Source organism: Larus michahellis, chromosome 2, assembly GCF_964199755.1.
Source record: "Larus michahellis chromosome 2, bLarMic1.1, whole genome shotgun sequence".
Taxonomy (NCBI): Eukaryota; Metazoa; Chordata; class Aves; order Charadriiformes; family Laridae; genus Larus; species Larus michahellis.
The window spans coordinates 74,836,772-74,907,841 of record NC_133897.1 but is presented as its reverse complement, the minus strand read 5'-3'; the positions used below and the strand labels follow the sequence as shown (position 1 = coordinate 74,907,841).

The window sequence follows — 71,070 nt, the reverse complement described above, 5'->3', positions numbered from 1 at the left end:
AAACCTCAGAGAGTGTGAAAGCACTGCATTAAACTCATTTTTCTCCATACTGATACGAATATAGGACACTAACATCCAGATTAAATGACACGCATAAACCTAAGGCCCCACTATTGCTGGATATCATGCATCATGCACTTATCTTTCTGTCATACGCAACGCTGAGGGAGAATGTTCTTAACACAATACATCTGTATTTCCCAGAACAACATCTCTTGCTAGGAAGACGGAAGCAGCACCAGTACTTAAAAGCTTTCCACACTAAAACACCCTACGACTGCCTGTAGCTTACAACCTTTGGCTCCAATTGTGCCGTATATCACACGCTAAGTAGAAGTGGGACTGATCAGAGCTTGGATAGAGGAGCTCCAAGGAAAGCTTCAATATGGCAGAACATTGTATTAGTGGCTCACTACACGGTGCATATCCCTAGCGCTTAATATTGAACCAGTACTCCAGATGTGACCCGCCGGTGCTGATGGAGGTGCTAGTTTTTAAAAAAAATAAAATAAAATCACAGCTGCAACCCTTTTTGAGGAGGAATAGTAATACATTGCCTCCATTTTTGCACAGAGTTTTGCCTCAATTGCATTGCTATGCTGAAGTCACAGAATCAGTGCTCGCAAAGTCCATTAGTAGCTGCAAAGCAGTGACAAATAAGGAGTAAACTTGGGGACGCTGTTGTTTCCACCCACAAATGACCAACAGATGAAACAATTAAAATTAAGAAATGGGAGGATTTTGGTGCACTGGAGCTGGGAAGGGGAAAATTCTTTCCAATACGGTTACAGACACGGTCCTATTACCATAATAAGGCAGGCTGATAGCCTTATTCCAACCCCAAACGGTTTATTTCAGCAGTGGGCATAAAGCGAGCCCTCATCATACCATCTGCCAAGTACCTTTGGGATCAGACGGCATGGAATGATCATTAAAAATGTAAGAAGTTGCTGTTTACGTTAATAAAAACACAGGTTCAAAAATTAGGTTGAAAAAGCAACAACATTGTAAACATGCCTTTAAAACGAAAGCCATTTCCTCTTGCAGTGAAAGGCATGGTTTATTTTCATCTGTTAGGATGTGACTACGCCGAATCTGGCTTCTGCTTCCTCGCTGTGCCACTCTCGAATGGAGTTTGCACTCCCAGAAATGAAGTGTGCGTTGCACGTGGGACTGTCTCTGCTCTTTCACCTGGACAGAAATAAAAATCAAGCTCTCCTGCTAACTGTATTTCAACCCCTACACCATTACTTCCAGCATTTTTAATATGAGGGTTGGGTAAAATTGAAGCCTATACTATTCCTTTTTTAAAGGCTGACCTGCAGTTCTGGTTTACAAACCAAATGACTGTAGTCAGGCATATTAGTGCTTTAACCTTTTTATTACATTACATACATGAAAACAATTAAGGCTGGGATTCTTTCCAATGTATTATCATTTTCTGTTCCCTCTGGCCTTTTTCCATCCGTTTCAAAGAATGTACATAGCATCAACTGAACATTCTCTCATGTTTTATTTTTTTGTTTCTTTTCTTCTTAACAACTGTCATGCTTTCAAGATCAGCCAACTATAGAGTATCATGCAACAGCAGCAGCCGACAGCAGCGGCGGCGAAAACAACAACAAAAAGTTTGGGGGTTTAAAACTCCTCATAAAATTAAATCTGAGATTTAAATTCTCCCTCATATTTTATTGTCTTTTCTTTTCTTTTTCCTGTGGTAAATGGTAATTAGAGTCAATAATCTTTTGCTGAGAGAGCACCTTGTCCTCACAGTGTTTATATCATCATCATCAAAGATCTGCCTTAAGGCCCTGGCGTGTTAATAATTTAAGGTGTGCACAGCCTAGTTATAGCAGGAAGCCTAGTTATTGAGTTTGTAAACCAGCTGATGATTTATGGGAACACCTTGCATGAGTCATGCTCATTAAATAAAATACTTCAGTTTAATAAGGAACATGGGGTAAACAGTTCTTCCCGTTACAGGGTGACTGTGCAATTGGAAATTGCTGAGTTTTGTCACCAGCTTCGCCACTGCTATTTTGTCTTAATTCTAATGTCAGGGTCAGCTTGTCTGTATGTGCGTGCACACACGTGCATGTGCACGCACATTTCCCCTTGAAGCACAGATAGAAAGTCTTTCACCGATGCTCTTTTTTTTCTCCCACCTTCTCTGTCTCTCCCTCTCTCTCCATACAGCTGTTTCATAAGTTACCCTCTGATAATGAAAATGTTAAATCTCTCTTTAAAAGGCTACTAATTAAGAAAACAGAAATGTTCACGGAAATAAAATTACAAGGGAAAAAAAAATCAATATATGGTTGTTAAATGTAGCTTGCATTTGAGAGCCATAACCATACTTTACTTTTAAACACTAGAGTTAACTCTGACTCATTAGAAATTCCTTGGGAAATTGAGGCAGTAAAAGCCCCACACATTGGCCTCTTCTGTTTTACCAGAAGCAGGCACGTTTTGCCCACCGCTTTAGAAATCCACTGTATCTCCAAGAGATTTCAGTGGGATAAGGTAACGTGTCAGCATCTACCCTCGGACAGCAAACATACAGACAGTAACATCATCTGCATCATCTACTTCTTGTTGTATTTTTCAGCTTTCTTTTTGGAAGCCAGGGCGCGGTTCCTTAGGGGCACTGGAACCCCCCCAATTCCCACCAAAGCCAGTGGCACTTGAGCGCTGGGAGTGGAAGGGGCCGGTGCAGCCATGGCTGGAGGCTTTGCTAGGCTGGAGGCTGCTCCGGGGCAAAATTACAGTTGTCTTCACCGGGGGGGAGGTGGGACACGCAGAGTTACGATATTTCTATGGAATAATGGGAGAAAAAAATTGAGTAATAATGTAAAAACAGTACATATCCTTTTCTTGATGGATTTCGGTCTTACCATCCCAAACCAAAGGCAACTCAACTGGGTTTAGTTAAACTGATAAACAAATATCAAGAAATTAGTTTTCAAAAAAACAGCCAAGTTTTCCGAGCAACTGAGCATTAGCAAACATGCCATTATCCCTGCAGTATTGATTTTTGTGTTCTTTATGTTTCCTTTTATATGTACCTTTCTGTATTCTTTTCACACGGGTGACACAGCTGTAAGTTTAATTTTCTGACTAGTAACTGAACATCCTCGAATACAGACAGCCTGTCAGGCATCATTAATAAATTTGTTAGAGAATATTGGGTCAGATCCACTTGTGGTGTAACTTTTGGACTTAACAGCACCACAGAAGCGAATGATCCGACCGACAATTTGTAAACAATGGTTTGAGTCCTCCCTTTTTTCCAGGGAAAATAAAGCATGACATAACAGGGTATACATACCACTCAGGCCATCTCTTCAAGATAGAAATGCTTCCCATTGCTCTAATATTTGCATTTTGCAATCTTTTGTTTGTTTGACACTTGTGCCAATGTAAGGGAGTACTGTGATCTCATTTTGCACACGGAGAAGGTGGCACGGAGAACTCCTGGTGAGACCCGCAAACAAATTTAGGTACCCCGAAGAACGGGGTTTCAGGACTCTCCATTCACCAATACACGGCAGACGCAGAGGCAGAGACCCTCAGAGACAGCACTGGCACTGCCGGCCAAATCACACAAACGATCAGACCAGCTGGCAGAAAGACGCCACAGTCACCACACTGCAAGGGATGCAGCCCGGTGACCATGCTCCAAGGTGTCCACCCAATGCCTTCAAGGACCGGAACAGCAATGGTTAGGGCAGAGCAAAGCAGGCGAAGGCTCACTCCGGATTCACCTCTTTTCCCATACTCTGCCGCAAAACAGCCACTACCGGTCATCCCTAGTAACAGCACACCCAGCTGGGCAGACCTTCAGGGATTCAAGTTGTTCCTCCAGGCGTATGTGCTGAAGGGGCACCCAGACGCCGACTTCTTGGTGCATAAGGGCCTTAACCACAAAAACCAAAGTTTTTTCTGCACAGCAGGCTCACAGCAGGCTCTGCCCTCCTCCCTGCAAAGGCTGCTGGTTGCACAGCTGCGGTGGCCCAAAGTGGGCTGCGCAGCCCCTTGGCCGAGCCCCGGGGCTGCTTTGAAGCCCTGAGCTCCTGCAGCGTGCTACCTTGCATGCACTGAGGTGTCTGACCTGCAGCAGCTGTACTAAACGCATGATCGGGTGCTTTCAGATTTCAGTTGTCTCCAACTCAGGTGGCAGCTCAGTGAGGCGTTTGAGAATGTAAATTTTGCAAGTAGTAGGAGTTAGGCATGTCCTCTTCACCAAAAATGTCTAAGTCACTGACTCTGAGGCACACGAGGAGCCTGGGGCAGAGCAGAGAGAAAAAATCAGCTTCTTCAAGGCCCAGAATAAGTGCCCTAATTCATAAACTTGTCTTCTAAAGGGGAGAAATCTTCATAATCTCTCAACCATGACACTCCTTACTCCTGGAGGCTATGGCAAAGGTGATGTGGGAAGAAAAGACAGTGGACCAGGGGAAGAGTATCCTTTTTACAATTCAGTCATTGTACATGACTGCTTTAGACTCTCTTTTTTTGCTCTTCAACTTTATACATTACGGGTTGTGATTGCCTCTTCATAACCACACAGAAGGCAGAAAACAAAATGAGGCTCAACACCAAATCTTAGCCATTAATATTCTCAGCACCAGCAGATATTAAGATTTTCCTTTGCAAACATCAGGGATCCACTTCCTTCATTTTGGCTGGAGTCAAGAGCAAGAAGTTTGGATGACCTAATTACCAATATCAGCCAGAAAGAGCGGTAATATGAACTGTCTCCCTACCATAACAATAGCCCTGGCTGCTGTGGGTTCCTGACCCCTGTCGTGTAAAATAAGTTAATCTCCAACCCTACCCATACCAGGAGACTGGAGGCATGATTACAGGCTGCCCAGGGAGGTGGTGGAGTCTCCATCTCTGGAGACATTCAAAACCCACCTGGACATGTTCCTGTGCAACATGCTCTAGGTGACCCTGCTCTGGCAGGGTGGTTGGACTAGATGATCTCCAGAGGTCCCTTCCAACCCTATGATTCTATGATTCTATGATTAGTTCCTGGTCTCTCTCCAGAGTAACACTCTCTTACTACCTTGTGCCCAGAATAAACTAAGTGTTGGCAAAAGAGGACCAAATTAAGCCATTTGCATCCTTCTATCTAGAACGGGTAAAGAACAGCAGAGGGACCCATGTCCAAGCTGTACTAAAGAGGAGTACTTCTGCTACTGGAGGCCAGCAATTGCCTTTGTGCAATCTGATTTGCTACAGGAAAAACATACCATTGCTTCTTCCCTTAATGGTAGGTATGGTATGTGGGCAAGTGGCTTCCTTTGGAGATGGGCAAGCTGGTAATTATGATTATTTGCATTGGAGTAACACCTAGAGACTGGATCCCTACTGTTCTAATCTATATAGTGAACAGTATATACAGCCGACGTAAAGGATTTTCAGCCCAAGTATAGGAACACCATGTTTCAGGTCTTGGAGGTTTCAGATGAGCTAACACAATTTTGGATGATCCTTTGAATTGAGGTCAAAAATAGTCACAAGGTGTAGAAAAAGGAACGAGCATGAGTATGGAACCGAAAACATACGAGGAGGAAAAACTAAATTAGGACATTAACTAATAAAGCAGGTATTGAGTGGAAAAGGACTTGGCAAGATCTGAACAAACTGTAGATTATACAATGGAAAGACACCAAAACAAGAGTCTCCTCTACATTCACAGGCAAGTTAACATATCTAAGCAAATTCATCCTCTAATTGGCTTCAGTTAAGTGCTCTATTCAGAGCACCTTTGGGATAATTCAGATGCCTGGCAAGTGAAAAGCTTCTGGGAATTAAGCAAAAGAGTCACAGAAACATCCCTAATGAAACATTTGGAGAGTAACAAAGAACCTGATACCTCACCTGCTTTTGAAGACTGTTTGTCAGCAAGGCAATATAGGACTGCAGTCCAATTGAAAATTGAGAAGAAAAAAAAAAACGCGGGGGGGGGATAAAAAGAACCTGCTTTGAAACTCCTGGATTCATGAATATGAGCAGAACTAAACCATGGTAACAATGAGTAAGTCTGTAAAACGCTACAAATCATATTAAGGATACCATTTATCATATTCTGCCCAAACTGCACAAATCTGTCCAGAAAATTGCAAAATGAGCTCACGCTCAATATAAAGGGAGGGAGGCATTTCAAAAGACTAATATGAAGCAAATGTTAGCCCTGCATTTCCTCATGTCCTGTCTGAACCAAAGTCAGCTCGCGTCTGTGCTGGGGCGAACTCAGAACTTGACCCAACCTGACTGGATTTTGAAAGCGTGGCTCCAGATGAGCAGCCAGCAGACGGGGTCTGGGTACCTCCAGATAAAAATCTTTCCTTGGCAAACCAAGATAAAGGCACCGAACAGCATGTCATCCTAAAACAGTCAGAAATCTTAGTCATAGCCTTCAGTGTTCAGCCGGGGCATAAAAACAGAGCTGGAGATGTTCCTTTGTAGATAGCAGTGCGCCCACCGGAGATAAGATAACTGAGTGAGTGGTTCTGTAATAAATAGCGGGAGCAACATACAACAGAATCAGTGAAACAACAAGATATTCCTGAAAATTTTTGGTACACGACTGATGGTTACCTATGGTAGTTAAACCGGAAAGGTCACCGAGTTAGCTGCCTCTTTTTTGCTGTCGTCTTCTGGCTCAGTTTTGGGTGTTTTGATACAGTGTTGCATGCACAGCACAGAGCAACGGATTTACAAATTATAAATCCTAGTTTGCTCCACATGCATTTCCAGTTAAGTTAGAAATAACTGTTGCAGATTGTAAGTGGTTCATCTGACCAATTCTCCTTAATGTATCAGTCAGCAGCACCATGCCAAGCCTACGCTATGCAACGTCAAACAGCCTGGCAGATGGCAAATGATAAAGAACTTGATAACAAAAAGTCTTGGTTGATTAAAAAGGCTGATATTTGTCATCGTTAGAATATCATAACACACCTCACAACACTTTATTAGGCTCACCAGTTCGGGGCAAGTAGGCAGAAGGCAAACCAGAATCCTGCCAACTTCTTGAGCAAACACAATCAATCCTGAGGTATAGTTACAGAAGAAGGTTATGCCAGGACAAGAGCAACATCCAAAGTTGCCAAATAGCTACTATCTAAATAGGCGAGATTTCAGCGAGTAAGTATTTGGGAGCCTGACATACTTACGACTATTGTGGCTGTGCCAAAGTCAAATATGAGAAGCCTGCATTACAGGAAGGCCTGCAGGAGGACCTGGAGCTGCCGGCTGTACCTTGAGGACATCCAAAAGCAGTTGGCATGGCTCCTGCGCTGGCAGAGGCGACACATGCCCACCCCGATACTGACGACAAACAACAAAATGCGAAAGCGACGCAGATGCCAGGTGCTGCTGAACAGATGCTGGAGATGAGGAACAGAGCACATGACGGGCAAGTCCCGGAGGTGCTCAGGACGTGGTCGCTAACCCAAGCCCTGTGAAGCTGAACAGCCTCTTGGCACCAAGGGGTTTCTGGTCTTCTCCCCCACTACCTCCCCACATGCACAATATGGGCATTCATTTGAGCATGTGTTTTTGGGGCAGTGGGAAGAGGTTGCTGCTATTTTGGCATGTTTACTTTCAATTTATTTTTTTTTTACTCTTTTCAGAGGTATGGTTTAACAGCAGTGAAAAGACACTGACCCCTGCCTTGTGGCAAGGACATAGTCCTCGTCTCCCTGGCCCAGGGCAGGAGCTCAGGGCACAAGCTTGGCAGAGCTCCTCTCTGCCAAAGATATAAAGAACAGGATCCTCCAAAGGCTGGCCAAAGACATCAGCTCAGGTGGCAGAAGTGGCAGTGCGATGGTTCAAGGCCTGAAAAAGAACTTACATCATTCCTGGACAAAAGAGACAGCAACAGTGACCAGTAATTGCTACCAGGATGAAAAACTGCCAGAGAATTTAGCTCTCTATTATTAGTAGTAGTAGTAGTAGTAGCTGTAGTATTTTAAAGGATTCCCTTATAATATGATATAGGATATAAAGAAAGCAAAATATAAGCTTTATAGAAAAAGGACTCTGAGAAGGAAACATTATGGCAGCCTACTGGATCTGGTCCACTGTTGGGTAAGCATGTCCCAACAGCCAGAGAATTTAGCTCTATTATTATTATTATTATTATTATTATTATTATTATTATTATTATTATTATTATTATTATTAAAAAGGATTCTCTTATAATATGATATATGATATAAAGAAAGAAAAACATAGTTTTTTTAGAAAAAGGACCCTGAGAAGGAAACAGTATGGCAGCCTATTGGATCTGGCCCACTGTTGGGCAAGCACGTCCCAGGCACAGACTGGGGACAGTGTTCTTACTATTGGCCATGAGACGCACAGGCTGAAGCGAGCTCAGCACGGCTACACCCACAAAAATCCCAAGCGCATTGTAAATCCCTTTGAATGGTCCGCCTAGAGATTTCTGAAGGATTGAGTCACTCAGGCAAGGAAAAGCAGACAGGGGCACGGGTAGCTCAGAGTCCCGCAGGAAGAGTGGGCACCCCAGAGCATCGCCGGGGGTGGGGGAGAGCTTTTTGAGGTATCCAGCTGGGGGAGCACACCAGAAACCTGTCACATCATGCAGAGCTACCTGCACGGGTGTTGCCCATGCTGCAATCAGAATAGAGTGTGCAAAGAGAAATGAAAATACAGTGTCATGTGCTTTATAGAGACCTTTCAAACCCAATAGGTGCAGGGCGCGTGGTTGGGAGGTTGATGCCCTCACTGACGTGCCTTAGCAGTTAGGGACGCTCCAGCTCGCTAGATTAAAAACTAACACGCGGTGCTTGCGCTGAGGTCAGAGTTCTGGTTGCAATGCAGATATACCCTGCCTCAGACTGGGGAAATAATTGACATGGGAACAATAATGAGAAAATCAATCTCTAAGTCAGATATCATCGACTGCAATGAAAATTCTGTGCATGGAGGATTTGCAGGATAAAGACCCAGGTTTTCGTTTAGGCTAGATGAGTTGGTAGAGATGCAAGAAAAGATAATGTGGTTAATATTGCTGTCCCTGTTCCCCTACACTTCCGGCTGGAATTCGAAAGGAGTATGGCCCAATGGCTTCCCAGGGTGATTCTTCAGACAAAGTTTTAGGCTGCAATTCTGTAAATGTTCAAAAATGTGCACGATTAAGACCTTGTGAGACTGGAACATTACACTAATGGTCTGGGCTACTGCACCAGTATGCAGTTTCATTAAATTTAACATTAGAGCTAATGTATCGGCAAAAAATACAGCTCAGTGTCACCCTGCGTATCTCTGCATGTATGTGGGACACTTCACCGCATAAGGCCCACAGTTCTCGTGCTATTATTTGCAGCAGTTTGCAGCTTTACTCAAAGCCTTTAATCAGTGCTCCATTAATTCAGGCAGGGTCCAAAGTGTAAAAGAAGCCACCCTTTCCCCAAAATGAATACTATCTGAGAACACTTAATACCATCATGAGCCATTCGCTCTGTTTTGCATGATGTTATCTTCATCTTCTGTCAACAGTATCTACTGAAAGATCGATAGTAATCTTAAAGAAATGTTTATTATTGTCTTGCCTCTCACACCTGCCCCATCGTACTTTGCTCTTTGTCTTGGAGGCAGTAAAAGTGCAGCAAACTACAGCAGGGACATGCCTTCATCTAACAGCGTTGTATTTTTTTGTTGCAGGATTACAGTGCTAATTAAAGACCGCATGTCCATCACCACTGCTACTTCTTGACTTGGAAGAGGGGAGTATTTCTCCTCCAGGAGCTCTCTCTAGAAATACATCCATAGGCACTTCTGCATGCTTGAGAGAGATGTAACACACACAAAAAAACAAAAAAAAGAAAAAAACGCCAGGCATGGTTTTAGCCTGGATATATTCATCAGTGTGAAGTAGTAGGATTAAAATTTTCTCCGTGAAATGGAAAAGGGAAAAAAATGTCAGGTGTGAAGGTGGCAAATGGAAGAAGGGGCCTAAGGGGGGCACGGGGTGTTGAGAGGGATGCGTGTGTGGGTACCAGGACCGTTTTAGCAATAAACCCGGCGGGAGGCTCCCTTCCTCCTCCTCATCTCTCTCGAACGGGCCGCGTTTTGCGCGTTGCTCCCTGCGCGCATTCTGCGCGTCCCTGCGCGGAGCGGCGCTGGTGGGGGGGTCCCGTGCCGGCGAGCGGGCCGCGCCGAGCGGCAGCACCACCCCACACACACCTCGGGGGGCTCCCGGCCCCGGCGGCGGGCTGTCGGCAGCATATCGCGACCGGGAGCGTCCCCCCGAGGGCGGGCGGCGTCGCTGGCGGCCCCCGCCGGCGGCCGCGGAGAACAAAGCGGGGCCGGGCGGGAGGGCGATGGGGGAGCGGGGTCATCCCCCGGCGAGGAGCAAACCCCTGGCGTGTATGTTGGCGGTGGGGGGGGGGAAGATGCGATTTAATCGGCTGTCGTGATTGTCACACGGCGCGTGCCTTCAGGGCAACCTACTCATCCACCTATTCCAAGAGAATTTCGTTGGTTTTAGCGCTGCCCCAAGCGAGCCCGGCCGAAGGGGCCAAGCGGGCAGATCGCCCCGAATTAAACATAGCCGATTTCCCTGCTCTTACTAAAAAAGCCCGTGTTGGGGCCAGGCGTGCCGCTCCCCCGAAATCGGAGGCAAATTCTGGGACTGACGTCACCTTATCGCCGATATATTTTTTTAATTAGGTGGCAGCTAAATGAAGAGTGATGTAGAACATTGCGAATATAATTATCCATTGTGCTGCAGAGAGCCGCCTATAGATCTTTTTTTCTCCCCCCTCCCTGTCTGAAAACTACCGAGAACCTGGGGAATTCAAATAACCTTCCCATCCCTGTGCGCGGATGGAGCCTGTCAGACCCTGTGCAAGGGCTACTGACAAACACAAAGGAGCAACAATAACTGCACACCACTTACAGCACTGCTAGACTTATTCATTCATCGTAACATAATAATTTTAGATGGCCGGCGAAGAGAAGCATATGTTTCGGGCAGACATCAAAAGAACAACCAGGCATTTAGATAAGACAACTAAAACTCAGTTTTAAAGTTTCAGATCTAATCCTGGGTAAAGACCAAACAAAGAGTCAGAGAGCAGAAATTACGTTATTTAAACTGACACCACCTAAATCGGATCCTTTCTTCTGCGATCTCGCATAAACACAGTGTGTTCATCACATCCAGCCAGCTTCATTACTATTTATATTACCGTACACTGGCTGCGCGCAGTCAATTCATAATTGTCCAGTTTTTCTAATTAATCACAAAAGATTTTTGTTTTGCCTACAGCTAGTTCTGGGGTGACTCACAATGGCAAGCCAAAGCTCATACATCAAACACAGACCCTCTTTACTCCAGCCTTCTGCTGGAGGAGGCTGCTGGGCTCCCCTCGCCACGCTGCCGCTCAGGGGGCATGCGCGGCCCCGGGCGAGAGAGAGAGAGCGAGCGAGAGAGAAGAGCCCCGGCACTCTGTCCTCTACCGTGTGACTCGTTATTTTTATCTGGTGCTTGCAATTCTCAGCCCAAACCCGACCCACAGATTTTTTTATTTTTTTTTGGGGGGCGAGATTTCTTAAATCAGAGGGTTTGATTTCCCCCCCTCTCTCTCATATGCATGCGCATGCTCCCCTCTCCCGCTCCAGCGAGCTGTTGGGAGAGCTGTGCAGCTTCAAAGGAAGCGAGCTGGATCAAATATTGCGTAAACTTCTGCGCTATCAATATTTTCTTAATGAGCTCAACGTAACCAGAGGATGCTAGCAGAGGGGCAGAGCCAGCTGCTGGAGATCTCTCCACCTCCGATAGCGACAAGGCTGGTTGGTGACATTTGCGGTAGGCCAGGTCGCTCGCGCCCCCTCCGTCCACACCACAAAGAGCGGCTACTCAGATGAGTAAATGCTTTTGGCTGCAAGGTGGGTACTTGTGGAAGTAGCAGCTTGCCAACCTGAGCCAGGCGACGGTGATTTGACCTCTATTTCTTGCGCTGCCAGAGGTTTAGGCACGCCGAAGCTACTCCGTGAACAAAGACATGGGGCCCTTTGGCTGATAACAGTATAACACAATGTTATTTCTGCACACACATTAAAAAAATAAATGCAATTCTTATTAAAAAAAAAAAATCTCAATTTTTTCTCTTTTTTATCGTTGATGAAGTTTTGTAATACCGAAAGTCAGCCCAGTTAAGATCAGTTGGATTCACGTGAAGAGCGGAAAGCAATAGACCCATGCTGCCTCTAAAGTGCACGCCAACTTAAGGCTACAAATGTTGTTAATTACGTGGAAGCTGTCTGGTAAGATGCATCTATCGATGCAATCTTCCTTGATCACATTCTGCCCACTGCTGGGTTTGCAAGGAGTCAGCACAGTGGCAGGAGAGGAGCATTTTATTAATAAACCCTACGCAGAACCCCGTGCTCAGCCTGGGCATTTTGGAGTGAAAACGGCTCTGAAGCCAAAGCTGGTTTCTGTAAAAGGAAGCATGGGCAAGCAAATAACTACCAAGAGCAAAATAGGTAGTTTTTTAACAGTACGGAAGAGAAAAACGTGTTTTCATATCTGATGGCATAGAGGAAAGGGTATCTCTCATTTATGACAGGAGATTTCAAGTGGAGTTGTTTGGGGGAAAAAAGTCATGTCTAGAGAAGCTGAAAAAACATGAATGAGCAAAAGGCGATGTTTTCATAAACTTCTGTCATATAGATTATTCAGCTTGCAGCAGACCCCTTTCTCTGCAGATGAAGGAATTAAAAAAATTGGCGGGGGGCGGCGGGGGGGGGAGAAGGTTCCTAAGGCTCCTTTTCTCAGGTCTCAGGGGGATAAATTGTAATGTAAGATTTCAGAATGTACACCATACCTCCCAGTGTGGCCCAGTTGCAGACATCCTGGTCTCCTTGCTTGGGAACTTAGAGCACCCCCAGTAATCGGCTGTTATTTTTAAAGTCAGCCAGGAGAAGAGTACTCCACAGAAACCCCTGCAGGACCAGAGTAAGGCTTATACCTCTGCAGATAAGATAATCTGTCAAAGAGCAGATTCAAAGGACAGCCCATGAGAAGTATTTTTGAGGGATCAAGCCAAACTGCTTCATTCCCAGTGCCAAACCCTAGTTTTCCACTGCAGCGTCTGCTGCTTCGCCTGTGACAGGAAGAGGTCCACCATCCCACCACAGCAACTTCTCAGATACGCTGCTCTGGCGCCTTTCAGGAGCCTTCCAGGAGCCACTGCAAGACCCTTCCCCTTTCCCACCGCCCATCCCATAGCAAAGTCTCCCCACCTTGTTAGCCCCTCGCTAGGACCCACCTTTGTGGTGGCATGTTGGCCACCATCGCAGGTGACACCAGCAGCCCCACCTGGGGACAGGATCTACAGCCTTGCTCTCACCAGGGTAGGCGGGGGGGGGGGCGGGCTGCTGAAACCCTGGTGAGAGCAAGGCTGTAGATCCTGTCCCCTTTCCTGGCTTTTTTCAGTCGCAGGGAGCCAGATCCAAAGCTCACTGAGCCCAGGGGAATATTTTTCAATTGGCTTCGGCAAGCAGGCGAGGCGCCCATGGTCTGTTGCCACCTCGCTCTAAAGGCGGTAATTTTGCTGGGACAAACTGCTTATTACCCAGTGGCAAGCGTAATAATAACCACGGGCTGTGATTCCTCCTAAGGAACTGAGGACCTGAATTAAGTATTATTAATACCAACAATATTGCGCTAACAGAGGAAAAATAGCGGTATTAATATTAATGTTATCTTAATGGCAGTGTAAATATAAGGTAAGTAGTGTACCTGGCTCCTGAGGAGTGGGAAGCCAAATGATGATTTCCTCTCAGGGCAGTGATAAACAACTCAGTCATACTGAGTTTACAGTTTTAGTAATAATTGGCTTGAAGGAAAAAAAAATATATATATAAAGCACAGTCACAGGTTAACTACATTATAATTACAGGGTGTAATTTCAGCCCCTGCTCCTGGAGTGGAAGGCAGAGTTTTTATCTGATCAGCTTCCGTGTGTAATTCCCTGCTAGGTCTGGGGCTAAGCATTGCTGTGCTGGTTTTAAAAATTACTAAGCAGATATACAGAGACTGCCACCCACCCCGGCTCACGGCGAGCTGGCAACAGGCTTGGGAGCAGGACCTCTGGCCGTGCTGGAGCAAAAAGCGGTGGCAGTGGCTGCATGGCCACCAGCGTCCGTGGGTCCCCACGCCACCTGGGCAGGCTTCTGGAGCTAAGCCTGGTGGTGTTGCCCAAGGTCACTCCGGGAGTGCCCGGGATCTACAGGTATGGTGGCCCCGACTGACAGCAATGATGACTCCTGTCACCCTGGTGGAGCCGGGACAGGGTGTCTCCGGACAGCTTAGGAAATCCTGATGCTTGATCACCTTCCCAAAACACTCTGCCTAATTCCTCCCAAAACCAACGAATAATTGGTCATGCCACATGACCGAAAAAGGGACCTCCAAAAAGGCTCACTTGTGAATAATCATGATTGATAGGCAAAATTGGAAGCTGAGAGCAGCATCAGGGACCGGTCATGACTTGAGTGACGTCTTCTGGGGAAAGGGTAGAAACCCACCTTCTGTTGTTGTTGCTGTTTGAATTTTCACACAGACACTTTTCTATTTTCTCTGGAAAGCTGACTGTGACACCAGCCTCCAGAAAGGGGAGGAGGGAGGGATGCTATTTGTGTTTTTCAGCTCACCATCCCCTCCCTGACAGAAATCTGTTCAGCTTCCACAAGGGTCATCCTAAAGCGGGGGGGAAGGTTAGCTCTTTGGCCTTTTTTTGATTCTCAACCGTGTCAGCCCACACATTTTAGCTAGGACAAGTCAGGCCCCTTTCCATGTGTTGTCAGGTGCAGGGACACCCAGAAGCATCAGATAGATAGCTTTTCCCACTATGCTCTCTGCAAAGTCTCAGGTGACTTACCCAGTCTCTCATGGTCTGCTGCATGCAGACTGAGACCAGGCAACTGAAATATCTGATCAGGCTCCAAATTCATGAGCTTGTCCCACGAGCTAGGCATTGAGCAAGAAGGCCGAATGTTTTCTCGTTACACAACTAATGATGAAGGATAAACTGTGATGAAGGAAAATGTTTCTCGAAGAGGCACAAAAGCAAATCTCAGCATCTAGGCTAGGTCTGGTGATGGACAACCAGATGGACAATGGGTGGTGGGAATGGAGGCCCCACAGGTGCACAAGCGGCACAGGTGCACAGGAGCAGGGCCTCCACGGGTGCACAAGCAGCATCAGGAGAGACCCCATGGCAGAGCAGAGCCTTGAGGAAGGGGGAGAAAGGATGGAGTTTGCAGAAGGACCTTTTTGTAACAATTTGGGACTTTCTACCACAGAGCCATGTGAAGCCCACTTCTGTATTTTCTTGACCAAAGCATCCTTCACTTGCACTGTTTAATAGGGAGCAACTCGACATGTTGTACAAGCTGATAATAGGTGTGCTACGAAATATAGGGATTTGAATCATAGAATCACAGAATCATAGAATCATAGAATGTGTTGGGTCGGAAGGGACCTTTCAAGGTCATCTAGTCCAACCCCCCTGCAGTCAGCAGGGACATCTTCAACTAGATCAGGTTGCTCAGAGCCTCATCAAGCCTGGCCTTCAATGTCTCCAGGGATGGGGCCTCCACCACCTCTCTGGGCAACTTGTTCCAGTGTCTCACCACCCTCATCGTAAAGAACTTCTTCCTAATGCCTCATTTAAACCTACCCTGCTCTAGTTTAAAATCATTGCCCCTCATCCTATCACTACATGCCCTTGCAAACAGCCTCACCTCCTCTCGTCTTTTAAATCACTTTTCTCTCTATCTTTATTTTTGCTACTGAGAATCTCCACAAAAGGGGCATCCTTGCCCTGTCTATCAAGACATTACCATTCCTAGCTTCGTTATTTTGTAAAAGGACTTCTAAGGTTGACATAAAGACAATTTATTTCAAACAAGCCGTACCTGGGTTAGAACTAGGAAGCCTACCCAAAATGTTGGTATTTACCCCCCTTGCAAAAGGCACTGAGGCAGCGGTGGAGCCCGCTCTGCCGGAACGCTAACAGAACTGTGGGTTTCCTCTTATTTCAGTGAAAACCTTCCACGGGAACCCAGGCAGCAGGAGCAGCAGGGGAGGTGGCTGGCAGTGACTTTCTGTCACTCGTGTATTAAAGGAGCGGTAAGACCAATGTAATATCTTGATGTGCCGGATGTTTTTGCCTGCTGGTGCTGAGCTGGCCGCTCTTCGACAGGGCTCGACTTGCACAGGGATGTCTCCTGTGCTCTGTTCCTGCCCCTGTGCCCTTGCCCCCTCCCTAGTTAGTCATCCAGTTCCCCTAACAGGTTCTTTAAAATCCATCATTTTAGTGAGACCCTTGATCACACCTGGAGCACATTTTTATCGCTGAAACCAAATAATTTCAAATAGGTGGGGTGACTCAAGAAAAAGCTGGGAAGAACTTCAAACAGACTCCAAAATACCCATCTTGAGCCATGGGGCAGGGAAGCCGCTTTCCCTGGGATGCTGGAGAACAGACTGAGACTGATGCGCTGCCCAGAGAGAGATGATTTCTGCCCTAAATGTGCCCCATGAATAACGGGGCATAATTCTAGTCAACCCTTACATGGCTCGCAGCGCACGCAGGAGACTCCTCACTACACTCGCTGTCCTTCCTTGGAGAGTAGGCCCTACGCTGTGATTTTTTTATTTTTTTATTATCAGGCTAAAGAGGATATATTTTATCATAATGGTTTCAAATCCAATGTGTACAGGCCAACACAAATAGGGTATTACAAGTTGAAGAACTGTACCTCAGGCACCATTTTATTAGAACTAGTGTTTACATCAAACAATACATCCTAAGTACTTCATATTAAGCTTGGACAAATCATTTGCCTGAGGATTAGGGTGTTGTGCCATTGAAATGTAATCCTTCTGTTGATTTTTTTTTTTTTAAACTGCCAAACCAAACATGGTAAAATCAGCAACTGTTAAAAAACCAGAAGGGTAAAAACCTTAGCCTCAATTTGACGTGTTAAATAAAACAAAGGGAAAATTACGAAGGTGGGTTTGCAGACAAGATCTGAAGAGCAGGTCAGATTTTCCCCTGCATAGATCAGAAGAACTCTGCAGGGAAACGAAAAAAAAGACCTAGCTGTGGGTTTAATTGTTCCACCACGGAGGGTGAGGAGGGAAAAGAGGGCTGGGCTGGCTGCTCCCTGTAACACGTCGGTGACCCTAGCACACGGGCATTTGTGCTGAGAGGGGAATTTTGGGAGTGGAGGCAAGGGCAGGAGCAGCAGTGGCCAGGGCGGGCTGTGTCCCACGAGGCGATGCCCCGTGCCCCGGCGCAGCCCGGGCAGCCTGCCCTGCCCCAGGAGAAGGGCGGGATGGCACAAGGGTGACCCTCGCTCTTCAGGGGAAAGGGGTATCCTCTGCTCCCAGAAATGGAGGAGCGGGTGCTGAGACAGGACTCGCAGCTGTGTAACACCAGCTGTGAGGAATGGCGGGCGGCAGGGGCCTGGCCCAGCCAAAATTTGTCGTGTTACGTGAATGGGAATCAGGCTCGACGCCACTGGCTTTGCAAAAGCAAGATGTGCCCCCTGCACACCCCTCATCCCTTTCCACTATCCAGGAAAGCACATTTCTCCCCGTGTCTTACACACCCGTGGTATTTGCTTTTACATGCCTGCGCTGCTTGGGCCCCTTTTAACAAAAGGCACCCCCAAAGGATGAGTGCCCGGGCACACAGGACACCCCTGGTGGGAGCTGCCGTCGGGTACTGGAAGCCAAAGCTTGACATCAAGGTGATCACAAAACACTTTCCTTCTCCTGACAGGGATTTAAGCTCACATCAGAGGCAACGGGACTATTACAGAGACACAGTCCCTGAACTGAACCCCACAGTAATGCCATGGAGGCTGTTCTCAATAGGAGCCCCATAGTGATGGCCAGAGAGGATACATTTCCATCCCAGGGAAGAAAATATAAAGCACGGTTCGGGTATAAATGTCTGATTGTATTGAGGGCAAGGACTGGGACCCTGGCCTCAATGAAGGGAAAGAGAAAACTTCCCTGGACTTCTGCAGGACCAGCATTTCACCTGGCTGGTTTCTCTCACCTCCAGCAACGTGGTGGTTCTCACACACTCACGTGCACCTTGTGCACCTCTTCCCTGCTGTCTCTCCCTTCCCTCCTTCCAGAGCCAAGTCTTGCTTCCCCTGTGGGCGCCCTCCATCCACCCCCACGCTCTTTCCCTGGCCAGGCACCCCCAGACGTTGCTACGGAGCTGACAGCTGATTCCTGAAACCTCAGGAATCAAGAGGGAGCATCAAGGGGCAGCAATTCTCTGTCGCCGCCTCTGCTACTCCTTTGCCAAGCAGGTTCAGGCTATTCAATCCCCCCGTTTCTCTAGAGAGTCACGAAGATGGAACAGGTGCAATGTCAAAAACCGACACCTTGTTTTGGGTACAAGTGTGCCAATAATGACTTTTGTTAATAATTCCAGGGGAATCTGTATTTGGGAAATCTACCACCCAATACCTTTCAGCAGTATGAGGTAATGAGAGGTAAACTGGGTTGTCCAGCCACCAGTGAATGCCAATACCAGCACACAGTTAACTGGTCACTGGCCTTCATGACTACAGCTACAGCAAAGACCTGCTCAGAGGGATCTGAGCTCAGTGAAGCTCTGCTTCACTGCTAAAGGCACCTGCGCTGCACAGCAGTCAGAAACAATGACGTGGCCTGCTCACAGAGTATGCCTTGGGAGATACTGATACTTGGTATTTAAGCATATCCATGCTTCTGTAAGACTTTTTACAGCCAGAATTCTCCAACAAATTACATTTCTATGCTTTGGTTTTACCTATGCGTGTCCGTGCCTATTCATTTATATATATGTGTATAATACTGCATCTTTGGGAATGACACGCTGAATAGATCTAGATCTTGATAGAGAGATACATATGGATATAGATATGAGAGACATCTGTGAAGAGGTTACCCAACACTGTGACAAGTGATGGCATGTGTGCACATCCAGAATCCATGGGGCTGACCCCGCAGTCAAAGAGATAACTCCCAAGTTTAAAGCTAAGGACAAGTTTAAGTGTTTCTGCATAAAGAATTCAGCCATCACTGAGGCAATCACCTCCGTCCCTTTGGAAATAAGAGTCATTGAAGGCGACAAGAAAAAAAAAAACAACACAAAGAATCGCACTTGTGCATCACTGGGAAGAAAACCAAGGGTTATACCTAGGAAACTAACTAGTAATTTGCTAACATGCTCCCACACATGCGTGCACATGCACCAAACTTATTACTTGCCTTACTGTAGTTGAAAAAAAAAAAATAAAAAATTTAATTGATGTTTTTCTACCAGCCATGAGTTACAGGCATTGGCAACTAAACTCAGCAGCAGCTCTTTGCCTGCTGAACTTTGTGGCTGCCGAGGCATGTCGCAGACCTGTGAGGGCTCAGCAGCTGGAGCCCGGCATGAGAGCCACAGAGGTGCATCACACCCCGCTGCCTGCCCACCCTCTCACCAGCCTCGTGGGCAGCTCACGCCTTGCCACAGGTGGGCTGAACACTCAAAGTCGTGTTTGCTGCAGAGAGCCCGCTATCACCTACCGCATTCCCATGCTTCTCTCTAGGACTTCTGGATTCACCAGATGTTGTGTAGGGGCACAAAGCTGCCAGTTTGGTTGAAAATCCCAAAAGTTCTGCTCAGGCAACACTCCCATGGGGCATCTAGATGCCCAAGCATTTGAAGGTCTTGTGGCTGGGATTGTGCTTGCAGGGTCTCCATCCACACACCTGGTTTGAGGGGGATCCACAAGACGCAGTGTGGATGCTGCCTTGTCCCTGCTCATAAACAAAAATTCATCGACGAGTGTCAGGGTATAAAAGAACTGCAGCAGTGGCAACTACCACTGTTTTCTGGAAAACAGCACAGCTAATACGTTCAAAAACAAATCTCAGGCTCAAAATTGTGCTCTCAAACTCTGAGCCTTTTTCTGTTGAGTCGGAGCTGCTGCGCGCAGCTCAGCGTTTTGTTAAACCAAGCCACGTACTGAGAGGTGTCTTGATATTTCCTCTCCTTATGGGCCCATTCTAGAAAGCTGTGACTCCCGAAACAGCAGAGGAGAAGGGGAGCGTTGACTCGCTGAAGCAGGGCTCGTACTAATTGGATCTCCCAGTAGGTCCGATCCCGTCTGCAGACTCGGCGTAGTACCTCTGAACAAGGCATCGCTTTAAGAGCCCCACTTTGCCAGAGCTCCAAGTATCACTGGTGGCTGCTGCTAACTTTGCTTTAAGCAGAAATTTCGCAGAGATCACACATGGGTGAGCAGGTTCAAAAAAAAAAAAAAAAAAAAGAAAAAAAAAGACAGGAGGTAGAACCTGAAAAATTAGGAAATTACAAGCAAATAGGGAACACAGGCAGGAGTATTGCACACAAAGGGCAATAAACATATGGAATAAATTAGGGGAGTAGGCAGTGGAAGCAAAGCATGTAAATGAGTTCCACAGACACCTAGGTTTGTTGCTGGAGAAGGAGGGGATGGGGGAGGAGGATGAAAAAGCAGGAAGGTGGAATTAAAAGGGCCTTTTCCTGTTCCCATGGCCTTTTCTCGTGGTCCTTGTACTATCCGTATGCTTAGGTATTGCTCAGACCCCAGATGAATAAGCACGTGATATTTGTAGGTACCATATGTACAAGCACACCTAGGCACACAGTTTCTCTTGGTTTACATCAAACGCCCAGCCCACCTTCAAAGAATAGTCTCTATCACAAATTAAAATATGAGTGTCTTAATTTCCCTGAAAACTTGAACTCTCAATTTTACTGTCCTCCTGAGAGGACATGGGAGAGTACGGAGAGATATATATATATTTAAAAAAAAAAAAAAAGAGGAAGAAAAAAACGGAGAAGAGAGAGAAATTCACAAAAGCATGTTCTGACTTGAAAGAGCAAAACACAGTATGCCTATTCATGGGAGAGGAGCAACAGATTTTATAATATTAAAAATAGCTTGGTCACAAACTGGAGCTGCCAGAGGTAATCTTATAGCACTGGTTTTACTGGCACTTTGATGTCTTACCCAGAACTTAACACTACATTATTCACTAAGAGGTTTGTTCCCACCGCGTGACGTACAAACATCGCTGCTATTAGCACGAACAGGAGAGCCGCATAAACGCAGCGGAGAGAATAGCCCCTTGTGCATGTACACTTTTTACGATAACGCTGCAGAGTTAACTTTTGGGGTCCTTTTTTATTTTCCCCCCGTGAGCCCCACCGGGTTCCCTTGCGGTGACTTGGGGTCGTAGCTGCGGCCGGGTTTGGCTCCCGGCCCTGGGACGGAGGGGACGTCGCCCCAATCGTCGGGGCAGAACGGAGGCGAGACAGAGCTGACCGCTGCAGCGGGGGAGACGCTAAATAAAAGTGGGCTTTCTCCTGGGTTGTGCAGGCGTTTTAATTTATCCTGGCGCTAATAAAGCACCTACTGTAGCCTGGGCAGCCGACGGGGCTGGGGAATGGCAGTGGCAGCTGCTGCAGACAGAAAGAGCCGGCCCAGGGTGTGTAAATTGAAGGTTTCACGTGCTCTGCAAAGAGTTTCGTCTGAGCAATATAGAGACTACAGAGACCATCACAGACAACCTAATCCGCCGCTCTGCAACGCAGGTGACCAGCCCTTCACACCCTGCAGCCAACGCGAGCCTCGCAGGGGGGACCTGTTTCCATGCATACTCTTGCTTTCTTTTCCCACTACGTGAAATTGGGATAAAACACAGGAGATTCTGCAATCCCATTTGAATTGCGTCTTTTAAAAGCAAACGGTGCAAAAGAAACACCCACCGCCACCATTTAGGCACTGCAAATTCACACATCAAGCAGGAATTAAAGTTGAACGGGAAACCTGTATTCTCATCTTTTGCGTTTGCAGTATCCTTGTATTTAACTTCTGCATGTCTTGAGCAGTGAGTTTATAAGTATAGTCTACCTCCTGATATCAGCCATACAAGCACACAAGACTGGCACGTTAGTGGGATTTAGTTAAAACAAATTTTATTCATTATTCTAACCATGGATTCAGGCCAAATCCTTCTTTGCCCCCAATAATCTAAAAAAAAACACCGAACAACAAAAGGTGCTTGTAGTTGTCTTCCTGAAAATTCACACCCTAGTGCAAACTCTTTCATATCTTCCTTTTATTCTATACATCTATACCATGCTTGTTTCCCGCCGTGCACTGGAAATCCTGTACCACTCTACGTGGGGGAGCAGAGAAAAGTGGTTTACACCAGAGTTTGAAAGGCAAGGGGCTTGCATTTCTTTCCAGCTCTGTGTGGGGCGGGATATTTGGACTTGAACAACTCTTTTGGTGCTTTGATCCCCGTTTAACTAAAGGACTAGCGTCGGCACTGTCCTACAAACCGGAGACGGAGGTGTCATGCGCCGTAAATGCACAGCGCTCGTATGGCGTTCCTCCCCGCTGGAACTGCTCTGCTGACGAGCGAAACAGCAAAAGCTCCCCCTTCCTCCGTTCAAGGCTGCTCCTGGCCCCAGATCCCAGACAGCCTGATCCCCAGGCCTTTCCCGGCTAACAAGAGCTGCCCAAATAGAGGATAATTTAGGGGCAAGCCATCTGAGCGGGGTCTGCGGGCAGTACGTTTCCCAGGGAAATTGCTTCTGTCTTTGTAAGCCCCAGCACTGGTGAAGTTTATCGTCTCTCCCATCTAGGATGTATTATTACGACAGGAGGAGGAGGAGGAGGCGTAGCATGCTCAGCTGTGGTTGGGGTTAATCGAGTATCTCAGTGGACACTTACCACCTAAAACCTTTGCCCAGTCACTATGCAAAATGCCTTGCTAGAGGATCCTTTTTTTAGGAGAGGGTAGGATATGTGTGCTTTCTGCTACCTTAAAAGTAAATAATCATGGAAAATCCCTTCCTTTTTCTGCTGTCTTCATTTGGTACAGTTTCCTGCCCTGTACTTAAGAGGGGATAAAATAAAGCCTGATCTTAACAGGATTCCTGATGAAAAATGAATGGATTGCCTGAAACACCAAGTAACAATGGAAAGATAAACTATTTTTTTTTTTAGAATAAAAACTCCTTCCTACCTTGGTGGCCACTTCGTGAGAATTGACAGAGGGGTCGCTTCTGGATTTCGTCGCACTGCTACCAACACATCACCGTTTGTCCAGGTAGCTGCACTGCTGTAGAATGTACAGCTAGACACAACGACCGCTCTACTTTTACAGACAGGGGACCCATGAAAATTACTAAATTCATCACCTCCCAATCTCCTAGCCCCAAGATGTCCAAAGGTGGGGACACCAGAATATAACCCTACACCAACATGGAGAGATGCAGACAGACCTGTTTGAAAGAGGACAGATATTTGTATCACCCTCCTCTACAACCAGTTTTAGGCAAAACCATAAAAGTAGCCAAGTCTCTTGGTAGCGAGTCTGTTCCCCCCCCGCCTCCGACATCAGCGGGGCCGTCTGGCTAATTTCCTGGGAGACACACTGGAAAGGAAACAGGAAGAATTACGGGGTTTGGCTGCCTTAGATTCCACAAGTTAGAGCCTTAGGTGCCAGGGCGTTGGCAATAACCCCCCCTGCACCCCAGCAGCACGGAGGCTCCTCGGTGCATGGCTCCAGAAGCAATTTTCTCTCTCCAAGCAGGGCCGCGAGGGGCACGTAAACACTCCAAGCCACCGCTCTCCCCTGACTTGTGGAGCCTCTCCTTGCCTAGCTGACTTATCTGACTCACTCGGAACGAAATTTGGAGAGGAAGGACTGATCGTGCCCTCACTTGCCTGGGAGGCATTGCTGAACCATCATCGGGAATGGCCTGATTGCTATGAACAAGGGGAAGCACATTTTGAAGAGGCCTAGGCAGGGATGCCAAGACACATCACGCTGCTCAGCTGTGTTCAGAGTCCTTTTGTGGAAGTTCACAGGAGGCGCTTAGGGACAGGATGAAGGGCAACGGTTGAGGAGCCACAGGTCCGTCCATCACGCGGAGCATCCTACGGAAAAAGGGCTGCCAGGACGCATTCTGCCAGCAAGATTCATGCGGAGTACCAGAGACTGGGTCTGGGGGAGGCCACTGAGTTTAGGGACAAACAACCCCTTTGAGGAGCAGCCGGAGAAATGTGACACAGCCGCGGAAGAAACGCAGCAGTAGATGCAGGCAACCATTCCCACCCTGGACACTGCCCAGGCAACAGCGAGGAGGGAATCTGAAGTGACAGTACTGCTTTCTTGCTCAACGAGGTGAATCCAGGACACAGGCACAGCTTAAAATGTGACTTCCCCGTCACTTTGGGTTCAAACCTTGGCATTATTTATAGGCAGGGTTGTGGGGTTTGCTTCCTTGCCTTTAGAATTTTTCCTTCTTGTGAATTTTATCAGTAAAGCCAGAGAGTTTTATCAGTAAAACCAGCAGAGAAGGATCTGTTAGGTAGGGTTGCGAGGGATGACACAATGCCTCGGCAGCTTGACCTCTTTGTCCAGGTCTCCAAATGCCAAGGCCTGGGAGTGGATTTTCTAAATTGAGGAGTCCCCGCCAAACACAACGGGTGCAGACTGTCCCATGTATCATCATCTGCAGGATCCAGCTCTCCATCTGGCATTATTAGGTGATCTCCCAACAAATGTAAGCTTGAATAACATAGACTCTAAGTACCCTTTTTGTCTTTGTTTTCTAACTTACACTTAGAAACCAGCCAGCGAGTATTTTTGGTAAAATTTTCACCTGCTTCCAAGTCAGTTAGACTGATCTTAAGATAAGGACATAGACACACAGGGATCAGATTTTTAAAGCACTGAAGTACCTGAAAGTGCAGAGAGACACCTAGCTGTTTCCCATTGCTCTCAGTGCAGAAGAACTGGGCACAGACTAGTGAATTTATTGCCAGTACCTCTATACTGGGAAAATGTGAAGAACAAACTGCAGATTACAGAAGGGACACGGTGCCTTTCGCTTCTCTGAATGCCAACAGCTTGCGAGTCATGTTTTGCAACTTAATCCACACCAGCCAGCCACGTGTGTTGGGGGCAATCTTAGTACAGGAGCCTGTGCTAATCAGTTATAATTAATTATATTCCTCAAACAGACAACAAAAGTACGGTACTTGTGTGCCGTGCTATGATCCCATCTCCTCCTACCTATTCCCTATGGCAGAAGTTAACAGAAGAGAGTGCAGACCTCACAGGTCCCAGCCTGGTTCCCAGTCACCCCACCGCCATCACCTCCATGCCAGCACACCCACCGAGCCATCGTGCTGGCCAGGAGGTGAATGAGCCGCCCCACTAAAAATGTGCCCATGCAGAACACGCTGTGAGCGTTCACACTAAGAAAAAAGTGAAATGTTGACAAGTTTGGGCCTTAAATATGTCAGCATTTATTCTTATGGCTTAACTAATCATTTTGTATAATGTCGGTTAAGAAAATTTACACTTCCCAGTGAATAGTGTATAAACCAAGACTCACATGAGGGCAACTTTTTTACAAAAAAAACAGTAAAACACTTCAAAATTATACTGGCAATGGAACCGCAACCAGCATGGCAATTAGGCACAATGTTAATCAGATACAAGCAAAACGAACCAGAAGATAATTTTATTAGCCTGGGAAAGATGGTCAAGCTCCTCCCAGCTCTCTTTTACCATTTCCTTTAAGGTGATGATGACGATAAATTTATTATTAGATTCAAATTCCTCCTGTTGTTTGTATCTCGAGAGTACAACTGGCTTTACAATAGGGAAGTTAAAGTCTCAAGGAATTAATTGTGTACAAAGCTGCTGCTGCACAGAATCACTTTTATTTTTAAATCTGTCTGTCCGTTGCTATTTTTACTGTATTTATCCTGATGAGAGCTGCACCCACACCATGCCTCACACAAAGGGGACCAAGGAAACACACCTCAGCTTCTCCAAAATCCATACTCTGGGCTGTGAGCTTCACTTAAAGCCTGTCTTCAGGAGACGGGCAGGGCACTGCGGGCACCTTCCCAGCTTCCCACTCAGCTCCTAAATCTCCTGGGCGCCCTGCTTCAAAGAAAGCCATCGCAGGGCCGGGGCTGCCTTGCAGCACACAGGATGCTGGAAGCCCTGTTTGGAGGGCTTCTCCCCTGATAGTACATCTTCAATCAGCCCGGTGCAGGAGCCCACACACCCCAGGGGTGGCACAAAGCGGCATCCACCCCAGGGGGGAGCACCCCTGCCATGGCAAATATCGGGGGTTCAGCTCCCCCGGGTGCACTAGCCAAAGAGCACAGCGGGATTAAATAGCACAAGCCTACACCGGCAAGTGGGAAAGCGAGCGGCGGCGAGCATCCCTCCCTCTCCTGTCCCGCCTGCACTCCCTGCAAAGGGCGGCGGGATCTCTCTGCAGGTGTTTGCTGGAAACAGCACATAAATGTTTCAAACGCCGCTGCCTAGGTGTCACTCCAAAGCTGTAAAGAAAACGGAAGGTGGAAAGCCCCAGCTCAAGCCCTCAAATATCAGATACCCTTCTCCCCCCTGTACGATTTTACAGGCTGAGGAGTGATGTTTGCTGAAACCTCCGTTTGACAGCTTTTCCTGAAAAACTCAACATAAAAACCAGCCTCAGAAGTGTTAGCGACGTTGCCTGGAGAAGACCTCTTGGATTTACGGGCAGTAGTAGTTAATACTTAACCTTTAGCTGCAGTGAGGCAGCTGTGCTGCGGGGTTAGTAGGAGTCAGCGTGTTGGTAAACGATAATTGCACTGCACATACAGCCCTGAGCTGCGCACCCTACAATTATGGGGGAAGGTTTCCTGGGCCTCTTGCAAAGGCCCTCAGGTTAGGAAAGCCTCGCCAGGCAAGCAGGAAAGACACTTCTCCTCCCTGAGAGACAGACCCTAAGGCCAAACCCTAAAGCCTCTTAGGACACGGCACAGACAGCACCTAAGAAAGAAGGATACATCAGGCCACCCATGTCCTGCTGGGAGCAAGAGTTGGGGGTGACATCTCTCCTATGTCTTTACGCACTGAAACATATATCCAATACCTTGAGGCACTCTTAAGTTGGTCCCATCAGACCAGTTGGGGGTGGGGAGGGAGGTAAATGGGACACTGAGCTCAGGTATACAGTGCTCCCTGTGATTGCCATGGGATGACAGAACCAGTGCTCCCCTCCCCCTCCATTTTGACTTCCACCCCACCACGTTTCCAGTTATGACCCTTCTCTGGGGTGGGAGCACCAACCATAGGTCTCCTCAACTGCTTTGGCTGAAAGAGCCCCTTCCCATCGCTTGCCACACTGGTGGATGGGAATACCTTGGGTGCAGCCCGACATGCCTGCAGACACTGAGAAAGTCTCCTGCAAAGATGGAAAAGGGTCTACGGAGAGCAGCGACGCTGGTGACTCTTCACAGAAGACCCATCTTCTTGACACCTGGCCAAGTCTGGCTCCTCTGGAAATAAAATAAAATAAACAAGCATTAAAAGAGACTGTCTTCCATAGGAGCCAAGGAAAAGGCAGTGTTTCTACTGTTAAACATCAGTAATACCAGCAAAACACCACTATGGATATTTATATGGGGCCAAATCACAGTCTTGAAGTCATTCGCTACAAGGGCTTCACCTGACCTCTCTCACACTGCAGGCTGTCGTGTTTTGCCACGTTGCCAGTCACTTGGATTGGACTCAGTCACATCTGCGCGGACATCCACTCCTCTGCCAAAATACAGCAAGGGATGGCGACCTGCTGCTGCCCTCGGTAGCTTATTCAAGTGGTTAATCGCCTGCATGTGCCTTATCTCGCATTTGAATGAGTCTGGCTCCAGCTTCTGGCCTCCAGTTTTGGAGAAGGTCCTTTCTGTGCCTGGCATTTTCTCCCCGGGGGTGGGTATTGTCATGCAGGGCACTTGTTGCTCAGCCCAGGCTTCCCCTACCAGGCCAGTGGCACCAGCCCCAAAGGCAGAAGCGGAGTCACAACCTGACACTAAGTAAACACCCCGGCTCCATTTGAATGGAAGGGCTGTCCAAGTGGCCTCCAGGAAAAAAATAAAAAAAAAATTAAAAAAAGGCTTGCAGGGCTCTGCCGTATTTGTTTAGGCCCCCTTTGCTGCCCAGGGGAAGGGGAAAGGAGAGGACAAGGGCTCCTCAGCCCCTTTCTCCCAGCAGTTCCATCCCTGGCCGAGTGCGCATCTGTCCCACCCTCGCCCCTGCTCCGGCTTGCGGCTCCCCTGGAGCTGAAGAGCGAATAAGACCTCTCGGATCTGGCCTCTAAGCTGATAATTGCAGCCCCTTCACTGGCACAAGGCGGCTCTCATGCCATTTTGACCCAAACTATGTCTTCTTTCTGTATATTTTTAATTAGACTCAAGAATGCAGAAAAACCAGCGTGAGATCCTTTCATTCCCCTTTGTTTAATATCTGTTATTATGACATTAAGTGTAGGGTTTTGTTGTGGTGGAGAGTTCAAAATCCCCCTCGGTTCTGCTGCTGTAGCCATGGGTTTGCAACGGTTTTGTGTACATTAAAGTGGTCATTTTCGGATTAGCTCTTGCTTTCCCTTTGATGCATATGAAACGCTGAGCCAGTTAGTTGGAGAAGGCATTTTACCTCTTTTGTTGCCCTTCCTCACAACCAACGTCAGGGAGAGGACGAAAGCCCCCTGGCTCTCTCTTTAAATCAGAAAGGAATTTCCAAAGGGTTTAAAGCTTTAGTTGCCACTTCTGTCTGGGGTTGCCTGACCAAAAATAGATGGGGTTTGTTTTCAAAAGAGCAGGCGACGAGGAGCCTCGTAGTTGATGCTGCTGCTGTTGTCGTCGCCTGTGCGCCTGTTCCCTGGGAATTCAGGAGTCCCGAGAGCAGCAGCACAGCTCAAAACTTTTCTCTGGGATACACGGGTTTTAGTGATGGGAATCAGCATTTTGGAGCAATTAAAGTATTTTTTTTCCCTCTCTTGTCTCTTCCTCTTTTTTTTTGTCTTTTTTTTCCCCTTTTATTAATGATTTGGCAGTTAATGGGAAGCAGAACGAAGGTTTGATTGAACAAACGCTAGATTTCACGTATGCCTCACATTATACCGACAGCCCTATGATTTCTTTCCATCTGCATAAGACCTACACTCTGCATGCTTATTTCTGGGGGATGTCTGAGATTTTCTTCCAAGGAGAGAGCGTTTTCCAGCCTTGAGCCCTTCCCACCTTAACCGTTCATAATCTTACAACAAATCCTAAGGGCTTTCGATTGAAACAAAATTGAGTCAATTGGGGAAAAAAAAATGGGGGGAAAAATAGTTAATTAGGAGAAAAACAAACAAACAGAAAAAAAAACAAATACACATGCACAACTTTTCTTTCATCCTAGAGATCATCCCAAATATTCGTGTGAAAGTCGGGCAAACCGGGGGAGGGGGGAGTAGGAGGTCAGGGGGGAGGAGGTTGTTTATGTCAACACCGCTCGGTGATGGAATAATGCGCCCCAACGTGAAGTCACAGCCGCGGGGCATGTGAAGTCACAACTTCTCCAGGTGACAGGTGCCGCAGCAATTCAGATGCGAGGGAGCCTCTCCCGCCCCCGCCAAAGGCATCAATAACCGGGGAGCGGGGGGCTGCCCCTGCAAACGCGGCTCCTCTGCTTTACATACAAATAGGGAAACAAGGCTCATGAAATATTCCTGATCCAACGGAATTATTTTTACCTAGGGAAACCTGCTACCTTTTTTTTGTTGGTTTTTTTTTTTTCTTTTGTGTGGGTTTGTTTTTTTTTTTTTAGGCGCTAATACGTGCCTAATCAGCGAGATACGTTTTAATTTAAAAGCCAATAGACTGCAGCTGAACTACGCTACAGAAATCCGATGTAAGGATAATTTGGAGTATTCAAAACCGCTGAGTCAGCGGCGGAGCCCATCTCCATGGCTAGAATATTGTTTCTAACTCCCGCTGCTGTGTTTCGCTTACTGTTATACCGATTGTATCGTGTAATTATTGTTTGTTTTCCAAAAATGTAATTACTTTCTTTTTTTTTTTCCTTTGTTTCCTTTGCAACGTTAAATCTGCCAAATGCCTGACTAAGGCAGCTCCAGAAAATAAAAAGAAAAAAAAAAAATTTAAAAAGCTTAATGAAAGGGGAGGAGGTCTCTTTCTCTCTCTTTAGCCGAAGATTTTTTTTCTCTCGGGCACCTTCTTGCATCGACGATTTAATAAAAATACCGGCACGTGTAGACCAAAACCTTTGGAAGCGCCCAGCCCGGTTTGGGGAAGGCACGGGCTCCCGGGCAGCCCCACGCGTTTCTCGGGTGGCTTTCCCTCCTCGCCGCCGGCACGATGGGGGGGGGGGGAGGGGACGGGCAGCGATTCCTCCCAGAGCAATCTGCGAGGGGGTTAATAGTAATAATAACAATAATAACAATAAAGCTGTTGAGCTGTTTCCAGCCTGGCGCTGGGGCCAGGCTGCACGGCGGGACCGGGTGGCCGGCAGCCAGCGGAGGGAGGTCTGGAGGGGGGGGAACCTACGCGACCGCTTTCCCTCGCCGCAAGGCACATCGTGGGGGGGGGTGAGGGGGGGAACGCGGAGCGGCTGCCGCCGTCCCCAGGCGAGAAGCGACGGGGATGGGGAGGGATGCCGCCCCGCAGTCGGGAAAGCGGATCCCGGGCCATGGAGGATGGATGCCGCCCTCCCGCCGAAACGGGCCGTTTCTCTTTCTTGGGGCAACTTTTAAAGGGTCGGCCAGGGGTGGGGGGCAGCCCGGGGACAAAGAGGGAAGGGCTAGCGTGCCGAAATGTCGGACATCCTTCGGCTCTTGCAACGCCGGAGATGTCCTGGCGGGAATCGGAGGAGTAAAATGCCCGGAGCGGCGTTCAGCATCGCGCCGGGAGAGGCTACTCGTCTTTCCCCTCTTGGATCCGGGAAGAGTGAAACCGTGTTAAGATCGGCTTTCCCCATAAATTATACCTGCTTTAGTCAAAACGGTGCAGAAGGGACAAATCCACGCACACGCACAAACGCCAGGAAACCTCCCCTTCACTTCCCCGGCGGTTTCCCCTGGGCTTGCGGGCAGCGCCGGGGGACCGGGCAGCTGAAGGCGCTTCTCACCGCACCAGCGCCGGATCTTGCTGCCGGGCTGATTTTTTTGAAAAAAAAGGGGCTGGAAAGGGTGGAAAAATCTCGCCCTCGCCTTGCCTGGGGTAGGAGGATCAACCGCGGTTAACTCCTGTCCTCAGGAGCGTGGGTCTGGGGGTTCCTCAGCACGGAGAAACAGACAGTCCCTGAAACCGCCGGTTTTATTTCTGGCAAACAATGCTCCCCCAGCCAGCGTTTGTGTGCGAGACAAGTAATTGTGCTCCCTTGCTTAAATAAATCATTGATGGGTGAAATTACACATGCTCACTTAAAATGTAATGTGATTAAGAGATTATGGGACCGCAGTTAATATGTTGCCTCACAGCTTCTGGACCCAATTCCTGACACCAGAAATCTATCAGCCACAACTGTCCCTCCGTGCAGGGGAGGCGGCTCCTCCTGCTACCGGCAGCCGTGAGGGCTGGCCAGGGCGGGGGGGGGGGGGATCTCCTGCCTCTGCCGCCCGCGAGGGCCAGAGAAGGTGAGAAGCAGCGTCACCTTTATTTATTTGCGCTCAAATAAATAAATAACTTGTTGTTGTTCGGGGGGAGAAAAAAGTTAAATGGAAAGGCAGGAGACGGGGCGGGGGGGAAGCGAGGGTCTGTGCCTGCAAGCTGATTACCTCTCATCTGAAAGCTGCTCCATTTCCTCACACGTCGGGTAAGTCCTTTATCATGAGGTGGCACAAGCCCTGCCGGGGGCTATTGGTCGCCCCGAGGAAGGAGCCGGGATGGCAAGCGGGATCCTATCATCAGGCTGCATAATAACCCCGGGCTCGCCACAGCTGCGCTGTGACCCTTTGTGATGGAGCCGATAGCGCTCCCGTGAAATAATGTCCTCCTTTTGGGTGTGAAATTACCATGTTTATTAATTGAGCTAGACATGAGGGTTACCTTTTTCTTTCCAAGCCATGAAAATTTGTGATTCAGGGCAAATGGTTCCCCCTTCCCCCCTCAAGTTGCGTTGCCAAGGGGTTGGGAGAGCAGGACCAGCTGGGGAGAGGAGCTATTTTGGAGGGTCGAAGCAGGACCGGGCTCCACGGCAAGTTCAGCGCAGATTCACGCACGGACACTCCACACCCCCCTCAGACGCGAAAGCAGTGTCCCCCTGTCCCGCCCCCCCACCCCCCAACTCCGGACAAGCACCGCGGGGAAGTGCAAAACGCATCCCAAAAGGATGGAGGCCGGGGTGGGAAGGAATGCGCACCTGCGTGGGGATGCGCGGCACCCCGCGCAACCCCACGCACGCAGCGGAGGAGGTGGGTCGTGCCGAAAGAGTGCGGCTCTTCTTCTCCCTCCCCACGCACTTTTTTTTTTTTTTTTTTGCGTTGCAATTAGGCTTGTAACGAGCTTATTGCCGTATGTGTTTCTGGGCCAATAATACTTGTATTTAACCTAATTAAAGCCGACCTTTTAAAAGATCTGAAATATAAACACGCCTTTTTTTTTTCTTTTTTTTTTTTTCTTTCTTTTCTCCCCCCCCCCCCCGGTTTCCTACTCTGCTTTAGCAATTTAACGTTTGAATCTCTGGGCTGGAACATGCAACCTTTCACCAGGGGAAGGAGGGAGGGAGATGCGGGGAGGGGGGGGTGGAAAGTAGCAAAAACCTGGAGATGAGGCGGAGGGTCTGGCTTTGCCTGAGCATCCGCGACAGGCATCCAGGTAGGCAGCTACCTACACCTTCCCCCGCCTCCTTCTCCCCCCTTCATCTTCCTCCTCCTCCTCTGGCGGGCAGCGGGCGACAGGCAGGGTGCCCAGGAGCCGGGGTGGGTACTGCTGCCCCGCCGGGGACCGGGACCCACGCGAGGACACCCTGCTCCGGGGGAGGAGGGAAGGGAAGCACATCTCCTGCGCGCCGAGCATCCGCGCAATTTTCATCCGAGCGCTGCCTGCCGGGGGGCGGGCGCAGCTGCGTGGGGCCCGACACGAACCTCCTCCCACTCCCGTTCCTGCTCCTGCCTGCCACTTCCCAGCCGGGGTGAGGCTGAGAGGAAGACTGGGGCAAAGCCCCTGAAATAAGTCGGTAACGAGTGTGTGCGTTTAATGCCTTTTACGCCCATCACACGCACAGGAACTGAACGAGCCTATTTCCCGTGAAAGTCCATCCTCGCAAAATTTTAGCGACTTTTCTTGCGATCAATGGGAAATTTAAACTTTTTTTTTTTTTTTAACCGGGCAAAACCGAATATGCTAATTTTATTTTTTTTTACTTTTTTTTTTTACTAGGTAATCAAAATTATCCTGAGATTTTATTTTTTTTCCCCCTGAATGACATTACAAAGAATTTTGTTAAAGAAAGCCAGACTAATTGCTGCCAGAAGAGTCTTTTCATAGAAAAGTCTGGTTTTCATAAGGCAGTTTCTGTGGGTGTTGCGGTTAAATCTAAACCTAGTGGAGAGGGGATTTTTTTATATATATATTTTTTTTTTAAGGCGATTTTTCTCAGCAGCAGGAAAGACCCACGCTTTAGTGAAAAAAAAAAAAAAAAAAAACAAAACCAAACAAAAAAACACCACCACCAAAAAACTATTTGGGGACTCAGGAGGCAAACATTGCGAGGAGAAAACGCCGGTGCGTGTTTGCCGGGCGGCTCTCCCCCCGCAGCAGCTTTTCCCGGTGCTCCCGGCAAAGCCCCTCGCAGTTCCCGCGGCAGCTTCGCCGGGGAGGGGGGCGGATGGAGGGGTGCGAAGTGCGGGCATCCCGGCGGTGCCCCGACACCCCGCCTCGCTCCTCACCTGCGGCGACCCCAAAGAGCTGACGGGGGAGGCGGGACCCCCTCGGAGCCCCCCCCAACCCGGCCCGCCTGGCAGCCAGCCCTGTTTCCCAGCAGCAAGGCGGGCAGGTTAGCAGGCATCGCGCCCCCCGCCCTCTCCAAACCGCCTTAGGGAGCGCGGCGGCCTTCCCGGGAAAGGTGGGCCCGGGGTGGGGGCTGTCCCCCATCAGCAATCCCAGAACGAGCGAAACAGTCCCGCAAGGATGTAAAGATTGCGCACATCTTTCTCCTTCCCCCCCCCCCCCGGCCTCTAATTTTAAATCTCCCTTGGTTAACCATCCTGCCTCCCTCTCCTTTCACTACCTCAGCTCGGGGCTCCTAGGAGGAATTTTTAACCCCCTTCGCAACATCCGCGACCGCCTCGCCTGAAAGGGAAGGGAGGAAAAATAATAAATAAATAAAAGACGGAGCCCTTCTCTGCCGTGGGGCAGAGCCTGGCCCACGCCGCCCCTCCGAGGGTCCCGGCCCGGCTCCCGCGGGCCTCCCCTCGGTCCGGCCGGGGAGGGTATGAGCATCCCTGCCTCTCTCCCTGCCCAGCGGCTCTGTCCCGCGGGACGAGGGGGCAAAGCCGGGGTGAAGGCAGATTCCTACAAACCCCCTCCTTCTCCCGGCCACGGGGGGGGTGTCGGAGGAGTTTTCCAGCCGCTAATTCCCAGTGTTTGCCCTGTCACCAGCCGCACAACTCCCGAGAGGTGAAGGTTTCACAAACACCCTCCCTGCCCCGGCGCGCACGGTTTGGCTGCCCGGGGTGGCTTACCGGAGCTGCCCCCCCCTCACCTCATCAGGGGAGAGAGCTCAACCACCGGGCGGGACGGCCTTTCTTTGCTTTTCTTTGCTTTGCTTTTTTTTGTTTTGTTTTGTTTCCATCAACAACAACAAAATACTCTGCAGGCAGAGCAAACTCATCCCGGTGCTGCTCGGTGGCCCTTTTGTTCCCGGTGGGGCGGGAGGCCCCCCCTGACACCACCACCACCCCCACCTCGGGGAAGGGGGAGCCGGCCCGGCTTGTCCACCCCTCGGGCAGCGGGGAGCCCGATCTTCCCCTCCCTCCTCTCGCCGGAGCGGGGACGTGATAAAAGGAGACAGGGCTCTGAAAGGATTTGATTGAAATGGCGTGTGCCAAGCTGATGGGAGCCAGCGAGGGACAAAGCGCCGAGGAGCCATGGACACTCGAGCAATTATTCCTCCACGCTGAAGGTGGATTAGTGCAATGGAAAGAAGCATATGTTCGGCCTGGGGCGACACTCCCCCTGGCTGGGTTTAGAGAATGAGAGCGGAGAAAGAGGCTGAACCTGGAATATCAACTATCCGGGAGACAGCCCACCCCACCCCCTCTTCTCCCAGCCTCTCCAAAAGTCTCAGGGATGGAGAGATAAATACACACGCCCATAAAGATAAATAGATAGATACGCACATACACACGAACACCCATAAAGGTGGATGCACGCACACCTCCACGTACAGCCACATGCGTACACATCCCTACACGCGGGCAGACAGAGAGGCAGGGAGAAAGCAGCACCCTAGGTGAAAAACCTCCCCGGGTATGACAGTGCGAACAAATAAACAGCCGGCCTCCAAGAGGGTCGTAGCAGCAGCCAGTCCTGCTGGAGGCTCCAGTTTCCCCGGCCCTTTCCCAGAAAACTTTCCAAAAGCAGCTGCAGCAAGTGACGAGGTGATCTCTGTCCCCTCTACCAGGGCCCTCATCCAGGCTCTCCTGGAGATACAGGGCCAAAACCCTCAATTGCCTCTTTTCCACCTGATATTCTTCCAGGCCACATCCACCTCCAGCTTTCTCTGCCTTTCCCGAGCTCCCTGCAAAACCCCCTCCTTGACAGCAGGATGGCTGCAAGCTCTCACAAGGGCATGGGGAGAAGCCCCAGCAGCCAGCCTGCCAGCCCCTGCCCCAAACACCAGCGCCACAGGAACAGCCCGCACCCAGGCTCTGCGGCAACAGGACACCCATCAGCTTCTGGCCTGCATCATCTACACCCATACCAAGAGCCACAGGCTCCAAAACCTGTGCAGGGATGGCAGGAACAACTTTTTAGCGCTATTATAGCGTAGTTCATCAGGCCTAACGAGGAAAGGAGCACCGAGACCAGATGCAGACCCTGCCATCCCCCCCCAGCGCTGCCCCACTGCCCTTCCCCTGCCTGGGTGCACCGGCATGTGCCACAGCGTGGGGTGTCTCCCCAGCTATGTCCAAGCTGCCCTGCTTGCAGGATAGAAAGGTAACCTCCATCACAAGAGAGGAACAGCCACAGCATCAGAGGAGAGGCAGGACAAGCACAGGCAGCAGCATCCAGCAGCAAGGAAGAGAGCAAAGAGGACGTGCTGGAGGGAGGGGAGACGGCCAGTAGCTGTAGAAGGGAGGGAGGACGAAAGAGAGAAGGGAAGGCAGCTCTCCCCTTTCTCCTGGGAGCTCCGAAAAATGCTCTGCTCTACAATCAGAAACATGCCCCAAATATTTCACACCTCCGCTTCTTTATCCTCAGCTTTGGGGCTCAGGGTGGATCGTACACAGAGAGGAGGGGGCTGGCTGTGTCCAAAGCAGCGCCGAGGCAAGAAGTTTTGCAGGATGAACAAGCAGGTAGGAACATAACCAAAAACCTCGCGTAGAAGCAATATACATCCCCCAGACTGCGAGTGTAAGTCCACAGCCCACACTCCTGCTAAAAAACAACCCTCTATTCGGAGTCCCTGCATCTGTTTTCAATAGAGTATTGCAAAGGGAACGGACTATACCACAGGCAACAACAGCACTGGGGCCCGAGAGCATCTCTGGATGGAGAAGGTCTTCATGTAGAGCCTACAGATCTCCTATAGAAACTAGGAAGTGTGTGTGCACAGCACATTTGAGCAACGACATGCTGAAATGGCTCAGACTTCACACCCGTCAGTCCTCCACCTTCCTGCTCCAAACACAAGATGATTCCTTCTACACCTAGGTTGTGCTTCTCCAGTTTACTGGTTTGAAGGTGTCTCCATGACTATGAACAGGACAGCAATCACGGAGCTTGGAGTAACCCCAGGGCCCTGGTTTGGAGAGCGAGGGACTCACACAGGTTCTCAAGGACAGACTCTGAGCGCTGGCACCTGCCTTGCAAAATCAGAGCCTAAAAGAAAAATGCCACCGGGAACCAACGGGTTGCTCCTACCCAACCAGAAAGCTCTGCTTAGTCTTTGTCTGGTTTCCATGCTGCGTTCACTCAGTGAAGGTGCTCTACCCGCTCCATTGGTTAGATAATAAATTTTGGCCCTTTGGGCCACCAACGTTGAACTCAGCACCAGAGAGACATGACTACAGGGGTTGTAAGAGAGAATTAAAGACCACAGACCTGTCACCTTTGTATCTACAGCACCAGAATGGAGGAGTAACAGTTCAAGGACACAAATGTTTATGACCATCATAAACTATATTTCTATTTACCCTGCCTAAAATATCAGCTGTTTCAGCCAGCCAAGAAAGCCTAGAGACTTCAACTAGAAGAAGAGAGACAGGGTTATTTTGGTATTCTGAAGCTGGTAAGACTCCACTAGTCATGAAATCCCTTTAGTTTTCTTCTCCTTCCAATCGCTTGCTTTAAACTACTTATTTTGGAGAGTTTGGGGTTACCAAACCACATATTGCAAATAGAGCGGCTCCAACCTATGCAGAATAAATGATTTCAGAACCGGGCTTGGCCAATTTCTTTTTTTCTCCATATTGGAGATAAAAAGAAAGGAACACATTCTAGTAATCCCTGCTCATTTTCATGGCCATTCTTGCACCTGTAACTCAAATAATTAAGCCATTTGTTATTTATATTGCACTTTCCCCTCCATTCTAGATTTCTAACGATCTGACCCTGTTTTATAGCCCTGACAAAGCCTGAAACCAGTGTAGACTTCCAATAATTGAACGATATAGGGAAAAATCTTTAGCTGGAATGAAGCAGATGTTAGCTTCATGCAGTCCCCTAACTTGATTATTCTTTGGACACGTTAGACAAGCATTAGTGATTGATAATGACGCTAATTAACCCCTTTCCTTTCCAAAACAGCCAACAAACGCCAGCAGGATTCTGCAAACACCACACGCAAAGTAGGGTGGGTATCAGCATCCGCTGGAAGTGGATCAGCGACACAACTGTGTTGCCCAGCGCTCGACAAAAATCTTCTCCCACCGACACTGAGCCGTCTCTGAATCTGCTCTGAGAGTTAACCGCTCCTGCAGGGAGCTGAGATGTAGCCTTTTGATTCAGAAAAGGTGTGCGGGACACCATTTCTTTTTTACACCCCCGACTTTTCGCGTTCGATTATCGAGCGGAGGTTTTAAATCACTTTGCCCTCACTAGCTGGGACGCTGCTCCCCCGTCGGGAGGGCGCTTGTTATTTTAGCTCCACTTTGGGAATGCGAGGGCTGCCGCTCTGGGAATCTGGTCTGGGCTGAGACATGCACGTAACCAAGGAGGGAGAGGGAAGTGCACATTCCGGAATTTAAATGCGACGCAGAAGACGAGTAAACAAACGAGGAGCTGATCTGATTACGCAGTCGAATTTATCATGGACAATAAAGAAATCGCCTCTAAATGTAAGGGTTTGGATAAATGAATACTCCTAGCAAGTGAATAAAATGTATTCAATTAACTAAAAACCTCGTGCACTTCTGAACTGAAGTGGAATCGACTGTAATTGATTTATTTGAAACCAGAGGTTAAGGACTGAATTAGCTAAGTACAACTGGGTATTTCAAGCCACTGACTTCTCAAATGTCAAATCCCTTCTATTTTAAATATTATTTCAGCTGCGGGGCATTGCTGTCCTGATGGCTGTTCCACCAGTTAAATCTCAAATTATATTAATATTCGATTTTTGGAGGGTGGGGTAAATTATGGTACAAAGAGGAGGGCTGTCCTTGTTCACAGTGAAAGAGCACCGAGCTGTATTTTGGTTCACATGTAGGAATTAGCTTAGCGTGGCAGCAACGGTCTAACGTTCAGCCACCGCTCACCCTCATTTCAGCCAATCGGGGGGGGGAGGGCGGAAAAAGGCAGAAGCAGATTTTTGTTTATTGTATAAAAGCATGACCTAGAATTTCACTGCTGCGCATTGATCACAACGTTAAAAACGCGTCCAAAGAACGCTGAAGTAATTAGCGCGTTTTAGTAACTGCATATTGGTCACAGCAAAAGAGGCTGAACCGAAGCTAGTCTGATTTCCATTATCGCCTGTAAAACCCTTCCTTAGAAATAATAGCAATAAAGAAATCTATGCAAGGTCATTTCATTTCTCTTTTCTGGTGGCTTGCTAGTGCAGCAGCAGGATACTTAAAATGCGCTCTCCTAGCGTAAAGTAGCTAATTATATCTTTAAAACATTATTTATTATGACCTTATAATGTTCTAGCATAAGACTGCTTTATACATTGCCCAGTATAAAACGATTATATTGGGTACAGGTTTCAAAAAGTAACAAGCATCTGTAAATCCAGATATGAATGAATGGTATTTAATAAGATTGTTTTCGTTTAAAAATGAGTATTTATGTGTTGCTGTAGAAAGAGCAGCAATGTATTGCTGTTTATGAATGCTATTGTGCCTGAGGTTAGGATCCCACACACAATCTGAGATGCAGCCAAGAAAAACAGCCCTGATAGACAATGCTTCACTTCACCTGCTACAATACTGTGCATTTCATTTATGTCAAGAATATGTACAGTTAGGGTTCATTCACCTCATTATTTTGTTACATCTACTTTACAGTTAACCAGTCTCTCTTGGAAATAATAAATAACTGTTCTTAAAACAATTGCAGCTTTGCATTCAAAAGATCCACTTTCAATTTATAGGAAAAAAATATTCACCGTTTTTATAAACTGGCTGGCTCTCGAAAATAGAATTTAGACTCCACCAACTCTCTTTCTGCTTGGCAAGATTGATTTTACACTGCCTTCCATAAGTAGATTACCAAAGCAAAATGAAACATCTTGGGCTTTATCTAATGCTTTGCTTCACCAGCCCTACCAAACGTCAAAATATATGAGCAAATGTTAATTCTCTTTGCAGCTTTATTGTAAACACCTCCCTCTTAACCTCCTCAATTTCTGCCTGAGCACAAAGGGAAAAAAAAGGAGAGAGACAGAGAGAGAGGGGCAGGGAGGGAAGGAAAAAGAGAAAAATCAGCCGCCACCACCAAAATATCATCAGCACTTAAAGGAGACCATCTCTTTAAAATGCCTTTACATTCTAAACTGCATTAGCCTCCCTTCCTATGATATAATATAATCCAGCCTGATCCTGACTTCACCTACCCCCTGGGCCAAAGAAAATAGATTCAAAGTCTGAATTCTCACATGTTTTTACAACCCATCTTCAAGACATACGCTCCATTTTTTTAAAAGCAAGCTCCCCTATTTTCCAACTGGTTTCCACAAGAGGAAACTCCAAGATAAAAATTTCAGTCCCTTATAAACCGACACCACCATCTCAAAATGTCAATCTGTGCATGCCACTAAAACACGAACCATCAATCAGAAATAATCCGTCTCCTGCAAGATTTCACTAAAGTTCACAACCGTGAGATGATTTTGTTGGCATTGACTACGGAGCTTTTCTTTTTTCTTGAGGGGGAGGGAGCACCCGGCTCTGATTCACCAGTATATCATTTTTTTCACAGCACCTAATTTTCGGTATGTGCTCGGTAATGATTTTTTTAAAAATGTCCTTCTCGAGATAATGGGGTTTTTTAATCTCTGCTCTCCGTTAAGACAACTACATGTACAAAATTTTATAGGCTTATAAGTCTGCAAGCTATATATAAACGTAAATAAAAACCTAGAGGTCAACATAAATAAAATAAAACTTTATTTTTTAAATAAAATTATGTTTTGGTTAAAGAAAAGATAGTGTGTCATTTTGTTAGTAGTACAGACAATTTTTTATCCAAAAGAATACATTGTGCTTTATTGTGTCATTTGTCTGAATACAGACTCAGTGGAATATCTAAATGATACCCTGCTCTGAACTCCAAGTTGAAAGTAAGTTTTTATTATACTTGAGGGAAACAATGGGTTCAGCTGCTTATTGCAAGGAGCAATTGTCAAGGGAGAGTTAAACTCAATTACTGTAACCATACTGAATAAAAAATACTGCCAAGAACAAAAATACGCCTGGGTAAAGACAGCCACTGAATAAAAAAATCGACATAAAGCGTATCAAATATTTATTTATCTGGGCAACAAAGGACTATGATACATTGACAGGCATGGAAACTACTGCCGGCACAACTCAATACAATACAACTATAACTGCTTCCAATATGGCCAGTGGAAATACAGGATACCAGGTGGTCCCGAATGTTTGAAGTTCTTTGGAATAAAAGAAAAAAAAAAAAAAAGAAAAAAGGAGAAAAACAAAAGAAAGGGAGAAAGAAAAAAAAGAGGGGGGGGAAAAAGGAAAGAAAAGCTAAATCTTGTTTTAAAAGACAATATTAATTTATTGCTCTGATGGTGCTTTCGGGAGAAGGACAGTGGATGAAAATAACTTCTTTCATTTTCCACAACACATAAGGGTTGTAAAACCACTAACATGTTTAAAAACCTTGCCAGGGTCCAACATCACTTTATTTTATCTTCAATGAGAAACTAAATGTCATACTAATTATATATAAAAATTCATGGTTTTTTATTTGTTCAGCTGCTTCATTGTCGCCTTTAACATGCTACAACAGGGCTAAAAATGATGAATCCCAGAGAAAAACCCCCAAAAAACCTCTGATATCTAAATAAGTACCATGAACCACATGATGAACTAAGAGGGGAAGATTTAAAACCCACTAAACAAGAGGTAAACGAGATCACCAGATAAATAAAAAAAGGCTTAAAACAGACTCACCATATTTACAATTCCCATTAAATTACACATAAATAAATATATACATACATGAACACTGATTCCCTTATATAATAACCGTGAATCGTGTTGCAATAGAAAGTTCAAGTTGGTCGCTTTACCTTGGACAGGAAAAAGTTCTACAACTGAAGATATGACATGGAACTGCTTGTGTTTTGTGTTCAAGTTTATTCACAATACTGATAAAATGTCATCAGTCCTTTTTGCCTTTTGTTTGTTTGCTGTTGCTGTTGTACTTTTTTCGCTTTTTTTCATTTTTAATATGGCTACAATCTTAACTGAAGTTTATGTAAGGGAAGGTGGTGATTCAGTCCGGTGAAGCTCATAGACTTTTTTAAGTATTATTTATTTCTTTTTGGTTTTTTTTTTTTATTTTTTATATTTTTTTAGAAAAAAAAAGTCCTTTTCTTTTTTGTTATGTTTTTGTGTTTGTTTTTTTTTCCTCCTTTTGTTTTATTTTAAAAAAAAAGTTCACAAACTCAAGACAGAACTTTTTTTCTTTGCTGGCTCCGTCCCCCTGTTCTGTTCTCTTAGGCTCCAAACTGGGGTAAAACGATGGTGGCAGCGGGGAGAGGGAAGGAGGGGATGGTGGCTGGTGGAGGGGGGGGAGTTAAGAGGGAGCAAATGGAAATGTGGATGCTGGGAAGGGGTGTGGGGAGAGGGGCAGAGCAGTCCTGCAGAGTCAGAGAACAGGATTGGCAGGAGGACGCTCATTCTGTTGCTGTAGCCTGGGGTGCTGGGTGCAGGGGAGAGGGAGGAGGGAGATGAACAGATCGATGGGTTATGAGGGGGAAGGGAGAGTGTGTGGGGGGGGTGATCCTCACTTTCGGTGCTTCTCCTCTTTGTCGCCGCTTTTGGTGCTGTTGTCTGTGTGGCTGTTGGGATTGTTGCTGAGGTACATTTTGTCCATGGCCTTGAGCGCCTCGGTGAGATAGTTCTGCAGGGCGGTGACGGCAGCGCACACCGCCGGGCTCCCGAAGCCGTGCGAGATGAGGTTGAAGTGGGTCAGGCAGCTCTGGATGCCCGGCTCCAAAATGGGGTTGGGCCGCGAGTTCCCCAGGGGAGATCGGTCCTGAGCCAGCAGGTCGGTGAACTCTTTACAGATCTGTCTGTAGCACAAATGGAGCAGAGAGACAGAGGGAGGGAGGGAGGGAAGGGAAGAGAGAGGGAGAGAAATGAACCATCACTGGCGGCGGCAAAGCCTGTGCACGCTCCCTGCTAGCTAACATGTGCCCCCAGGATCAAGGGGGCTGCTGCCCACGAGTGCACACACACACACACGCATGCTCTCTCGCCTCCCCCTTCCGTCTACGCATCCTTCCCCCTAATTCTCACCCTTCCCCAGCACGCACAACCCTCTCTCCCTTCACCTCCCCTGCACACACCACTGCGCGCACACACATCATGCCCCGGCCCGAGCCAATGCACGGACAAATAACAGGCACACACAGAGACACACAGTCACACGCCTCCCACCTACCCCCATAGCACAACCCCCCCCCAACCACACATCCCAGCCCCCGATGGATTTTTGGAGCAGCCAGGTAGTTTAAAGTTCCCCAGCGAGGCAGAAGGGAATAGATAGGGTGCAATATGCAAAGGGAGGTTCAGGGATTTATACATGTCTCGGAAGATCTTATTTTTTTTTGGGAACTGGAGAGAGGTGCTGGCCTCTTCCTTCACAAGGCTCAAACACGCCCGTGTGTCAGGAAGAAGGAGCGAGGGCTGAGAAGGGGAACCGAGGCTTTAAATTAGGGTATTCCGAAATATTTATATATGTACACCTCCATCTCCAAATCCAAAGGGACCTTCCCACAGAGGGGAAGGCTGACGCTAACCGGGGTCTGGAAATTTCCTTCCAGGGAGGTGGGAAGAGAGGATATGAGGGCACGGAGCAGAAGTTAGGTTATATCATCCACTCACTGCACCAACGGTTGGGGAAATAACACACCTTATAGCAAGAGAGCTCAGAGGCGTGTTGAAACAGTTCGTATTCTAAAACCCACATTAATGTCTTCCAGCCATAAAGCGGCTCCCATCTTCTGCCTGCGCCCTCTGGCACTGTGCCCTTTGGTGACACCTCCATTGGTAATTAAGGGCTACTAAACAACCCTTTTAATTTCCAGCAAACATATCAAAACAATCATTTTCTTTTCACGCACCACCTGGAAGTCTAGGCAGCCCCACCAATGATAAACTCTGCTAGCATTTTAACTGCGTACAGATTGCCATTTAAAATATATTTTTAATATCCCTATATTCACTAAGTAACAGAGCTGCTTAGGCAGAAAAAAACACTGCAGATTTTAATGAACTGAAATCAGTTTAATGTGCCAGTTTTATTTTACTGTCAATGGGAAGCCTTCCCCTTCTACCTAAACTGATAAGCTAAGTGAAAAGGCCCGGAAAATGTTTTGCTCTGAAGAATTACTCCTTTTTCTTTAACTAAACATCCACCCACAATTTTCACGACTCGCTTTCAAGGTAATCTGCACGAACTGACTTGATGGAAACCAAGCTGGGTTATAGAGTTCTCCTCTAGCAGGAGGGCAAATACACCCCCTTAGAATTTGCAAAACCATCAGCCACTGGCGATGTGGCAAACGCTCACAAATAAAAGCCCCAAACCCGGGTTCGTCGCCCTCCCCTCACTTCTGAGCAACATGCCAGAAAGGTAAATGTCTTACTTTGTAGCTAGAAGCATGTTTTTTCTTGTGACTTGCTCGTTTGGATCGGAATGTTGTCGGTTGAGAAATTCAGCTACTGCTTTGGCAGGAAATTCTGTCTCACAAACGTACCCAAAATCTCTAGCTAGATGTACTGCTTCTCCTGAAAAGGGAGGCACGGGTGGGGATGAGAGGGAAACACACAGCTCATCAGTACACATCGCACAGAGGCAAAAATCCATTAGGAAAAAAAAAAAGCACTAACATTCTACTTGGGCTTTTCTTCTAAAAGGCTTGGACTTTTTTTCTTTCTTTCTTTGAAAAAGGCAGGGTAAGAAATGCTAATTGCATCTTATCTTGCAGGAGTTTTCTTTGCTTCAGTCGAGGGCAATGCAAATGTGTATTTTCATGACAATCGTTACAAGTGAAATCTCGCATAAGAATTTTTTAAAGTTTACATTGACTAACAGATACTTTTAGACAGGCAGGCTCCATCCACCTAGAATGTGAGCTTAGATTTACATATCCATACCTATACGCAGCCGTTTACATACATTTCATTCACAGCTATTTACTCTGGAAATGTTTCTTTGCCTCAGCCACCTCTCTGTATTCTTTTGCAATGCATCAATGATTAATATTGATCATAATTACTCCTAGAGCTCTTCTAAATAAAATGCATTAAACAGCTAAGTGTTTAAAATTTAACTTGATCGCATATAATTATATGTTCACCCCCAAACGATTAACCATGAGAATTTTAAGGTCATTCCACCGAGTCTGTCTGTTTTGTTGATTTTCAAATCTTTGGTTTTAATTTCCTGAACCAGTTGGTTTTTACTGCAGGGCTTCCTGCCATTAGCTCTAGCTCCGGAAGAACGCATGCGCCAATTAGAGCTTCAAAGCCTCAGTCCAGTGAGCTTGTTTCCATAAAATGGAGCGGATCATAAACAATAACAGTACTCTAGAAACTGCCTCATCGCTACAGGACTCAAAAGCCCCAGCAATGTTTACACTATCATCCCCACCCCCAAAATTAGCCACCATCGCTAAATTATCTGGAGATTGGGCCTCTGGTTTTGTTTTGTTTTGTTTTTAAAAATCATTCTTTTAAAGCCATTGTATGTGAAATCCAAACAGAACAATAGATTACCATAAAACCTTCTCCATATTCATTAACATCACAAATAATGTTTAGCATCTACCAAATCTAGACTTTTTACAAGTTTTCCCCTTTCGATTTTTTACTACAGCCTGTCGATGCACTTGCAGCAGCCTTTTCAAAAACATGAAGACAGAGTAAATTTTCACACAGTATAAATATAGTGCGGCCACTAATACCAATGTTTTTTAAAAAAAAAAAAAAAAGAAGCCCGGCATTGCACAACGCTTCTTTCCTTGTCCCTTTGAACATGAAACACTTCTCGCAGAATGCAAAGTGACAACAAAACAAAGCAACAAATTCCCTCCTACACGACCAAACTCAAGCTAAACCTGTGCGGCCTGAGCTGAGCCTGAAAGTGCTTTGCAGACTGAACCGGTCTAAAATGTTGTTGAACCCATAAGCGAGGGGAAAGGAGGGAGATCTATTTGCTGGCCTTGGGTTTACTTTGTGCCCAAATCGGTCTGAGGCAGCAACGGCTTCAAAAGTAAATGACTGCTAACTCTTGACTTTCCCACCTCCCGTTCTGACAGCGTAGGACATCTCAGGGCATGAAAAGTGAGTCGCAACTTTTCTGGCCAGAGCAAAGTTGGAGGAGAATAATATAGCCAAGGGAACATATGCTCTGAAAATGAGAACCAAAAGGGAGCGGGGGGTGGCGGTGGTGCAACTTTGAGGCTTTCAGGACACCATTAATTCATGGCTGAGGTCAAGGATTCCCAAATTAATTCAGGAAGTAATGGTCACGCATTTCTCAAATGCAGATGTCAGAAAACTTAAATGATTTACTGTTATGTGGCTACGGGCCGGGAGGGAGAACAAACTTAAAGTAGCTGCAGTTTCTGACATTTAAAATTGCTTGGCTGTCCACCTGTGGCAGAAGGACGGCAGTGAAGTGTTAAAGGTTCTGCTCCCCGTAACTTCCAACTCAACACTCGGGGGTCACTTACGGGGCTGAGCCCACAGCCCCTGTTGGCAGGGATCTTCCCTGTGCTGCTCCCACTGAGATCCACTTACTCTGGGGAGGGATTATTCACTTGAACGAGGGAGCAAGATGGGGCCCTGAAAACGTTTAATTCAGAGACTTAAAAGCAAATAAATGGTGGAATGCAATGCTGAGTCTGCAGGACTCACCAAGTCCGTTTCAGGTTAAAATGAAAGGCAAAGGCACACAATTAACATTTTTTTCCGAGGCATAGAAAATAACGCCCTTCCAATTTCCAACAAAGCAGCACCGACTCGGGGGAAAAAAAAAAACAAACCAACCCAAAACCAACTTTTCTGCCGTTAGGCAAAAGCAACAGGCACATTATCCAAAGGCTCCTTGAGTCACTTACCCTCCACCAGCGACGTGAGCAAGGTAACGTTAGCAGCTTTACGCCTCCCGGCCGGCAGGTTTAATCCTATTTTGTCCAGTTTCTCCCTCAGAGATCTCCCTCCGTTTTTAGACTTCGCCCTGCCCCGCACAAAAAAAAAGGCATTGAGACACGGGGCTGGCGGGGGACACATGCTCCCACTGTGGCTCCCACCCACGGATCACCCTGACATATTGCCTTCCCATGGATGGGGAGTTAAAGGGGTTTTTTTATGGGAGGGACATGTTTGTGGGGCTGAAGAGCGGGTGTTGCTGAGTCTCAGACATAGGGATGGGGCTTTGGATGGCTCCGTGTCTAGGGAATGGGGGCTCTTACTAAGGTCCAGATCAGCCCCCGGGCCGGCAGGGAGTTTAGGCCATGTTGTGGCCAAAGCTGGACCCCTGAGGTGCCACCTGAGCTCCCAAGGTGCCATGAAGCTGTGTGTGTGGGAGCTTCTCCCCACAGCCCCCAGACAGCGCTCCCAGGCGTCATGGGGGAGATGGATTTGTAAAGGTGGGCAGCCCCCCTGACCCCCCCACCTGGAGCACCCCAGCCCTCACACTGATCCCTGCCTGGCCCATCTGTGGCTTTTCGGCAGAGCCGGGCTGAAGAGGTGGGAGCCGTTTTAATTAATGCTGGGTGTTACTCCCTGCCCGGGCGCTGCCTAATTGCCTGGGTGAGGCCCAGGGGCAGCAGGGTGGGTGCCCACTGGTAACCTCCCCCCTCCCGGTGGGTGTGCGGGGGGGGGGGGGGGGGGGGAAGGGGGTTCATCGCCGTGAAGGGACGGTGTGACACGGGTCGGGGGGGACACACCGACGGACGGACACACCGACAGGGCGGCGCTAGGCCTTCGGTGGAGGGGGGGGCCCACGCAAGGCTGCGCATTGCCATAGTTACAGCGCCCCCCCACACACACACCGCCTGGCAGCGCGGCCCGCCCCCTAGCGGCGGCCCCCGCCCCCCCCACCCCCCGGCCCCCGCCTGGGCCTTCCTCATCCTCCTCCTCTTCCCTCCATCCCGCCAGGCCCGGCCCGGCGGCAAGCGGGCGTTATTCGTCGCCGCCATCACCCCGCCTTCCCCCCCGCCCCTCTCTCACCTCCGCAGCACTCCGCCCAGCAGGGAGGCGTTGAGGCACTCGGGCGGCGAGAGGCGCCGCTGCACTTCCGCCACCGTGACCTTGTACTTGGAGGTGGAGCTGAGCAGCGAGAGGCGGCCCGGCACCGAGCAGAAGACCTCGTTGGGGTTCACCACCCCGCCGAAGAGCGCGTCCTTGTTGATGGGGATGGAGGAGACGGCGTTGTTGTTAGACTTGGAGAGGGACACGGGGCCTGCAGGGAGGGAGGAGCAGGGAGGTGAGGGTGAGGAGGAGCGGGGAGGGACGGGGAAGGATGGGGGGGGGTGTCCGCCATCACTGGCCAGCCCCGGCCCCACACCGCCTGCAGGGGGGACGGGGGACCGGGGTCGGGCGAGGGCAGGGCGGCCGGCGGGGGCACCCCTCTGCTCGACGGAGGGAGAAGGGAGACAGCGGGGCAACCCTCCAACCCCAGCAAAGAAATTTAAACATAACCCGGTCTCCCCCCTCTAACACCCCCCTCCCCCCCCCCGAGCCCGCAGCGGGCACACGCCGTCGGGGGCGGGGGTTGGGGGGGTGTTGATGGCGGTTTGTTAAAAGGACGTCATCACCGGCCGCGTTAAGACGTCACGAGCAAGGCCGGCCCGCAACGGGCACGGCGGAGGGCGGGCAGCGCCCCGGGGAGCGCCGCCACCAGCCCCGAGGTGGGCGCTCGATTCCCCCCACCCCACTCCCCTCCCCGCCCCGGTTGCCCGCCCCCCCCATCCCGGTTGCCCGCCCAGCGCACAACTTTCAGCGTGGGAAAAACCCGTAACGGGGCGAGGAGCCGCCACGCGTGTACCCCCGGCAACGGGAGCCAGCGCCCGGGCATCCCATCGCCCCCCAAAATAAAACCCGGTCCTTTCCTCCCCCGGGCGGGCAGTGGTGGCCGGCGGGGAGGTACCGGGACAGAGCCACCGTTCGGCTTACGGTCCCCGACCGGGCCTCGCCGCCCCGGCGTGCGGTCGCCTTCCCCGTCTCCTCCACCCTGCCCCGCAGCCCGACCGAGCGGGGGGCTCTCTGCATTTTGGATAGATCGCTTGTGACATTAATAGCTCTGGGAAGGCTAATAGATACAACAGGAGTTAAACGAACTCTTGAGATTACTAATAAAAGAGCCAATTATCATGTCGACTTGGAAAGAGCATCTCTTAAGATTTATCCCTTGCACATCTAATTTGACGTGACAAAGGCTCCACAGACGGGGGGGGGAGGATGAAACTTTGAGCTGGCTGGCTGTACAGCCATTGAGGTTAGAGAGGAGAGCGGCTCTGTTCAGCACCGGTGGCCGCCGGGGGACCCAAATTCCCGGCGGCTGGACAACCGTGGCACCCCTCGGTGCGGGTACCAGTCAGCTACGCCTGCGGCCCCGCCAGTTTTAACTCCAGCAGCAGCTCCCTACGCAGGATCCAAACGCAAACCAGCCGCTTTACACCGACAACTTCCTTTGCAAACTGCCCGGGTGCCACCTTTCCCAATCCTTCGGCCGTCCGAAGAAAGACGGGAGAAGAAAAATTGAGCGGAAACGCGCCGTAAATATTTTGCACGATTTTGGGGACCAGGCTTCTGAGCAATTCAGTTCCAAGCGAAGCAAGCGCACAAAGCCAACGAAACCCAAACCGCTCCGAAGGACAGACATCAGTTTGCAGAAGCTCGCCCCTTGTTCGCCAACAACCCGGCTCATCACCGCCGTGATTTAAATAAGAAAACCCGAAGAAGGAGGAACAACGTTTTCTCTTTTCACAGCCCAGTTTACCGACAACGATTAAACCCCGCCGCTCAGCCGGATCCACGGGGCAAACCATGAAACCGAATTGCTCGCTAATGCACTCAAGTACCGGCTCGGATTTTCTAGATCATCTGCTAACATTTTTCCTCGTTAACGACAACAATAATTAAAATACCCGGCAAACGTGGCCATTTAAGAGGGCGGATTTCAAGCCGCATCGCCCGTTTTCTTTTCCCTGCCTCCAACCTTTTGGCCAACAGTTACATGCCAGAGGAAGAAGCCCAGGGCCGGGGGACCGGGGGTGGGGGTGGGGTGTTGGGGGGAGGCCGGGTAAGTCCTCCCTGCAAGTAGTCCCCAGCCTGTGACGACATGTTTGGTATGCACAAGGAAACGGCTTACCTTTCTTAATTACAGTTTGATCTGGGATGTTAATACCGGGGTCTTCTACGTGCTGCAACAAAAGGAACAGGCAGGGATGTAAACGCACAATCACAACAAAAGGCGGGGAGGGCTGGAGTGCGGGAGAAGTTGTGTGTGTTTCCCCCCTTCCCCGAGAACGGTGCAGGGAGGGAAACGAACACATCCTTCGGCGGGAGAAGGGATTTAGGGGGGATTTCCTTCATCGGGAGGAATGCTGCATCCCTCCCAGCTCTTCCTCCGTTCCCCAAGAAATAGAAAAAAAAAAAAAAAAATCAAATCACCCCCACACCCCCGGGGCTTGCCCGGCCGAGCCCAACACCCAAGCGGCCACCAGCTCCTGCGGGTTCCCTCCGAGTCCCCCCTTCCCCTTTCCTCCTCCCCGGGAATCGGCCCCGGCCCGGCCCTTCCCCACTCCCGTGCCCGCGGGAGGGAAAGCACAAAGGAGCGGGGACGGGAGCGGGGACCGGTGCGGTGCCGGGGATGGGGATGGCGGGGGGGGAGTGTCCCACGCGGCCCCACGCACCCCCGGGCTCCCCCCACTATTGTCCCCTCGCAGGTTCCGCGGTCGCGGCTACAGCTGGGGTTCGCGCGGCGGAGTCACGACGTGATTAGAAAGTCAAATGAAATCATGTTTTCTAATTCCAAAAACTGACAGGCAATATAATGTCTGGCTGTGTTTACAAATTAACACCAGTGCTGCTGAGATAGAAGATTTCGCAATCGTTACAAAACCCAGGCATTACCATTTAAAAAACTATTACTTCCTTCTCTAGTCTTTGTCCAACAATAATACTGATTCTAACATTTTCCATTCTGTCTTGGATTTATGCTCCTGTTAATTGTGCCTGATCTCAATGATTCCGGGTGGATGGTACTAAGTTGCTTTATTACAGGTTTTATTATACTCAATGCTCTCATTTGTAACTTGCCTAAAGTGCTTCTGGATTTAAGTATAATTAAATTGAGAAATGTTCAGAAATGACTACTGCTGCAGTTCTTGTGTTTTAACTATATGGGGAAATATGATCCCTTTATGCATGCACCCTAAACCCATAAAGTAAATGTAGTGTGGCATAATACTTTTATTTGTGTTATTTCTACACATATTCCATACAGGGAGGACTGTTAAGTTTAAAATCCCACAGAGATATTTATGATTAAATAATTTTCACCGTCTATTTGATTTTCTTAAATATTTAGCGTTCTTTTTTACTAAAGGTTAACTGTTGCAGCAACGGAAAAATTAAAAACCGACCCTTTCCTGACCCACATTTCTATAAAGGATTTTTTTTAAATAACTAGATAAAATACTCCTGAAAGATACATCCTCTTATTTTTATGCTTTCCTTCATGCAGCCTGCTGATTCAGTTTTGCAGAGAAAAAAAAAAAAATTGGCTGGGCTGGTTTAAGGATTTAAACCAGATGGCATTTGGTTTTCACGAAGTACAGCAATGCTATTAATTCATAGATCCCTGAAAGGCAAATCAAATGATTTGTACTTAAAATATCTGCAGAGGAGGCTTCCCGAATGAGCCCACTGCCACGGAGCACCATTGAGGAGAAGGAGAATTCGAGGGAACATTTTAGGTCATGTTCTTCCTACAGCAATCAGAGGCTTGCAGTCAACAAATTAAGTTTATTCTTACTATTGCCTCCATGTTATTTTATATCAAGTTTAAAGAATCGACCTGCTTTTAACGGATCCAAATTGGTTACTAAATCCTCCACTTTGGGAAACGTATGCGTTTATTGCAAAACTGCTAAACATAACCAGCGATTTTCTGTGGCTAATTTAGCCAGATGAGGGCTGTAATAAATTCACTATTTTTCCCGAGTATAATTTACAAAAGATTTCAAAATGACCCCCAAAAATAGGTAAGTTCATCTGAACATTATCCTTGCAACACGAAACTGTACTCATTAAACTGTCAGCGAATATATTGTTGTAATATTTGATCCTGTAATTTGGGATGGCATTTCAGCAAAAATCACATCCAGATACCACAGTTCCCTCCTCCTCTTTCCTCCTGCAAATCGAGCAGCTTCAGTCCCTCCGCATGAGCACTGTAGGCTTTAATAAATTTATTGGCATGTTCTAATTCCATTTTCGTGGAGAAACCCAGAAAGATGAACTTTGATCACAGCCTATCGCATTGCATAAGGCCACTTTCCTAACTGAACAATAGCCCTGGCTTGCTTTGTAAATAGCCCGTGCGCTAATGTCATGCTTAATTAGAAATCATTTTTTTAATCTGTATTTATCGATAACAGAATTAGGTCCCCCAAATAACGTATCCTCCAATAGGCTCCCAACATTTAATTTAATATAGGGTGTAGCAGGTCTGGCTCGAATTTGATAACCTATAGCTAATGATTTATGAGGTCATCCCTTTGCACCGCTGCTAAAAGAAGAAGGCAGTGTTTTAATATACCTCTTCCCTGATTTGTCAATTAATTCCTTTAGAGAAGAGGATCTGCCCCTATCCTCTTACAACTTCGGATTTCGTTATCCCATATGCCAATTCTGTAATCACGGGAAACCGATTTTTCCGTCTTAGGCCACTTTCACCCACTTTTTCTTTTTTTTTCTTTTTTCCTTCCCCCTTTACGTTTGCCTGGGAGGACATTTAATGAGATCTCGCGTTTCAGACTCGTGTTTTTCCCAAGGCAGCGAGAAATCCCCAAATGCACGGCCCTGTGGTGATATTATATATTCTTCCAATCGTAACAGCTTATTGTCATTGAGAAGGAAAGATATTGTTAACGATGACAGTAATTTGATTTATTTATATTTTAGCGGACGCGTTAGCGGGGAGGCGTCGCGCAGGGATGGGCTGCGAGAACCTATTGTTCTAGGTGGGGTCTTCGCCTTTCCCTGGGGAGGGGGGTGTCTTTTCTTCCCTCCCCCTTTTTTTTTGGGGGGGGGGGAGGGGGGTGTCCCCCTTCCTCCCCGTGAAGTTTGTCTCCCGCGGGGATGGGGACGGGGGGGAGAGGGGCGAGCGGGCCCCCGGGGGGAGCCCCTTTTGCTTACCGGCACGTCCTCGATGGCGTGTGGGATGGAGTGGAGGGGCAAGTCGGCCAGCCCCGAGCCCAGCCCGTGGGGGGCGTGCAGCAGGTCGTCGTGCCGCCGGTAGTCCCTGCGTGGGTCCAGCCCCGAGAGCTGGTGGGGCAACCCCCGGTGCGTGTGGAGTAGCCCCGTCTCCTGGCTCTGCCTCTGTCCCGGCCATCCTGGGTGTTGGGGCTGCGGCTGGGCATGGAGGGGGTTGAGGCTGTAGGGGTCGTTGACGTGGGAGTAGGGGTCCTGAGACTGGGGGTAGATGGGTTGGTAAGGGGGGGGGAAGTAGGGGGGCTGGAAGTCGGCGTTGGGGGTGTGGGAGAGCGGCGGGGCGCTGGTGTAGGGAGACTGACCCACGGTCCCCAACTGGGGTAGCCGGGCTGTCCCGTTGCTGGTACTGTCGTGGCGCTCCTGAGGTGGAGAGGGGGGGTGGGGGGGGAACGACAGCGAAGGGAGGGGGGGGGGGGAGGGGGAGGGAGAAGGAGGAGGGGGAGAGAAAAGAAAAACAAAGATAAAATCAAACTGTTTCTCCTCAAAATCGGCTTGAGAATTTCACCTATCGGGCAAAGATGGGCAATTCGTCCGCTCCGAGGCGGAGAAGAGCAGGTCTGGGGGTTTCTCTGCCTCTAGTTTCCCTTCGCACACAATTAAGAGGCAGTCTCGCTTTTTAAATAATAAGTATAACGGCAATAATGATAACAGCAATAATAGCAATAATTATAACAGGATTGTTTATAATAATTAATAAAACATTGCGGCGATACAACGTGGATTCCCAACAGATCGCGCCCCGGCATTTCAGGAGCAGGTATTTCCCGCAAATAAAAAGATTAATTCATAAGTGGGCATTATAAAAATAATAATTCTATCACGACCCAAAAATCCTCCCTCTGGCCCTGGACAGAACCGAGACAAATACCGGCGCTGGGATTACTGATAACGCATCCTGAGAAAACCCTGGAAAATCCAAGCCCACTGCCATTTTGTTACCAGAAGACGCCGAAACAGGCTCTAAAACAAACCGTCCGTTCCCCCCGCGAGTTTTACAAAGGTTTCGGGGCGAAGACACTGACACAGTCCCCCGCCTACGGGGAGAGCCCTCCCGGTGCCAGGCCGAGCGATTTGGGAGCGGAGGGGGCCGCCGGGGCACCGGGGAAGCGGAGGAATGCGCCGGGCAGGAGGGGGGGAGCATCGCCCCGAGCCCCGCCGCACCGACGGGGCCAGCGGCTACCGAAATGTTCCCGGGCGTTTCGGCACGGTTCTGCCGGGAGCCGGGCAGAGGAGCCCACAGGTACGTCCGGGGAAAAAGGCATGGCCTCCACGGAGGAAGAGGAGGAGGAAGAGAAGGATTCAAGGGAAAGAGCCAGGATCCCGAAAAAAAGGGAAACGAGAAAGCTGAAAATATCCCGTTTGCAGGTGGCAAGGTGAAGAAATCGAAGCGGTAGGGTCCAAGCAAAGCCTTTTGCCGTTCGCTCGAAGCAGACCAAAAAATAAAATATAAAAAATAAAAGGGGGGGGGGGGAGAAAAAAGAAAGAAAGAAGGGGACGTAAAAAAAAAAAAGGTAAACCACCGAATTTATAAAAATGAAAGAAAGCAAAAAAAAAAACCCTCTCCGGAAAGCTGGATGCGAAACCCCGACCGCCACCGCCGACAACAATAGCAACACCCAGCACATACCAAACCCCCTCCGAGAGAAACGTGAAGCAACTCACCATAGCCGAAAAACTGTGTACTAACATCTGCGAAGAGTCGGGGGTTACAAGTCAAGGTAGAAAAAAAAAAAAAAGAAGAAAAAAAAAAAGGCAGAGGAAAGGGACCGGCGGAGCCGCAGCCCCCGGCGGAGCCCCGCGGGTGCGGGCGGTGCGCGGGCGCGGAGGGAGCGCGGCCGGACCCGGCGCTAGGCGCGGGCGGCGGGACCGGGGCGCCGGGGCTGCTCCTGCACCGCGGGCGCGCCACGATAATCCATCAGAACTTGCACCGATCTCTGCTGCCCTTCATCGGGTGTTGCCAAGGCGAGCTCTCTATCCTGGCGTGGTGTGAGGAGCCAAAGTTGGTTGCTTTTTTTGTTTTTCCTTTTTTGTTTGTTTGTTTTGCGCTTTTTTTCCCCCCTTTTTTTGATTTTGTTTTTAGCGTGTGTGTGTGTGTTTCTTAATCCTTTTTTTTTTTTCCTCTGTCTCTTTCTTTCTTTTTCTCCTTTGACTTAGCTGCTGCTTCACTTGAGCTCCTAATAACAGATCTGCTGCCTTCCTGGAGACTCCTAATAGCAGATATTCATGACTATTAATATTACACGAATACTTAATAAGGGAAGAATGGCTGGAAATCGAGCGTGAAGCGAGAAGGCAACTCAAGGCAGAGCCTGTTCTAAATGACGTCCATTGAATGAAGAATCAGTGTATCTAATCAGAGATGGGGGAGAGGGAGAGGGAGAGAGAGACAAAAAGGGAGAGAGAGGGAGCGGGAGAGAGAGAGGGGGGACATGCTGCTGCGTCTGACGAATCACAGGAAAGGGGCAACATTTTAAAAGGTTGCAGGGCATGCAAAAGTGAAAGAGAAAGAGATCCGGAGAGAGGGAGAGGGTGGGAGCCAGGAGGGGGGTGCGGAGGGAGGGGGGGGGTGGGAGAGACGGGCAGAAGGAGAGAGAGGGGAGGGGGCGCGGGATCCCCCCTTCCTCCCCTTCCCTTCGCTTCCCCTCCCTCCCCCCCCCCCCCCTTGCCGCCGCCTCCCGCTGCCCCCAGCCCCGCGGTCCTTCGCGGGCGCACCTCGGGCTGCGGCTGCTGCGCGTAGCCGGCCTCAAAGCCCAGGGAGAAGAGCGGCTGCTGGCTGCCCGCTTGGCTCTTGCCGCCCTCGGCCGTGCTGCCGCCGCTGCCGCCGCCTTTGCGCGGGGTGGGCTCCGCGGGGCCGCCCGCCGCCGCCGCCGCCGCCCCGTCCATGCCTCGACGGCGCCCCGCCGAGGGGCTCCCCTGGCCGCTGCCCCCGCGGCGGCCGCCCCGCGCCGCCGAGCCGGCTCGCCTCGGTGCCCCGCGTCCCGGAAACCGGCTGGGAAAGTTGGGGTTGGTTTTTTTTTTTTTTGTTTTTTTTTTTTTGGGTGTCTCCCCGTCTGGGTGTCAGCCCTCCTCCTCCTCCTCTTCCTCCTCCTCTGGTTCGAGCCCAGCGCCGAGGCCAGCGGGCTCCCGGAGCGGGGGGGCTGGGGAGCCCAAGGAGCATCCACCGGGCTCCCCGCGGCCCCCCTCTCGGAGGATCCGGGAAAAGACAGGGGGGGAAAATGCAGGAGGCGGCGAGGCGGGGAGGGAAGGGAAGGAAGGAGGGCGGGAGGGACGCGGTGGGGCGAGGGAGCCGGGGAAAAAAAAAAAAAAAAAAAAAAAAAAGGCAAGGCGAGCGCTTCTCCCGGCCCAGACAAGCCGGGGCTCCGGCGCAACCCGTCGGACTGGCTGTGCAACTCCCAAACAAACTCCCTCAAACAGGCACCGCTCCTCCGCCGCTGCCCCGCCGCAGCCTCCGCGCCGCCGGCGCCCGGCTCCGCGCTCCGCCCGCTCCCTCCCGGCCCCGGGCGCGCAGCGCGGCTTCTTGCCGGGCTTTTATTCCGCTTTTCTTTTCATTCCACTCCCCCCCCCCCCGCCTTACTCCCCGTCTTTTAAAGGCAGGTCCTATCCCCGTCAGGGTACAGTCACCCTCTTTTCCATCCTCTCGCTCCCGAGGAAAACGCGGGGAGCCAGCCGCACACGCCCGCACAAAAGCCGGCGGGCTCCGGCGGAGCGGCCGCCAGTCCCTATCCGTCTTTGGTAACACCTCGCTGCAAAGTCCCATTAGCGCAAGGCAACAAAAGCCATTCGCGATGAAATCCACACGCTCGCACGTGTGCACGCTTGAACACCGATCCTGGGGGGGAGGCAGGGGGAGAGACACGCTTTCCTCCCGAAATCCAGCTGAGGAATACATATATTATTTTCTTCCGGCTTACCAAAAATAAAATAAAATAAAATAAAATAAAATAAACCCACCCCTGACACCTCATTCCTAGAAATCAAACATCCGCCAGCGAGTAGATCTAAGAGCTCAGCTCCCGCACCGGGAGGCAGCTTTATCCCAAACTCCTCGATCCGGGACTAAACCACCAAATCGTTTAGTCGGCGGCGAGTCTGGCGAGTCCCTCGGTCCCTTCCCTAAGCTACAGCATCGCACAAAGCAGCGGCAGGATCGGATTGGGAGGGTGGCCCCCCCTTCGCCCCAGACTTGCATCGTCGGCAAGGCTCCGCCGAGGCTGGGGGGACCTTCCCGCGTGGGTCACGGCCAAATCACTGCGTTCATTTGCAAAGTGGAGTCCTTTATTGCGCGGTTTAAACGCACTGCACGGATAACTTTTGCGAAACGGGTGGCAATAGTATTCGTTGGTTTGAGACTAAGCATGGGTCCCAGGCATCACTCTTCTTTTTTCCTCTTCTTCTTTTTGTCAGATTAAAAGACACTCGCCTCTTGCTAAAAATACGGATGCACACAGACACATAGGGAGATGCGCGCACACAATCTGTGCTGAACGGCTCCAAAACCAAATTAGGTGGCTTGTAATTTTTTTTTTTTTTTTCAAGCGGTTAAAATATTATTGCTCAAAGCAATGGAAGTGTGGCCCTGAAAATTAGGAGGCTGGGGGAACACCGCTCCCAAACCCGTGATTTCTGTTCAGCAGCTGACCCCTGCAAATTTGCGCAGCTCAGTATAATCAACCCGCAGCTACATCGAAAAGGCTGAATTTAAGCATCGGTCCTGAGCCAATTTATTGGGATACCTCGGGTACCTGGCGTGTAAGAATAATTATCTTCCCTTTGTCTCTTTGCCCTTTCATTCATTCATTCATCCGTCCATTCATTCAGCCATCCATCCATCCATCCATATGGATGAGTGTAGCATCCTACAGAGCCTTATCTACGAAGGATCTACCTATAGACCAGGCTGCTGCTGGATCCTGTTTGCCTTTCCTCACACACTTCCAACAAAGCCGGGTTTCCACAAACCCCGAACTTCCCGGGGAAGGACCCCAGCCCCTCTCCAGCTGCAGGACTGCAAGAAAGCCTGGCGAAGGAGCAGAAGTTTTCCTAAACGAAATTGAGAGACGGAGGGATGCTCGCAGCTGCGGGGCCGGAGAGCTCTGCCCCAGCCGGGGGAAGCGCTTACCTCACATTCCTCATACTTGATATTATCCGTCAGTTTCCAAAGCATTTTCATGGATTGGCGTGAGACAGAGAGAGGATTGGGTTCTCCCTGCCTTTCCCTACGGTGGCGGTGCCGGGGCGGCGTGGGGAGCGCGGCTGGCGGAGGCTCTGCAGCGCTCCCGTCCGCGCTCGGAGATCTCCCTCTAATGGTGGAAACTTTTCCCTTTTCCCAGCTCTTTACCCACAGCCTAATCGCCTCATTAGCATATCAACAACAGCCCAATTGCTCGCCAGCACAACAACCTGCAGCGATGGACACAGGTAGAAAGGACCCACGAGCGAGAAAAAAAAAAAAAAAAAAAAAAAAGGCTTTCTCCAACCCTCCGAGCCTCGGCGCGGGGCGGGGGGGGGAACAACGGGGCCCTGCCTGCCTGTCGCCGCTCCCCCCGCGCCTCTGCCTGCCAGAGGGGAGGAAAGTGGCCAGCGAAATCAAAGAGGCGACCGTCCCCTCATCTGCAGAGAGTTTAGGGCTAGCCATGAAGCCACCCCCTTCCCCCCCCCTTTTTTTTTTTTCCACAGGGTTTAAAGATACCAAAGCGAGGAGACACGAGACTCGGGTCTTGTTCTAACGAAGGTTATTGTCTGCGGAGGCTTCTGTTGCCCTCTGGTTTTGATTTGATCTTTTTGGTGGATATTTGAAAAGCTCCTTTCTTTTGCAAACTGTTTAGTTCCTCTTGGCTCTGTTGGCTATTGGTCTTCAAAAATAATAATAATTAAAAGAAACCAAACCCCAAAAACCCAAAACACAAACAAACCCAACATAACCTCCCAGATAGAAGTGGGCGAGCGGTAATGTGAATGCAGCAGGAGCCAAAAAGTCTTTTGCAAGCGCTTGAGCAAAGGGACAAAACAATGACCATAATAAAACTTTGGTACTTTCTTAGGTGGAGCGCTTCGTTTGCTTAACAATGTGCCGCTAAGTGAGCTCTCAGCCCCCCCTCCTCGGGGGGGTTGCTTTTCCACCCTTCTCCTCTTTTATTTCCCCGGGTGCCCAGCCTTGATCCATCCACCAAAAGGCTTCGTTTTCCCCGGTTTTCTTCTTTTTTTTTTTTTTTTTCCCGTCTCGCTGATCCCGCGCCGCTCCTAACGGCGAGGCATCCTGCTCTCCGTGGGGCCGGCGTGCCTCCCCACAGCGTTCCCCGGGGCCGGGCATCCCCGCGTGGGGTTGGGGTGCCAGCACCTGGCTGCCCTGCCGCTCCCCGAAACTTCCCTCTGCCAACCGCAAAACCTGCCCTGTCGGCCTGGGAGACCCTCCCGAGGCCACCCCCCTCCCCCCCGACGCCGGGGGAAAATGTATTGCCTCCAGGAGCAAACGGGCCCCTCCGCTCCGCGGGGGGAAGCCGCCGTGGGCCCTCGGGGGACCCGGCACACGCGTCCCCACGCCGGGAAGGGTGGCAAAGGCGCCTCCAGGCTCTCGGGCCTGCTCCTTCACACACACGCACATCTATATCACCAAAATTGGATTATTATTTTTCCCCCCCCTCCTCCTCCTCCTTTCCCCTTCCCCCCTCCTCCGCCCCCCGATGCTCTTTTTCACCAGCGCTTTTGTCTGCAAGTGGCAGGAGAGTAAATTGTTGTTTTTACTCCCATTGAGGTTCAAATGGAGCTGGCAGATTAAGCCTAGTTAATGCCTCCGGGGGGGGGGGGGGGCGGGAGAATGAGAAAAAGAGGAGGGGAGGCGGGTAACGAAGGGGCCCATCGTCCCTCAGCGCAGTCCTGGCGGAGCCGGGCCGGCCGGGACAGCCCCCGACCCGGGACAGCCTCCCACCCGCGGCCGCCCGGGACTCCCGTGGCCAAAGGCGTGGCCCCGGGGCAGAAGGCCCAGCTGGGCCCGTGTGCGGGGGTAGGAAGGAAAGGGGAGGCTTTCCCCGAAGAGACACCCCCCAACCCGGGGCAGCGGGAGGCGGCTGCTGCCCCCCCCCCCCGCGGCGGGTCCACCCGGCCCGGCCCGGCGGGAGGGGGGGCCCGCAGCGGCGGGGAGCGGGAGCGAGGAGGGCCGGGGAGTAAGGAAAAGTCGGGAATAGATTTCAAGGCAGATAGCCCGTAAGTGCGATTACATAAGAGTTGCCTTCAGTGCAAAAAATAAAAAAAATTTTAAATCCTCTCTTGGTCGCTTCTCCGCGCCGACCTGATAAAAAGACGCCACTTGTAACTGTAAAAATAATTAAAAATATATTTGTTTACTGCATTTTCTTCCCTTTTTAAAATTTTTTTTGACGACTTACTGCTACCCTAAAAAAAATAAAAATTAAATAAGGCAGCCCGGAGAAGGAGTTGGTCGCGAGATTTTGAAAAGTTGGGAGCAGAAAAAGAAGCTAGGCTCCCATCTTCAACTGGACTGTCCTGGGGAAAATAATAATAATAAAAAAAGGTCGTTTTCGGTAATAAAAGCCCGGGTGTTTGAACGGGACGGTTCCTCTTCCCTTTTATCAGCCGGCAAACGCCGCGATCCGGCCCGATCCGTGAGGCTGCAGGGATTTCCAAGCGTCTCCCGCCCCGGGACCAGCCGTAACTCCACGCGTGTCCTCTCGCCCCTGGTGCGGGTTGGTCCCCCCGGCCCCGCGGGGCTGGGCGAGGCCCCGCCGGGCCGCGCTTTCCCCCACGCCTGGCCGCTTTCGCTGATGGGTGCTGCTTTTCCTTCCAGCCCATCCCCGCGGGAGCGCCTTCCGCTGGCGCGGGAGCCGGCAGCGTTATTTTACCACGGGACGGGCTCGGGTGGCAGCTCACGGCGAGATTTCAGTCCCCGTCCCCCCAACTTCCCCGCTGCCCGTTCCCGAAGCGCGGCGGGCCCCACGCCACGCCGGAGGGCGCTGGCCCCGCGTGGGGTCCCGGCGCGCTCCGTGGGCAGCCCCAGGGCTCCTCCGGCGGGACGGGCGCCGCCAGCCCCGGGCAAAGGGACGGCGGGCGGGCGGGCACACGCCGCCCTTCGCCGGCCCACTCTGCCCTTCGCCGGCCCACGCTGCCGGGCAGCTCAGCCCCGGGCCGGGACACCCCCGGCGGCGGCGGGGCAGCCCTCACCCCTCCCGGCCCCAGCCCGCCACTCTCTACCTGTTGCGGCCGGGGGCAGCTACCAGCACGGGGAGCCGCAAAACTCGCCAACCCCGGGATCGCGTTTGCCCCCGCTCCCTCGCAGCCCGTCACCTTTCCCGCTCCAGCCCTGCCTCCCGTCCCAAAATAACAATACCCCCCTCCCCGCCCCGGCACAGGGCAGGAGGGTCGCCTTACCTGCCAGTCCCCCATTTTGGCAAGGATAGACATCCTGGCTGCAGGCTCCGAATCCCCAGGTGCCTGCCGGTCATGGACTGCGAGGGCGAGCCAGCCGCCCGGGATGCCTGTGGGTAAATCCTCCCCTTACCTGCGCCGGGACTCTCTCACCTGGCCATAAAGAGCTGGGTGCTCCCTGCCTGCGCCTGCGCGCTGCCTCCGCGCTGCCTGCGCGCTGCCCCCCGCCACCCGACTCCCACGGCCACCGGCCCGGCCCCGACGCCCACCGGGGACCCCCTCCCAGGGCACACGGCAGCTGCCAGCTTCGCTGCTCCGCCGCTCCCTGAGTCCTAAACCATAGCGGGGGGCAGCTCTGCCCGCCCGCATGGGGACGGGCGAGCACCCCCCTCCCCTCCCTCGGGGGGGCCGGTAGGTTTCCTCGGGGACAAGTTACCAGTGAGTGTGTGCTCGTAGTAGTAGTAGTAATAATAATAATAGCATCAGCCCCAAAAGACAAAGCACCGGGGGGGCTGAACTAGCCCAAGTGGGTAACGGAGGCGCTGCAAGTGGCCGGGGGCGTCCACGGGGAAACAAAGAGACCCCCAAGTGCAGACGGTGTTCCCATCCCCTAATACGCGGGGCGGGGGGGGCGGGCGGCAGCGGCCGGGGGTGGGGGTTGTGACACCCGGCGGGACGGGGTCCGGCCCGCTGGGCTGCGTGGGGTGAGGATGCTGCCACCCGCTCCCCCCAGGAGAAGCCGGCCTGTGACAGTCTGTGGCCCTAGGACTTCTGGGTGTCCGTACCCCTTGTTCCCGCCTGTGTTTTTTTCCCCTCGGGGATTCAAGTGCCGAAGTGCCCTGGGAAGTTGCCAGGGCACAGCGCAGCTCTGATTTCACGCCCCTGAAAGAGAGGGGGCATGGCCCCCGCCCCATCTCCAGGGGCTGGGCACAGGGGGAAGCGGGGGCGGGAAGCAGTACTCCAGCTACAGGATTTTGGGGAGGGATGCACTTAATTTCCACTTCGCAGTTGCACAGCGAGACCTTCGCATTTCAGAGGCAGAGGAAGGTGGCACCGCGCCCCAGGTGTGGGGGTCACTTTGAGGCCTCTTAAAAGCCGGGGTGCGTTGCCCCCCACCTATGAGGCTGTGCCGGGTCGGGTCTCGGGTCAGCCCGCAGTAGAGAGAAAGGGAATGCACCCTCTTACCTTCACCCTAAAAGCTTGGGGACAAGGACCTTGCAGAAGGAGGGACAAGCCCTGTCTCCAGGCAGGTGGGAAGGGGGAGGCGAGAGCCGGCACCCGCAGCCATTCGGCTCCGGGGGAGGGCCGGGGCCGCGTGCACGTGAAGCCCCAGCTCCAGCAGTGCCGGGGTCTCCGCTTCACGCCGCCCCCGCCCCAGGGAGCCGGAGTCGGTGGGGACCGGCCGGTCCTGCGCGGCGGCGGGGCGGGAGGCGGTCAATGGGCCGTGCGAGGCGCGCTTCACACCGCCGCTCCCAGCGCCGGCCCGCGGTGTACAGTTAGCGTCAAATTACAGTAATTAGCCGGGCACCGGAATTTAATTACCCAGCCCTGCCCCTTCCCCACCCCTCCGGTGCCGCGGAGGCTCCTTCCCGGGGAAGACGCGGAGCAACGACGGCCCCCTGCAAAAATGGGAGAGGGATGGGGGAGATGTGCGACGGTTTTGCGGCTGTGGGACTCCGCCGCCTCTCCTTTCCCTGCTTCCCGGCAACCCTGCCCCTCCGAGCCCTCTCCGGGAGACGGCGATTTTGGCCCCGTTACGATTGTTTAAAAATGCCTTTTTTTTTTTTTTTTTTTTTTTTTTTTTGCGGGGAATTAATCCGATTTGAAGGTGGCCTTCGGCGAAACGTTGCCGGTGAAGTTGGACGCCACTTTTCCTGCTGTCCTCCCGCTGGGATCTTTCCCTTCTTCCCTGCCTCCACCTCCCCCCACGCAGGGTTAAATTTCCCCGGTCAGGACCCTGGTCCCGCAGCCCGGCTCTGCCCCGCGGGACTTGGCAGAGAGGCGGCCCCGGCACAGCCCGCCGGCGGGGCGGGGGCGGGGACCGGGATTTTGGGACTACGGGGCAGCCCTGGCTCGCTTCGGGCTCATCCCTGCGTGTTTTTTTTTTAGCCCAGGGGAGGAAGGCATGGGCTGGGTGTGCTGCAGACCCCGGGGGTTGCGGGGCGCTGCTTTTCCCCTCCCCGAGGCGTTTGGTGACCGCACTTCGGGGGGGGTTAATTCGGCTTCCCTGTCCCGGGCGTTTAGAGGGCTCCTTTCCCTCGCAGCCGTAAGGGCAAATCCGACGGGTAAAAGTGGAGGGGTCTGAAACCACCCCACCCCGGGCTTCTGTCACCCCTGAGGTGCCAGCTCTGGGTGTCTTCCTCGTCCTGCCTGCCCTGCCGCCTGCCTCCTCCCCGCGCGAAGGGAAGATGAGGCTGAAGAAACTTCTCTCCCCCGACGAAACAGTCTCTTTTACAGCAAAGACATATGCAGCTTTTTTTTTATTTTTATTTTTTTTTCTTCCCCGGTCTTTGTCACACCGGCTGGTTCACAGCTCGGCAGTGATTTTGGCTCCGAGGAACATCGGAGAGAGTCACCGCGGAGCTCCATCGCCTCTGATTTATACCTGATGGACGCGCCAGGTCCCTCCCCGTGTGTCACAGCGCGGGCAGCAGACGGGGCAAAGCCCTGCCCGCTCCCCTTCCCCTCCGCCGGCAGCACTGTTTTGGCTAAACCCTGGCACACATCTCTTCCCAGCTAGGAAACCACAACAGGGGGTTGTGGATGCTCCATCCCTGGAGGTGTTCAAGGTCAGGCTGGATGGGGCTTTGAGCAACCTGGTCTAGTGGGAGGTGTCCCTGCCCATGGCAGGGGGGCCGGAACTAGATGATCTTTAAGGTCCCTTCCAACCCAAACCATCCTATGATTCTATGAAGAGATGATTTCGGGGAGCCCGGTACCGAGTTTCCCCAGCCGGTCTGAGTTACCGGCGGCTCCTTGCACCCCTGAGCCGGGAATATCCCCACCTGCCTGGCCCCCAGCCGCCGGACAGGTCTCCCCTTCTCCCTCCTGCCTGCCCCCGGGGGCAGGAGCGGTGGGATAAACCCGGCTCCCAATGCTCTGCGGGGAGTTGAGAGTTGGTTATTCCTCGCACTGTTGCTTTTCCCTTCTCCCTGCCCCAATGCCGCCCGGCCGGGGAGGCGCTCGGCGCGGCTGATTTTCACCGGCTCGCTGCCACCTACATCGTCTTTTTGTCTTTTTTTTTTTTTTTAAATTAATTTTTGGCGGTGGCCGGCCTGTGCCCGTGGGGCCACTAGCAGCCCAGCCAGGGCCGGCAGAGGCGCTGCTCTGCGCCGTCTGGTCCCGGGGCTGCGGCCGGCAGTGGGGCGGGCTTGCACCCCTCCTGGGGTGTCGGGAGGGACCCCCCCGGGACCCCCCCCTTCTCCTCTCCCCTCCTCTTCCCAGGCTGAACTCCTGGCGCCGGTGTTTCTGGAGGGAGAAAGGCGAGGTTGGTGTGGGTCTGCCTCGGCTCTATGGGGGCGGGGGAAAGCGGGGCACCGGCTGCCCGCCCCCGGATTGAGGGTCTCCTCCGCCCTGGTGACGGGGCTTCTTCCCGAGCGCACCTTTGCGCAGAGGGGGAGCAGAAGAGGCAAAATCCGTCAGGGCATAAAAAAACCAAACCCCAAAACCACCCCAAAACCTACAAAACTAAGACAGAAAAGAAAAAAAAAAGAAAATGGACACGTCCTCGCCTTTCCTCGCCTCGCACTTTGCGGTCCGATAGGATTCAATGAATTTTGGGGGGCCGGTGCCGGAGAAAGGCGGGGGGTGCTGCTTCTCTGTTTTTCACAGAGATGTTTTTCCTCGGCTTATTTGGGGGGGAGGGGGGGGGGTTACGTCTTGCTTTTATGCCCTGCCGTGGGGGAGCCGGCTCCCGGGGTGGAGCAGCCTCAGCCCTCTCCCCGGCGGGTCCGGGGAGGTCCTTCCCATGCGCGACGTGGGGATGGTGTGAAGGGGAGGAAAGAAAGGATAAGAGAAGGAATCCCTCCGCTTCCACCCGTGACCGTCCTGCCCACAGTGCAGTCTCCCAAACCACGACACCCGGCAGCGCATTTTAACAGAGCTTGTTTTCTTTCCAGTCCGTTTCCCACGGGAGAGATGCTCACCGAGTGCAACAAGTCGCTTCAGCCTCTCCCGGCACCTCACGAAGCCAAAGCCCCTTCCCTCCTCTTCCTCCTCCCGCTCCCCCCGCCGCGGCTTTGCTCCGGGACACGCTTTGGAGGGGGGTGCGGAGCGTCACGCGTGGGGCGGGCGAGGGACCGAGCGCGGAGCCGGCGCCCCCGCGGAGGAGCGGGAGGAGGATGACGATGAAGGTAAAGATGCTGTGCACCCAGGTTCGGCACTGCCGCACCTCTCCGCTCGTCCCCTGCTGCGCCCCCCGCCCAGAGACTCCCGGGGCCCCCGGCCCGGCGCTTTCAAGCCCCAGAGTGTTGTCAGGGAGATGAGCAGTTTGGACATCAGCTTTGCGTATAAATAGCTATTTTTATTTTTTTTTTCCCCAATGCCAAATGAAGGGGCAGGGGAGATCAGAGTGCAACTTTTTGAAAGCGAGATGAAAACTTTTTTTAGGGGGTGGCGGATGGGAGAAAAAGCAGTTTTTCCAAGGAGCACGTGGGTCTCGCCTGCCCCTTTAATATTTATTTGCTAAACTGTCTACGCTAAAGCAACTAAACAAGCAAAACCGGGAAGCAATCAAGAGTTAAACCGGAGCGCACACTGCGGTACCAGCGCAATCCATCTACTGAGGTGTTTGCATGAGCAACCACATGGTACAAATTCCCATGCTGTAGATGTCCTATGGAAATGTAACAGGTACATTCAGCTTCCCCAGGTACCTCTTTCTCAACCTTGGCCCTTTAGGGCTGGGCACTATCATTGCCATCGCCAGAAAACGAGCTCCTAAAAAGACAGTCTCTATGAATGAAGCATTGGTAGGATAAAACTCTGTGCTTCAGCTTTTTTTATTATTATTATTTTTATTTATTTATTATTACGGCAGAAGCAGTTGTATGGTCTCATATACGAATCTTTGTGAGAAATTTGTCTTTTTTGTAAAGCACAATAAATCCACGCTAAAGGCACCAGACGCTTTTGTCTTCAGAAAAAGAAATCTATCCACTATAAGCATGTCAATATCTGATTATTTGTGTATTCCAACCTGGCCACTTTTTCTGTTGTACATTTCATTTTCTAAACAGAAGAAAACCCCCACCCAGTTTTAATAAAATAGTTGCATTTGCAGCTCGGATATAAAATTGGAGTATTTTCTGGGCAATTCTGACTGCTCACATGTCCTCCAAAAAAGCTTTTGCACAGGCAACTATTTTGCCAACAATCTCATGGCTGCAGTAGACTGCAGTTTTACTGACCATACCACCCCAAAATAAGCACAAATAAGTTTTATTTGACATCTATTTTTAATTTTTCATCAATAAAATTGTCAGATGAAATGCAGAAAACAGTATGCTGCCTAAAGCCCTTCAACACGACCTGCCCGATCAAAGTGTTATTGCTAATATAAATGTTCTAGGAAGGGCTCCTTTTCTTTAGGCGAAGCTTCGGCGCCTTCGTTCCCCCCTCTGCCCTAAAATCCACTGATGCAACTGCACATATCCACCCAACTGCACATATCCTGAGTACGAAACACAAAGTTACGCTCTAGCATTAAGTCTCTACGCGGAGAGTTTTGCTTGGATTAAGATTTCGAAACTCAGCCTATAATAAGATATGCCATAAAACCTCAAACAACCCTCCTCCCCCAGGGATATTTATCTTACACATTTAATTGCCCAGTAAAATAAATTCTGTATGTGTACACTTATATGGGAAGGATTTTGATCTGGTAATTCTGGCGTATCTTCTGATCTGTAGCAGCTTAGAATGAGTCTGTACTAACATCCCTAGAAGCTGTGGAGAAGCAGAAACTGTGCCCTGCTAAATAACGCCTATTCAGCTGCTAAATATTTACACATAGGCAGGAATAAGCTTTCCTTGTAATGCTATCTCTTAACTATATATTAGCATTCAAGAAGAAAAACAAATGCAAGTCATTTAAGAATAGGCCAAATCCCTGCTTCTGCTAAAGCAAATAACAGAGCTCCGCTAACTTGCGTGGGGCAGAACGGGGCTCCTCCATGTTACTTACCTTCATGTCATATTAACACTGTCATTTTTATAATGACTTCCTTCTCAGAGCACTCGCTACTGTATAATAAGCTTCAAAAACCCTCGAGAGGTGCAGTGTTATTACTTTATCTGCTTTACAGATAAGTAAACCGATGCAAGGGGAAGATAAGGAATTTCCCCGAGGTCTGCAGCTGGTTTCCTGGAGATCAAGTGAACGAAAAGAAGGAAAAGAAAGAAGGAAAAGAAGGAAAAGACGGAAAAGAAGAAAAGGAAAAGAAGACCAAGAACCAGGACTGAACTAACCACCAGACCAGTATCTGCTCCTCCCACTGCTGGTGACAACACATCCCACAGCCAGGAAAGTGGTATCAAGAGGAGCAGCAGGTGATCAGGATCCATATAAAACAGGTCATTTGCAGTCAGATGCCTAACTGTGCTGTTTTATAGCTAAACTTGGGCACCCGTGTTCGAAACTCTCAGCTTCTCTAATGATACCGTGGAGTTGCATCCATTCCGGCATGATATGATACATTGGAAGTAGAATTTCATTCTTTAGCGCATTGAATAAAACACCCTAATAATTCCAAGACATGTTTAAAAAACAAAGCTTGGTATTACCCACAGCAGAGTTTAAATAAAATCTACTTTGATACATCTATGCTAACATTAGAACTGCTGTCTGCAAGGCGTATATTTTAAAGTGTTGAATAATTACAAAAAGCCGTATTACTGGAAAATGACTGTTGGAGGCTCTGATGTCCAAAACAATATTAATCTGCACAAAAAAAAAAGCAACCTCTAAGCGATTTTTTTTTTTAAATGAGAAATTTCCAAAGCTGTAGTCTTTAATCTAGCCCAGCTTGCATGCAGCTGCAATACATTTAGCCTTTAACATTAGCTCTAGCCATTGTCCTAGCACATGCCTACACCCCACGACACTTTATGGTATTAAAAGCAATGCTGTACGGCCAGAGCAACTTGTCACTAAGATGTATCACTTGGAGGAGAGTAAAACAAAACAAAACAGTGAACAGTGTGGCTTTTTTTTTTCCATGGCAGCCTATACTGTGGGTCTAGTATGCTTGGCTCGGTTGTGTTTATGTGGTGTTTTGTACCAGCGTGTGCTGCCTGCCTCCCTGACAGCTACAGAGTAAAACCTCTGGAAGTGAGTGAAAGAGCAGGCCATGTATTGGATAATCTGGTATAATTGCTCCATACAGCCACTGAAGGAATACCAACCCGCTATGTGTGTATAACCTAATGGCAGTCAAGAGCTGATGTAATCACTCTTACGCTGGCCTCCTCCCTATTCCAAAGGGAAAGGAGGGTGCGGTTGGAGGATGGAGGTTACGGCTGACGTGCACCCACATTACAGCCCTCCCGGGAATTTTCACCTTGGTGTCCATTACAGCAGCTGCAGACACCACCGCGCCAGACGCAACTCCTAGGGACAAACTGCCTCAAAAGAGGTTTGGACCATCATCATCATCATCGCACCCATGAAAGCGAACAGGTACTCAGAGATCAGACAGCAAACTTTTTATTTTCCAAAGGGCGGTATTACAATACTAGAGTGAATTTAGCTGGGCCATTTGTTCGGAGCGAGTTTGGGGCTGTTCTTTCGAAGCGCTGTGCAAGAAGGACAAAGTGATGCCTCAGCCTCCGAGGGGAGCCAGGCCCCCACACCTTCGGCGGCAACTCCTTGGGACTCCTCCTGGGAGAGGCGCAGGGTTATTAGCAGCCAGCAGCCACCCAGCCTGTTTACACCAGGCGAGTTTAAGCGATTGCGAAGCCCCAGCGCGTTGGCAAATGAAATCAGGCCGGGGCTGATAAGCTGCTCCCTTAACACTACCCGCTCCGGAGCTGAGCCCTCCCCGCTGCCTGACTCCTCGGCGTGAGGAGTCGGCCCAGAAAAAAGCCACGCAGGAAAAGGCTCAGGCTTAGGTTCCTTTTCCTGAGTCTTTGGCGCCCCTGTGCGTCTCCTTTTTGGGAAATCCAGTGGCAGAACAAGCCCAGACTTTTCTTCCTCTAACCTAGCACCAGAAAAAACCACGCTTGAAGGTGGGAGAGCTCTGCAAGGGCGGCCTGGGACACTGCTACCCACCAGCCTGACCCTAATTTGAGCTGTGCAACTTCCCCCTCCTTACCTGTCCTCCTTTAGGTGCCGGAATTGCCCTCTTTGGCAACTTCATCTAAAGTGACTAATGTTTTTAGAGTGCCACTTCCTGGAGTCATCACATTTATCATCATCTTTTCTACATCCCTATATCTCCCACTATGCATGAGGTGCAGACTGGAAAGAGCCTTAAAGAAAAGAAGTAAAAATAAAGCATTTGAAGTATCCTAGGCTCTCAAGGGGTCAGATTTACAAATTGAACAGGCAATACTGTGCTTGTGGGAAATACACGCCTGTACCTCTGTATCGGATTGCAGTATAAACCCCTGCATTCTTCAAAGGCAAAAGCAAAGGAAATTCAGCATAAAAACTTATGAAAATCCTAAGAGGAACTGTAAATATTTTTTTCTGTGAGTTAGGTGGCATTATTTGTCACGCATCTTCAAGATAACTGGGACACAAAGGAATGAAGTGAATCGCCTAAGGGTACAGGGACGCTGTGAGACAGCTGGACAAAGAGGAAAGAAACCGAGCCAGCCTGAGTTCTGGCAAGATTTACCCTGTCAGAGGTCTCAGTATAAAACTGAATCTCCGAAGTCTTTGTCCTTTTTCCTGTCTTCCAGCTGTCAGTACTTAGTTCAAAACACGTAAGAGAGGTACATGTCTGAGGGGTGGGGTGTTTATTTGGGGCTATTCAGAAAACACACGCACTCCGCAAAGTGTCACTGGAAAAATATGGCATGCAAATGCAGACAGGCTATCACTTGCCCCGGAATCAGAATCACCTGCTTCACACTTAACCTTGCTAACCTACAACAAGCCCTCCTCTCCTGACGCCTATCTCACCCTTCCCTGCCTTTAGACAGATGGCCCCAGCTGTAGGCAATGTAGATGTAGGCCTGCCCTGCCTATATTTATGGGTGGGTGTTTACCCTGCCTTTGTTTCCCACCTGGGGTGCTTATTACTCCTTTCACCAGCTCTTCCCCCACAGCCTCCCTTGCTACAGGTAAATCTGGCCCCTAAGGCTACAGCTCCCCACACCAAGAGAAGCTGTCCCAAAAGGCATCTCT

At 50.1% G+C, this 71,070-nt stretch overlaps 1 protein-coding gene across 3 annotated transcripts; it reads right to left on the bottom strand.

The window, feature by feature from the left end:
• Nucleotides 1-40,933: 40,933 nt before the first annotated feature.
• TFAP2A (transcription factor AP-2 alpha) lies at nt 40,934-61,754 on the bottom strand. Of its 3 annotated transcripts, XM_074575975.1 has the most exons (8): nt 58,459-59,846; nt 55,002-55,028; nt 53,265-53,699; nt 50,212-50,263; nt 48,069-48,300; nt 46,955-47,073; nt 44,477-44,618; nt 40,934-42,898 (listed from the first exon to the last, which is right to left on the bottom strand). In XM_074575975.1, exons 1-8 carry the CDS (start codon nt 58,507-58,509, stop codon nt 42,610-42,612), a joined length of 1,347 nt encoding a protein of 448 aa, XP_074432076.1. In that variant the 5' UTR covers nt 58,510-59,846; the 3' UTR covers nt 40,934-42,609. The 3 variants fall into 3 exon arrangements, with proteins under 3 accessions (XP_074432076.1, XP_074432078.1, XP_074432077.1); XM_074575977.1 differs by lacking the exons at nt 55,002-55,028; nt 58,459-59,846 and adding an exon at nt 61,722-61,754; XM_074575976.1 differs by lacking the exon at nt 55,002-55,028.
• Nucleotides 61,755-71,070: the final 9,316 nt, after the last annotated feature.

Coding starts and splice junctions, on each gene's coding strand:
- TFAP2A (XM_074575975.1), bottom strand. CDS start 58,509: ATGAAAATGCTTTGGAAACTGACGGATAATATCAAGTATGAGGAATGT. Junction 55,029..58,458: donor TCAAGTATGAGGAATGTGAG/GTAAGCGCTTCC, acceptor GACTCTTCGCAG/ATGTTAGTACACAGTTTTTC. Junction 53,700..55,001: donor TACACAGTTTTTCGGCTATG/GTGAGTTGCTTC, acceptor TCTCCACCTCAG/GAGCGCCACGACAGTACCAG.